The 71355-nt window shown below is 35.3% G+C and overlaps 6 protein-coding genes across 10 annotated transcripts; 5 read left to right on the top strand and 1 right to left on the bottom strand.

Moving 5' to 3' along the window:
* Positions 1-3105: 3105 nt before the first annotated feature.
* LOC133882825 (pathogenesis-related thaumatin-like protein 3.5) lies at positions 3106-6116 on the top strand. The gene is made up of 3 exons (XM_062322078.1): positions 3106-3231; positions 4268-4931; positions 5771-6116. Exons 1-3 carry the CDS (start codon positions 3171-3173, stop codon positions 5907-5909), a joined length of 864 nt encoding a protein of 287 aa, XP_062178062.1. The 5' UTR covers positions 3106-3170; the 3' UTR covers positions 5910-6116.
* A 7241-nt stretch (positions 6117-13357) lies between these two features.
* LOC133854327 (ubiquitin-fold modifier 1) lies at positions 13358-19866 on the top strand. The gene is made up of 4 exons (XM_062290476.1): positions 13358-13527; positions 13625-13722; positions 16385-16417; positions 19590-19866. The coding sequence occupies exons 1-4, from the start codon at positions 13433-13435 to the stop codon at positions 19661-19663; spliced, it is 300 nt and encodes a 99-aa protein (XP_062146460.1). The 5' UTR covers positions 13358-13432; the 3' UTR covers positions 19664-19866.
* Positions 19867-26733: 6867 nt separating this feature from the next.
* On the top strand, positions 26734-32492 carry LOC133854321 (O-fucosyltransferase 10-like). Its single transcript, XM_062290464.1, has 11 exons — positions 26734-27297; positions 27990-28068; positions 28307-28374; positions 28628-28716; positions 29614-29811; positions 30010-30214; positions 30319-30486; positions 30944-31111; positions 31495-31685; positions 31800-32198; positions 32323-32492. Exons 1-10 carry the CDS (start codon positions 26917-26919, stop codon positions 32005-32007), a joined length of 1755 nt encoding a protein of 584 aa, XP_062146448.1. The 5' UTR covers positions 26734-26916; the 3' UTR covers positions 32008-32198; positions 32323-32492.
* Positions 32493-33450: 958 nt separating this feature from the next.
* LOC133854304 (pentatricopeptide repeat-containing protein At4g08210) lies at positions 33451-48404 on the top strand. Its single transcript, XM_062290442.1, has 4 exons — positions 33451-35980; positions 36147-36199; positions 37090-37287; positions 47385-48404. Exon 1 carries the CDS (start codon positions 33646-33648, stop codon positions 35734-35736), a length of 2091 nt encoding a protein of 696 aa, XP_062146426.1. The 5' UTR covers positions 33451-33645; the 3' UTR covers positions 35737-35980; positions 36147-36199; positions 37090-37287; positions 47385-48404.
* Positions 46185-48000, bottom strand: LOC133854313 (uncharacterized). Its single transcript, XM_062290452.1, has 2 exons — positions 47346-48000; positions 46185-46899 (listed from the first exon to the last, which is right to left on the bottom strand). The coding sequence occupies exons 1-2, from the start codon at positions 47998-48000 to the stop codon at positions 46268-46270; spliced, it is 1287 nt and encodes a 428-aa protein (XP_062146436.1). The 3' UTR covers positions 46185-46267.
* Positions 48405-57772: 9368 nt separating the features above from the next.
* Positions 57773-70795, top strand: LOC133854284 (F-box/LRR-repeat protein At3g58980-like). 5 transcript variants are annotated; one of them, XR_009896799.1, is made up of 7 exons: positions 57773-58065; positions 61150-62180; positions 62316-62444; positions 64444-64524; positions 65198-65309; positions 65442-65565; positions 66688-66870. XR_009896799.1 is itself a non-coding variant. In XM_062290429.1 (6 exons), exons 2-6 carry the CDS (start codon positions 61449-61451, stop codon positions 65468-65470), a joined length of 1083 nt encoding a protein of 360 aa, XP_062146413.1. In that variant the 5' UTR covers positions 57773-58065; positions 61445-61448; the 3' UTR covers positions 65471-65653. The 5 variants fall into 5 exon arrangements, 3 of the variants coding, with proteins under 3 accessions (XP_062146413.1, XP_062146387.1, XP_062146404.1); XR_009896800.1 differs by lacking the exon at positions 66688-66870 and adding an exon at positions 66312-66399; XM_062290429.1 differs by lacking the exon at positions 66688-66870 and having other exon boundaries at positions 61445-62180; positions 65442-65653.
* Positions 70796-71355: the final 560 nt, after the last annotated feature.

The raw sequence follows: 71355 nt of genomic DNA, 5'->3' as shown, positions 1-71355 counted from the left end.
CAACCCGGTAGGTGTCAAGGCAATAAGGGATCCTGTCATTTAGCTTCTTATACCTTGCGGGTTTGGGACTTGTTATTTACATTACAGGTGCACAACAAGGGCACAACACCCCTTCATATGAGGGTGGGCTCCACACACTGGGACCCACCCCATATAAGGGAGTGTTGTGCCCCTGTAGTGCAAATAACATTTTCCTGCGGGTTTACTAGTCCATTTGACTCGCACACACGACACATGTCAGACTCCTTGGTTTGATAAAAAAGGCCGGCAAGGACCAAGCTACTTTTTAGGCCTTAAACCTACCTAGCCCAAACCGATGTACCGGCTGATGGATGCACAATAGACGAGCTTGCCAAATTTCATTCATGGGCCTTTTTCAAAAAGCAGTTAAGCACACATTTTGGGCTCGCAGCCAAATATCCAAGATTTCGAGCCACATGCCAAATACCCAAAGTTTGAACTAGGCTGAGTATGAAACTGTTCGAAGTCCCCATACTATCAGTGGCCTAATGGTTTTCTTTTCAACATCTAGTTGCTGATGTTGCAGCCTTGAATATGTCAAAAAAAAAAAAAAAAAAAAAAAAAAATCCATCTTTACAGCTTCGTTAATCTGGTTTTCAGTTAGGAATCTAATTAAAATATTGTTTTTTTTTTTTTTTGATTGCTTCTAGCCTTCTAGGAAGAATTTTTGGCCATGTGGCAAAAGTTGGATTAGGGAACATATATAAATTTTCTTACCCATTTTTTATGGGGTATAAAATATGTCCTACACAAAGTAGACGTTTTATTTTCATTAGCCTTAATTACTTTTTGTTTTCTTAGTTGGAATTGAAGGCAGATTATGCTATTGCCGTCTGAATTAATTCTAATCAAGTTTCCCGCGAAGGAGATTCTTTCCTTATGGTTCAAGAATCCCACCACCACCCAATTGTTATTTTTTTTTTAAGTATAAGAGGCAGGTGAACGGAATGTTCTCATAAAGTTATTATTTTATAAAACCCAAAAAAATGTTTTATTAGGATCCTCTTTTAACTTAGTTATAGATGTTTATAACTCTTTTAACCTTAACTTTTTTTAGGGATTTGATTCATACACAACACCGTCACAACAACCACACAACTCCTCACACGAGGGTGGGCCCCAATGTGTGGGGTCCACCCTCGTGTGAGGAGTTGTTGTGTGGTTGTTGTGTTGGTGTTGTAAATTTAACATTTTCCATTTTTTTAAGGTTAAAAAAGCTTAGTTATAGATGTTTATAAGTCCTTTTACAAGAGTGAGAAGCCGTGTGATGACCGATGAGATGTCCATGTCCGTAAGAGTTATTGGTTGGGCTTGTTTATAGATGTCCATATATGGGAATTACATTGAGGTTGAAACCATTTCTCTTTGATGATCCCGTCCAAGGAGAAGAGAGAAAGAATAAATGGGAGGTGAAAATGGGCTTTTTGCTTTTCGCCTTCATCAGTAGTGAAATATCGGAATGACTTCCGGTTCTTTTATGTTGGAGGTCATTTATGTCCGACTTCTGCCTCTAAAATGTCGGGGTATGAATCAGTTAGAAGCATTGGATCAGATGAAGATGCCCCGTCTTTGTCACATAAGAGGATGCCTCGAATTCCTCTCGTTACAAAGTTATTAAATTATCAATTGGCTCAAAAATTTAAGGTAATAAAAAATAAAAAATATAATAATTTAATTAATAGAACTCATGACTTATATTCTGGTATCATATTAAATTATTAATTGTCTAAAAAAACTAAAGTTGATACGAAATCACATATTGATTTATTTATTTAATATTCTAATATACGTGTTAAAAGAGCCAACGAGACAGAGAGATAGAGAGCAAGACAAATACGCACTAACACAGGGAAGCCAAAATGAAGCAGTGAGACAAGAGAAATGATTTTTGCACATCACTTGTACATCTTTTGTACATCACTTTTTTAAATCAACCATTGGATTCGTAGGACCCACAAGGATTCACATGTGGGTCATATAGATCTAATGATTGATTTAAAAAAGTGATGTGTAAAAGATGTACAAGTGATGTGCATGTAACATATCTCGTGAGACAAAGAGAGATAGAAAGCGAGACCTTATAATTTTATTAAACATATTTTTAAAATAAAAAATAAAGGAGTGTCGTAGTTGGAATTTTGTCAGAAATAGAAACCAGCCTTCACCCCACCTCTGACTTTTATTGGAAACAAAAATGAACCTCTGTCCCTCGTCCCAACTGCCGTCGGAAGCCAACCCGCACAAGTCGAAAACGGTTGAGAAGCGGGTTGACTGTCAGAATCTTTTGCCTCCACAGCCCCAATAATAAATAAACTTTACGGTTAAATACCTTACACACTCTTCTGGTTTAAAAACTTTATTTTTTGCCACCTCAGTTTTAATTTTTTTCATATATGGTACCTGTGCTATGTGAAAAGACGGAGATGGTACTTCCGTCAATTTTTCGTCCAAAACTAACGGATTTTCACGTCAGCGACACATGGCTACACTTTCTAAAAAAATAAAAATAAAATTAAGCCTTTAAAAAAAGAAAAAGAAAATTAAAAAGGCAAAAATAAAAGATTTTAAATTACAGAGAGCAAAGAAGTATTTAACCCTAAACTTTAACCAATGATATCCCCCCAAAGGGTTTTATCCTCTGCAATCAATGTCTCAACCTCTACAAAGTTCTATGCTTTCAAGTTGTCGTTTTAGGTCTGCAGACGGCCGTTTAAAGCCTGTTGATCACTACATCAATGTAGGAAAAGTGGGGTTGTGTAGAAATGGGAAGTTACCTATTTGTTTTTGCCAGCCACAACGTCCAACACAAGGCAAATTGATGCAGGTAGAGAAACAACCCAATACTTAATTGCTCCCACGGGGCAGACACTGTTGACTGTCGGTACACGTACGGTGTTTATGATATTTGGCAACAAAAGTGTTCGAGGTAAAGAATGGGAATCCGAATAAACTTGCATTGATGGATTAGGGAAAGAATCCTCCAGTCTTTTGCCGAAAAGTTTTCCAAGAAATTGACAAGTGCTCGATTCACTATCCCTCCATCCACACGTATTCCTCTTCTCCCCCTACCTTTATATCAACACCCATTTGCACCTCTCTTCCCACACCTTTATTTCTCTGCCCCCACACAGACACAAAGCCAGGGAGACATGGCATTTCCTATTAATGTGCCTCTGCCAGTTCTTTGGATTCTGATTATAATTTCATCAGGTACATATACATATACATATATATATATATATTTCTGTTAGTTGCCTTAACTTTCCTCTTTTATCCATGTAATTTAGGGGTTTAGGGGTGGAAATGCAAATATCACTTTTAGATATCCGTATCCACAACATGTTTTAACTATTCGCGATCCGCATATTAGGTAAGGAGCCTTTTAGGCATTCTTTGGAACTGAGTCTCAATTAAGACATATTTTAAACAATTTTAAAAAATAATTTAGATTGATTTTTAGTGTTTTGGGTTTTTTTTTTAACTTTTTTTTAAGCCTTAATCTTTTGAAAATATATTAATTTCACATTACTTTTGCCTTTTTACCCAAGTGTTACACGAAAAAGCAACACCGCCAATCAAAACAATGTAAACATAACTTATACCTAATCCAAATCGCGTCGTTTTGGTAAATTTATTATATATATATATAAAAGAAATATACTAAATAGATATTATATATAAAGTGTACGTGGATGCTGTCAATAACCGTCTCCGCATACGTTAAAACCTTTATCCGTATCTACATATGTGAGTAGTGGTTTTTACTAGCTGCATCTGCATATGTGGATAACGGATAATTGCAGATAGCGGATGTGGCGGTTAATATCTACCCGCATATACACTCCTACCATGTATTACTTATCTCTACATTATGTCATGATTTGTTTTTATTTTATTTAAATTGGCATTTAGTGCATTTACCTTTCCTTGTTGCTTGAACAGTGAGCATGATCTTGTTGGAGTAGGAATTCTTGGAATTTCCTAGAATTAGGAGAGAGTGAAAGGAGACTTCCAGTTCCAAGGTGGCCAAATAGGCCTCCGAACACTTTGGAACCCAAAGTTACCTCTCTTATTTTATGTTCGAATTTTTGAGTTGAGAATTTAAGAAAATCCAAATCCTATCTTGAATTAAGTTTTCAATCTCATTCCCTATCTGAATTTTGGACAAAGAATTTAAAGGAATCCAAATGGGATCTTGTTCTCTAACATATTCATTGTTTCTCTACACTTACAAATTGATGGACAGGAGCCAAAATATGTGAGTCCGCAAGAGTTTTTACCCTAATAAATAATTGCAAAGAGACAATTTGGCCGGGAGTTACCCCAGGTGAGAATTTTAACGGTGGCGGCTTTACACTAAAACCAGGGCAATCTATAGTTTTTACTGCCCCAGTGGCCTGGTCGGGCCGTATTTGGGGTCGAACCGGCTGCGACTTTGACAAGAATGGCAATGGGTCATGCGAGACCGGGGCATGTGGTACTACCTTCAAGTGCGGAGCCTCAGGAAAGACCCCATCTACACTTGCTGAATTCACCCTTGCTGATCCAGACTTTTACGATGTTAGCCTTGTGGACGGTTTTAACTTGCCAATGGCTGTGAAACCCATCAATGGTAAGGGAAACTGTAGCGTTGCTGGTTGTGACGGGGACTTGCGGCCCACTTGCCCGGCTGAGCTTGCCCTCAAGGCCCACGGGAAGGTTATTGGGTGCCGAAGTGCATGCGATGTGTTCGACACCGACGAGTACTGTTGCCGAGGAGTTCATGGGAACCCCTCTACATGTCAACCAACATTTTATTCCAAGAAGTTCAAGGAGGCATGCCCTACTGCCTATAGTTATGCATATGATGATCCCACCAGCATATTTACCTGCTTTGGGACGGATTATGTCATCACTTTCTGCTCAACCAGGTAATTATGACGTGTTTGGAATTGCGATTTCATAATAAAAAGTGCGATTTTAAACCAAATCGCAAAAAATAAACTGTTTAGGAATTGCATTTTTAAAAAGTTGCGATTTGAAAACGCAAAAAACTAATTTTTCAAATCGCAAGCAAGGGGATTTTTTTTTTGAAAACGTAGAATTTTAAAGGTTAGCTTGGAATTTTAAAGGCTAAATTGCGATTTTGTCAAACGTTTAACTGCGTTTTTAAAAATCATTTTTTCAAATCGCACTTAACGTATATATGGAAAAAAAAACATTTTTAACGGAAAACTTCACTTCTTACCATATATTATGTTTTCATCACTTTTACAATTATACCTTTAAATTTTAAAAATTGTTAATTTAATGTATTTATCTTTCATTTTTTTAAAAATAAAAATAAAAATTCAGTCATCCGTTAAGATTTTTGGTTAAATCCTGTCAAAATTCTTAAAATACCTATGTTTTTTTATTTTTTTTAAAAAAATAATAAAAAAAAAAATTCAAACATAGATATTTTTGTAAATTCCGTTAAATCTTAACCAATGCCAATAATTTTTTCCTTAAAAAAAAAAAAAATTTGATATTTTAAGAATTTTGACACCCTTACGTTGGATTTAACGAAAAATTCTACCGATGGTTGAAATTAAAAAAAAAAATTAAAATATAGATACACTAAATTAATACTTTTTAAAGATTAAATGTAAGATGATAAAACTGATTAAAAATCGACGTGGTAAATAAAGTTTTCCTTTATATTAATTAACCAATTTTCATGCTTTTCTATCGGTTTACTGAACAAAAACCTCTTGTTGTACTTATATAGGAGCCAACCGGTGTGCACGTATCATAACAACAAGCTCGTCTGCAGCGATAATTCAAACGCTGGGTTTAAATCTCCGGTTGGAAGATGGTGGGCTCTGATTCTCGCGGCCATTTTCATGGTTAATTCGTGGACTAATTAGTTAAAAGCAAACCTTTTTTCTTTTCTTTTCTTTTTTTCTTTTTTAATTGTTTTTTTGAGCGTTTGAGCTTTTATGTTCCATATAGCACCCGTAAATATGGGATGTATACATTTATTCGTTTGTTTATTATTTCATCTATTTATTCAAGGGGAATATGGAACTGCATTTACTTATTCTGATGTAAATTAATGCATAATAGATGTATTATACCTTTTTCCTTTCTCTCCTTTTTTTTTTTTGTTTTTTTCTCCTTTTCTTTGGCAGAAGTTTTGCTACAACAACAGTTAAGATGTTAATTAAATAATTAAATTTATTAATTTTTAATAAACTTTAATTGTCGAGGTAATCGGTGATTTTAACATGTTATAATTAGAATAATCCTGAGTTCGAAATCTATATCCGTAATTCATTTCTTATTTTAATCAAACATTTTATATGTTAAACTTCACTTATTAAAGAATAATTTTTTTAGCACACATGTTGGTGAAGTGTTAAAATATGAATTAAACGATTAAATTCATAATTTCATATCAGCTCAAACTTTTAGGATAATAAGTAATTTAATTTTATCGGGAGTTGCTAATTAAAACTTGCGAACAACTTCTTCACCAACTGAGTCAAGCGTAAGTTTAATATCGAACTTAATATTTAATTACCTAATTATAAACAAACCTATGTTGAATTATGTTTTAAAAACATTTTCTTAAAAATTAAAACAAAAAATTACACTAACTCCTTATCATCATAAAGTGGGATTCAAAAATCCTTTTTCACATCCTTTTTGCCCAAATGAGAGATCCATTAATTCTCAGGGAAATTGTAGGCTTAATATGGATTGGTAAAATACTTGGAGAATGTAGGAGGCTTTAATCGCTACACGTGCATCATATGCTAAAGAGTAATGCTATAAATTACATTTTTATTTTATAAGATTGACGTAATAGTTTTAAATAACCATTTAATTCATCATTGTTAAAAAAATAAAAAAATAAAAAAATCGAAGAAGTACTCACGATTGCCACATCAACATTGTAGAATAATTAAGATAAAAAATTTAGTATTGTTATGAATGCATTCATGCATTTGGTGGATGACCATTTAGTTTCATCTATTGGAATTCTACACATTCATGTCATCTTTTAGAATTCCATAACATTCATGTAATACATTGATGTAGCCTTTTAATTCATGTCATATCCTTTCCTATTCCTTAACCTCCCACTATGATTCTATGTCTATAAAAGAGAGTATTGGATACTTTGTAAAACACACAATTATAGAGAAGAATCATACATAGTTCTTGAAGAACTAGTTTCATATTTACAATCTCTTTATCTTGTCTTGTTATTTTCATTAATTTTACAACACGTTATCAGCACGAAGCTCTAGCCAGTTGTTGTGTTCTTTTGATCTTCAACATCAAAAGCTATCCGTGGGATATTCTTCAATCATTGTAAGCCTCTTTAAGATTTAGTAATCTTATTATCTATTTTGTTAATTAACATTCTAACATATGTTTAGAAATTTTTATTGTTTTAAGAATCATATTAAAACATATGAATCTTATGATCCATGTGCGATTAATATGAACTAAAATGTTATCATTTTATAATGCTATGAATATTGATGTTATGAATTTTGGAAATACTATTAAGAATGAAAATCAAACATCCCAGCAGGATCGTGATAAAGCAATGAATGAAAATCAAGCATCCCTGCAGGATCGCGCTAAAGCAATAATTTTTCTTCGCCATCATCTACATGATGAATTAAATAAAAATGAGTACCTTATAATAAAAGATTCATTGACCTTGTGGAATAATTTGAGGGAGATATACAAGTACCAGAAGACAGTTATCCTCCCAAAAAGCTCATTATTGTTGGATGCACCTGAAGTTGCACTCTTTAACATCAGCTCACAGTTAAAACTGTGCACTTATGATGATATATACCATATTTCATGCCTTGAATGTGCTCCTGCAGCAACAATATCGAGAGTGTAATTTTACAAGATAATATCTTGTCTTCTAGTGGCTGAGCAAAACAACGAGCTATTAATGAAAAATCACCAATCTCGTCCAACGAGTTCTACACCATTTCCTGAAGCAAATGGAACCTCATTTTGTGGTAATAAAGGAAACCATTATCGTGGACGTGGACGTGGTAGAATATATATATATTATAGAGGTCAATGGGAACGTACTCATAATTCTTACAAAAGAAATTTTCATTTCCACCAGAAGTGGAACCACACTGAGGCGAAAGAATATAAAAACAAAGGTTTACAGAATAAACCTACAAAGAACTATTAAGATCGATAAATGTTACAGGTGTAATATGAATAGACATTTGTCGCGTACCTGCCGTACGCCTAAACATCTGATCGACCTATATCAAGCATCCATAAAAGAGAAAGAAAAATGAATTTTGTTAATCACAGTAATCTTGTAGTAATATATATATATATATATATATATATATATATATATATATATATATATATATATATATATATATATATGTTTTCATTATGTTGTCAATTTTAATTTAATTTTGTTATTTTATTTTGATTAATGAAATTTAATATTTATTTTATTATGTATGGAGGTATGGGCCATACTGATGGAATGATTAATTCCAAAATGATTGGTGAAGATTTGTGTCTAGCAGATAGTTGTACAACGCACACAATTCTTAGAGATAAGAAATATTTTCAATACTTAATATTAAACAAAGCTAGTGTCAATACAATATCAGGTTCATCAAACCTAATTGAAGGCTCTGGAAGAGCAAATATTATATTGCCAAAAGGAACAAAATTTTGTATTGATGATGCTTTGTATTCTTCTAAATCTAGAAGAAATTTAATCAGTTTTAAAGATATTCGTCTAAATGGTTATCATGTTGAAACCACTAATGAAGGCAGTGACGAATATCTTTATATTACTTCAATAATTTCGGGCCAGAAGATCATATTGGAAAAACTATCTGCTTTCTCTTCCGGGTTGTATTATACAACAATAAGAACAATTGAATCACATGTTGTGATGCACCAGAAGTGCTCTAATCCAAAGATGTTTATGCTTTGGCATGATCGTCTTGGACATCCGGGAACAATTATGATGCGTCGAATAATTGAGAACTCTCATGGACATCCCTTAAAGAACCAGAAGATTCTTTTACAAAGTGATTATCCTTGTGCTGCATGTTCTCAAGGTAAACTTGTAATAAAACCTTCCCCTTCTAAGGTAATTCTTGAATCTCCATCATTTTTACAAAGAATTCAAGGGGATATATGTGGGCCAATTCACCATCCATGTGGGCCATTTATATATTTTATGGTTTTAATAGATGCATCAACTAGATGGTCACATGTTTGTCTACTTTCTACTCGTAATGTTGCATTTGCTAGACTTCTTGCCCAAATAATTAGATTACGGGCACAATTTCCTGATCATCCAATTCAATCTATTCGGATGGATAATGCGGGTGAATTTACATCTCAAGCATTTTATGATTATTGCATGTCAATCGGTATTAATGTTGAGCATCATGTTGCTCATACACACACTCAAAATGGTTTAGCTGAATCGTTTATTAAACGACTTCAGTTAATTGCTCGACCTTTGCTTATGAAATCAAAACTACCTATTTCTGCTTGGGGACATGCAATATTACATGCTGCATCATTAGTTCGGATCAGACCAACATCTTACCAAAAATATTCTCCTTTACAACTTGCATTTGGTCAACCACCAAATATTTTTCATTTTCGCATTTTTGGTTGTGCTGTATATGTTCCAATTGCTCCACCTCAGCGCACTAAAATGGGACCTCAACGTAGACTTGGGATTTATATTGGTTTTGACTCTCCATCTATTATTAGATACCTTGAGCCTTTAACTGGTGATATTTTTAAAGCACGTTTTGAAGACTGTCATTTTAATGAAAATATATTCCCATCATTAGGAAAGTCGTTGCCAGAAGCACGACAAGAAATCACTTGGAATAATTCGACGTTATCACATTTTGATCCTCGTACAAATCAATGTGAACTAGAAGTTCAGAGGATCATTCATTTACAGAATATTGCAAATCAATTGCCGGATGCATTTACTGACAACAAGAAAATAATTAAGTCTCACATTCCAGCTGCTAATACTCCAGCAAAGATAGAAGTCCATGTAGGACAATTAACTAATACAGCAGCAAATGAGTCTAAGGCACGCCTGAAGCGTAGAAGACCTATTGGTGCAAAGGATAAGATTCCCCGGAAGAGAAAAGCACAAGGAAATGAAATCGGCGCTCCTGAAAAGGCCTTACCCACAAAATAGGCAACGGAAATTGATCCATCCAAACTTTCTGTACAAAATTCTCCTGGAAAGAAATCCCCTGAAGAGGAACCTCTTGAAGAGGAATCTCCTGAAGAGTTACCCCCTGAAGAGGAACAGGTACCTGAAAATAATGAGATCTCAATAAATTATATAAGTACAGGAGAATATTTGATAGAAATAAAATTGTTGTCGACAACATATTTTCATTTAAAGTTGCATTTGACATTACCAGAAGTAATGATGATATTGAACCACAATCCGTCGAAGAATGTCGACGTAGAAATGATTGGCCAATGTGGAAGGAAGCAATTCAGGCAGAATTGAACTCACTAGCAAAACGTGAAGTATTTGGACCTGTAGTCCAAACACCAGAAGGTGTGTCGCCTGTTGGATACAAGTGGGTATTTGTACGAAAACGTAATGAGAAAAATGAAATTGTGAGATATAAAGCAAGACTTGTTGCACAAGGTTTCCTGCAGAAACCAGGTATTGATTATGAAGAAACATATTCCCCTGTAGTGGATGCAATTACATTTAGATTTTTGATTAGCTTGGTAGTTACAGAAAGTTTGGATATGCGTTTAATGGATGTGGTTACAGCATATTTATATGGATCACTTGATAATGATATATACATGAAAATCCCTGAAGGATACAAAATGCCTGAAGCATGTAATTCAAAATCCCGAAGTATTTATTCTATCAAGCTACAAAGATCTTTATACGGGTTAAAGCAATCCGGACGCATGTGGTACAATCGTCTTAGTGAATATCTATTGAAAGAAGGATTTGAGAATAATCCAATTTGTCCATGCGTTTTCATTAAGAAATCAGAATCTGGATTTGCTATCATTGCAGTTTATGTAGATGATTTAAATCTTGTCGGGACTCCAGAAGAGCTCACAAAAATTGCCACTTATCTAAAAAATGAGTTTGAGATGAAAGATCTTGGGAAGACAAAATTTTGTCTTGGCTTACAGATTGAACATTTTCAAAATGGAATTCTTGTTCATCAATCAACATACACAGAAAAAGTTCTGAAACACTTTTACATGGAGAAAGCTCATCCTTTGAGCACTCCAATGGTTGTTCGTTCGCTTGATGTGAAAAAAGACCCTTTCCGCCCTCGAGAAGATGACGAAGAAATTCTTGGTCCTGAAGTACCATATCTTAGTGCAATTGGCGCACTCATGTATCTTGCAAATTGCACACGACCTGATATAGCATTTTCAGTTAATTTACTAGCAAGATACAGTTCTGCTCCAACTCGAAGGCATTGGAATGGGGTTAAACATGTTCTACGCTATCTTCGTGGAACAACTGACATGGGATTATTTTATCCAAAAGGTTCAAATTCACAGTTAGTTGGATATGCAGATGCGGGTTTTCTTTCTGATCCACATAAAGGTAGATCTCAAACAGGATATCTATTTACATGTGGAAGTACTGCTATTTCATGGAGATCTGTCAAGCAAACACTTGTTGCTACTTCTTCAAATCACTCAGAAATTATAGCAATTCATGAAGCAAGTCGGGAATGCATATGGCTAAGATCAGTAATTCAACACATTCGAGAAAAGTGTGGTTTATCCACAATCAAAGATAGCCCGACAATATTATATGAAGATAATGCTGCTTGTATCACACAGATCAGAGGAGGATACATTAAAGGTGATAGAACAAAACATATTTCACCAAAATTCTTTTATACACATGAGCTCCAGAAGAGTGGTGATATTGATGTGAAGCAGATACAATCAAGTGACAATTTAGCAGATTTATTTACCAAAACATTACCAACTGCAACATTTAAGAAATTGGTGAATAACATTGGAATGCGCCGACTCAAGGATCTTTCATCATAAACAATTGAAGCTCTTCATCCTGATGAGGGGGAGTAAAATGATTATGCTGATTGTACTCTTTTTCCTTCGCTAAGGTTTTTCCCACTGGGTTTTCCTTTGCAAGGTTTTAATGAGGCAATCCTAAAGCATACGATGACACACAAGAATAGTGTACTCTTTTTCCTTCGCCACAGGTTTTTTCCCACTGGGTTTTCCTTGGCAAGGTTTTAACGAGGCATATTCTTAGTGTATAGTCATCCAAGGGGGAGTGTTATGAATGCATTCATGCATTTGGTGGATGACCATTTAGTTTCATCTATTGGAATTCTACACATTCATGTCATCTTTTAGAATTCCATAACATTCATGTAATACATTGATGTAGCCTTTTAATTCATGTCCTATCCTTTCCTATTCCTTAACCTCCCACTATGATTCTATGTCTATAAAAGGGAGTATTGGATACTTTGTAAAACACACAATTATAGAGAAGAATCATACATAGTTCTTGAAGAACTAGTTTCATATTTACAATCTCTTTATCTTGTCTTGTTATTTTCATTAAATTTAGAACAAGTATATAATATTACTTTACGCTAAAAGAAAGCAACGGTTTTTGGGTTCATTTTGGGCCAACATCGGCCTAGATAGAACCTCCCAATATACAAGTTTCAGTGTACAGTTCTGAGATTGTCTGTGTGAGACTGGGATAGCGTTGGAGTGTCTAAGGCCCATCTAACTAGCAGGGCAGCACCCAAAGTAAAAACCTGGCCCTACGGTTCTGTTCCGGTCCAAAATCTAAATAATTTATTTTCCTTTTTTAGAGCAATTTTTTCTGCTTTGTTTTTCTCGAACCACCCAAAACAAGTCTCTTTTTTTTTTTTCCTTTTTCTTTTTGAGTTTAGTTTATCGGTGTAAAAATAATAATTTTTTTTTCCCTAAATTTAAATGTATTATTAATTAATTTAATTTAATCACTGAAATTATAATTTGTCATCAATACAATCAAGAATCATACCTGTGTATCTTTTAGTTTGTGAACTTTCAATTTATTTTACCAAACAACATCGATCTCGATTTAGTGCAGAAATAGTTAATGAATTTTGTTTAAAATTATAAATAGAAATTTCAAAGATTAAAAGAATAAATTTTTTTAATTTTAAAAAATTAAATGGAATATAAGCTTAAAATCCAGAGGCAATATACAAAACCAATTTAATAAAAATAAATAAATAAATAAAATTTTGTGTTATAAATACGCGAAATAAGCACCGGTCTCGCTGGTGCTCCGTCCGAAGAACGAACAAGCCCGTCGTTATAGTAGATTATTCGGTTAAGTTCAAACATGGCGAGCGGTGGTGGCGCTGCTGCTGGTGGCGGTGGTGGAAAGGTCTCCTTCAAAGTGACGCTCACCTCCGATCCAAAGCTCCCGTTCAAACTGTTCGTAAAACTAAACCCTTCTTCATGTTTCATTCTTCTTCTTGTGCTCTGTGATTCTGATCGCCGGTTCTCTCAATGTTTCTCTCAAATCTCTCAGGTTTAGTGTGCCGGAGGCAGCCCCTTTCACTGCCGTTCTCAAATTCGCCGCCGAAGAGTTCAAAGTGCCTCCCCAGACCAGCGCTATCATCACCAACGGTTATTCCCTTTCCCTCTTTAGGGTTTGCCTTGCATGTTCTTCATAATTTTACTTTTTTCTGGATTTATTTTTTTTGGTGATTACTTATCAAATTGTAATTTACACGGTGAAATTTAGGGCTTTAGATGTCGTTTAGATATGATATATATGTGTGTGTGTGTGTGTGTGTGTGTGTATAGATTCTCAAATTTCGAAAGATTATGAATTATTTATCTCAAGAAAACTACGTGACCGAGGATACTAAGTCATTTTTTTATTATTATTTGTTGAAACTCTTATAATATACTTGGTGAATGTGTCCTACATTGATCAATATGTTACAAACTTGAATCTGCTTCCTGAAAAGAATGTCATCCTCTGGTGTTTCAAGAGGGATATCTCAAAATCTAAACTTGTGTACATTTTGTTAATTTTCTATTTTTCTCTGAAACTCTGATTCTTCTTTTGTTAGATATGAGAGGGCTTTCTTAACATAATAGTCAATTGGATGTGAGTACTTAAAGATATTAGATGCTGGTTAGTGTGATTGTTTCCTGACCCTCGAGACATTAAGTGACACTCAGTGGTGAGGCTAAAAATGCACTGTTTTATTAATAGATTGTAGGCTTTGTAGCTATGTGGTATTTGGTAGGAATTCAATGCAATTATCTATAAATTATAGTACCAAAATCGACTATACTCTAAATTTTGCTTCCAACATCTGTGTTGCCGTTCCAAAGAGTATTTTACTTTCTATGGCGAATTGCAAAGGGGGAACATCTTGGATTTTTTGAGCCACATAGTTGCATCTACGTCCTGGCACACTTTAATGGGTTGAAAAAAACATAGGCTTTGTTTGGTAACATTTTTTCCTTCTCCCTTTTGTTCTCTTTTTAAAACAAAATCATTAACAAACAACTCAAAACACCAAACACTCAAAATTGTTTTCACCTTTATGTCACATCTTAACATTTTTCAAACAAAAAACAAAAAAAAAACCCTCTAAAAAGCACTAACAATTTTTTTTCCTTGTATTTGACAAGTTGCACAAATGCAATAAATTTGTTTGGATATGTTTTGTTACTTTTGGTTTTGGTGGTTCTAAGAATTTGTATAAGGGCAACTGACCTGCGTCTATGATGTGACTGAGGGAAAATGGCTAAATTGCAGCTCGGAGGCAAACTTCGAACTACATGTAAAGGCTAAATTGCAGTTATGCTAATTAGGGTGTATGTCTGCTATGCATGCCTGTGAGATGACTTTTTTGGGTTTTTGTTTCTCCCAGGGAATCACCATAGCCACCTTCAATGAGGGATTTCTATTGTGTAAAGTGCCCATTACCCAATATGCGTGCCTTTAATAGGAAACAAACCTTGTCCACTTACTCATATGATTGTGCTTTTGTCCCGTTTAAGATCCAACGGAAGAGTGTCTGATATTTTTCCGTCTATGTGCCACAAATCCCTTTGACCTCTCTCCTCTTCTGCTCTCCTTTTAATTCCTAGTTTAATTTAAGGAAAAAAGGGTAACCAGGGGCACTGCCCACCCTCCCTTTTTTGACCCTTCTTCTCATTTTGACTTCCAGGACTATCACCTTTGCTTGAATTGCCATTCAACAGTGTTGGCTTCCAATTTTGTTGAACAGAAATGGATTAAAACGTAAAACTAAAAATAGTGTAATGAAGGAACACGACAGAATTATAGATGGCAGCATTTTCAAGTGTTGCTCACTTTAGCCTATTAATACCTTGGTTGAAGTTGAAAACATTCAGTATTACTCTTGCTCATTTACTTTTCAAGTATAGGAAATCCTCTCTTTTTGTAACAACGTTAGGAAATCTCTAGCCACATTTATGTTATTACTTTAAAATGACTACTCAAATTGCAATTGAAGCTTCTTAGAACTGTTTATAAAACCTAGTCTTGTCTGGTAAGGAACCAATATGAAACTTAGTACCTATGAGCTCATTTATAACCCACCACTTTGTATGGGTTAATCATCTTCCCAATGTGGGACTGGAGTGTTACAATTTCTCCCCCCCTTAAATCCTTAACATTCTCGTTAGGATCGCGTTATGTAGTGCTCTAATACCACATGGCTTTACTAGGTTTCTCTGATACCATTTGTAATGACGCAGAGAAAGCGCTAGCCACATTTGCCTATCACTCCAAAAATTGGAGCTCCCTAGAATTGCTTAGAAAGTTTAGTCTTATATAGTAAGGAACTATTATGAGATTTAACATCCATGAGCGACTAGGGTGTTACAATCTTCTCCCCTCTAATACTACATGGCGTTACTAGGTTGCTTTGATACCATTTGTAACGACCCATGAGTAGCACTAACCATATTTGCGCAATGACTCCAAAAGGACTACTCAAGTTGCAATTAGAGCTACCTAAAATCGCTTCTAAAGCTCAATCTCACCTAGTAAGAAACTAATGTGGGATTTAGTACTTATGAGCTTATTATAATCCACCCACTCTATGTGGGCTAATCATCTTCCCAATGTGGGACTAGGGCATTACACTTCTTAATTGGATAAGTCTCAATTAACTAGATATTATCAGATTTAGAGTTATGCTAGTGCTACAGTCTCAGATATACTTGCCTTTTCATCCTAGATCATTATTCTCACTTTGTGTTCTATGCGTGTTTACGTCATCATATTTCATGCGTGCAGATGGTGTTGGAATTAATCCTCAACAAAGTGCAGGTATGCCAATGCTTTCTCTTTGCTCAGTTTTTGTTTTTCCTGGCAATTGCTGTTCTTATATTGTTCATTCTTGCATGTTATAGTTTTAAGCGACAGTATATGTTTTCTCACTTCTGTCTTAGTTGATTGAATTAGAAGCATGCATTGTTAGAATTACAACTACTCCATTGTCATGTTCAGTCCTTTACATTTAGATGTAGAGCACTCCCAAGGCTGGAGAATGTAGGACAGTTGCTGTAGTTTGATGGCCATTGTTGATCTTAATCACATCCTTTAAACATAAATCCTTTTATTGAAGCAAGTTGAGGCATTGGAAATGGCCTTCTATGGAGTGGAATGATGAAAAAAGGATTTAATGAATTAGTCCCCCTTTATTTCAATTAAGGTTATTTGACTGGTTTTATGTTACAGCCATGTTTAGAATTACAATTATAGGATCTTGTTTTAGTTAATTATTATCATATCTTTGATGTGATTTAATGTTTTTGCCCTTGTCAAATTGGTGCCGCATATATAGCTTTCATGTTTCTACTGAGATGCCCATATGTTAACTTAGCAATTCCCCATCCCAATATTCCTAGGAATATACATTATTAACCCTGTGGTTTTCACTTACAGAAAAAAAGACCTCTTTCTGAATGTTGTACCTTTTTGGTCCTTAGCTAGTTCTAATAAGCAATAGGCCCCATTATAATTAAAATGTTTTTTAAAGCTGTCTTATTTCATTCTGCATTACAATCCTGCAGTTATTTTATTTAATTCAGTTGTGTCTATGACTCAATTAATGGTCCCATCTTTTTCACTGACTGCTTTCTTAATGTAACATGAAAAAGCACCCTTTTATGCTTCTGGAATCTAATAGTGTGATCTTTATAGAAGTTATTAGTTGAGATAAACTGGAAAAAAAAAATGAAGAAGAAGAAGAAGAAATAGTACAAAAATTAAAATTCATGTTGCACTGTTCATGTGCCCTTAGGGCTGTTAAATGAGCCAAGCCACTCGTGAGATTTGCTCGGCTCGAAAAAACTCAATTCGATTTCATTTTGATTAATAAATGAGCCATTTGTGCACAAAAAGTTGCTCGAATATTAAACAATACATACTCCTATAAACTCAGCTCGGATAATGCTCATGAGCTCAGCTCGAATCGTTAGTTTGCTTGTATATTAATAAAAATAGATTTTATAAATATAAGTATGTATATCAGTCATCAAGTATGGGACTTTTATTGATATTTCTCTTACTTATCAAAAAAGAAAAAAAAAAGTCATCAAGTATGGGATATTAATCATATTATGTAGGTTACTTTAATATGGGTGCATATATTATACACACACACACACACCCAAATGGGTGGGCAATTCGGGTTGGCGTGTCGGGTTTGGGCCAACCCGCTTGACCCGCCAACCCGATTAGGACAACCTAAACCCGACACGATTATTAACCGGGTTGAAACTTGAACATGACACGACTAACCCGTTGAGTTACCCGACTCGACACGATTAAACAAGCGGGTCATGTTAACTCGACACGAATCGAATTTTTTATAGATTTTTCCAAAGCAGAATTGTGTTTACTTTTATGTTTTCTTGGTAATGAATTTTGTGTATATGATCCTAAGCTTGTTGTGCTGGAAAGTCCTTAAAGTTATACACTTCTAAGGAAATGAATTTAGGGTTGGCGAAGAACAATACGAAATGAATTTAAGGTTCCACTTTTACTATTCTGTTTTTTTTTTTTTTGCTCTTTTTTTTTTTTTTTTTTAATATAAAAAATTTAAATTTTTTATTTTTAATAAGTAAACGGGTTGAACCCGTCAACCTACTAGTTGACGGTGACCTGATTACTAAATGGGTTGGGTTGACCCACCAACCCGTTTATAATCATGTCGTTAAACGGGTCAACCCGTCAACTTGTTTAGCCTAAACCCTAATCCTGTAATTTTGTGTCGTGTTCGTGTTGGGTTCGCAAGTCGTGTTAAAATTGCCATCCCTACACCCAATCTTATATAAATAAGATTGTAGACTTGTAGTATATAAGTATTAACATACTAAAGAGTAAATACTAACTATAGTTAATAGTATTAACAAAATATTAACTAGTTATAAAATATTTAACTATATAACTATAAGCAAATAACTAATGTGTTAGTGTATATTAACTATAGTTGTAACTATGGTATATAATATTATGACACGTGGTTAAGTTGTTAACTAACTTGCTAACCATATAACTATATTGAATACCCACTTCAGGTCTAAGCTATGTGAGAGAATTTTTGTTTATACCCACTTCAGATCTGGTCTCTTTCATGTAGATCTCAGCTCATTTGCAGCAAGATCTACGTAAATCCCTCCATTTTTCCCAGCAAGATTTGGTCTCTTTCGATTTCTCTGGTGTGCAAATTGTGGTACAGAGTAGAGATTCAATAGGGAGAGAGTGTCCATAGACCATAGGCAACACTATGCAATCAGTCCCGAGAGAAAAAAAAAAAATAGAAGTCATGCTTTGCTGGAAGTCCCACACCGAGAAGGGCAAAGAGCAACCCCACACTAGTCTTGCGTAAAATAGGATGTCCATTCATTTGTCTCCCCATCAATAAGGAAAAGCAGATTCCACCTCAGACATTTATAGAAAGGGAAGCTCCTCACTTTGTTTGTCAGCGCTACAATGCATGTTGACTAAAGGTGGCAAGTGAAAAATTTAATTTGTTCTCTTATGCTTTGTCGTCTAAATATTTAGATGGCTGAGCAGTTGGCAGAACAATTATTAATAATTTAATCTAATCAAGTTAGAGCTGCTCGAGCTAGATTGGAGGCTCGACTCGTGAACCTAGTTGAGTTTGAGCCAAACTCGAACATGGCTAGGTTCTTAACAAGCCAAGCTCAAACAGACTTTCAAAATTTGGTTTGAGCTCCAATACAGCCCTATGTGTCAGTGACAAGCAGTTGGAAAATGTTATTGTGATTATTATGATGATGACTTGAGCAGTTGAGCATTATAAATTTGGATTGGTTGTTGACAATATAGATCTTTGTATAGTAAATATATATTTCTTAAGCTTTTTCTTGTTGAGGAAAAAATTTAAGCACCGCATCTGCAATATTCATGTGCCAGCCCCCAGACAGTTGTGGAAATTGGGATAAATAAATAAATGTGTCTTGCTTTGCAGGCAACGTATTCCTCAAACATGGTTCTGAACTACGCCTCATACCTCGTGATAGGGTTGGAGCTTCTGGGATGTGAAAGCTGCATTATCATGGCCTATCCCCTCTGGTCAATTTGGGTTCAGTTGAGTTTTTTTTTTTTTTTTTTTTTTTAATTTATTTCCTTCTTAAGTTAGGAGGAATTTTATACTTTCAGCTCTTGATCTAGTGTAACTGACATAAACTTTATTTATAGAGAAGTAAGGTGTCTACAATAAATGGTCTTAAATAATTTTGGAAGGATTTCAAAGATGTCAAGCATGAACTAACGTCTCGGCATCGTGACCTTAAATAAATACAAAGAATTAGCAGCCTGGGCTTGGCAATTTCATCAAAGGCTAACCGGGTGTTATTTCTAGGCTGCATCGCTTAGTCCTGACCCCGTGCCAGTATAGTTGCTGTTTCAGTGAGTCGCCCGATCTAGTTTCGAGCCATGACCAATACTCTTGTCATTTGTGGTAATCTGGCCAATGGATTAGGCTTGATTTGAATCTTGAACGCTTCTTAAGGTTCACTTGCCCTACCATGCTTTTCTCATCTGGCATAGAGAAAATCGTTGGAAAATGCTTATAATCAATTGACTTTAGCATTGTCTGAACAGGTTTTAGGCAGCTTAAGCATCTGCTCGAACAATTTGGCCCTATCGGAGGCCTAAGGGTCAGACAGACTGCAATTCGAACAGGCAATTACAGCCAATCCCGATCCGTTAGACACTGTTGCTGGAGTCCTTGCAATTCCATCAATGTGGGGATGCCAGCCAAAACATTTGAATCCTGTGTCACTTCGTTCCAAGTCATGTGCCTATGAGATGCTATAGCACATGAATTACCGCAAGCGGTCATCAAAACTATACGACATGACATTGATTTCTAGCCAATTAATAAGTTGGCAGGTGAAATGAGGTGGAGGACCACTAGCATGCCATCGAATCTATCGTCGGTTTATTTAGGAGGTAAGGGAAAGTGACGACAAACGCATTCAGATTTTTTATCTAACAAAAATGGCTATTAATTTTATTGATTCTTGGACTTGAATCTATCTAAGCTGTCCCTATCACATTTACTTTAATTTGTCGCCCCAACCCCAACAACCTTTCTTCTTCGGTTGCTAATGGGTGGTGGGTGGCAGCCCCACCCATCTCCCCAGGACCCCAGCTACTTACTTTGAGCTCCTTGGCATATTCTCGACCCCTCGATTATTGATAAGCATCAGTTATTCAGTTCGTGCAAATCGCCATACTTTTTCTTGAAGTGGGGTTTTGTGGTATCTTCGATCAGCAAGAGAGGACGCGTTGGATTGAGATTCACTGCGCTCGAGTTCCTGGATTACTAGCAATCTGGGCAGGCAAGTGTTCTCATTTGTCTTTGCAGGTGTTCAAGTAGTTTGAGAACTAACTTGTTCAGGTAGGTTTCATAAAGGATTCGCTCATAATTTAGTTTTCCGCATTACTGGCAATATGAGATTATCAACAATTGGGGTGACCAATTGTCCAAAAGATCATGATAAAGGATTTTCAATAACACTAGGCCAAATCCAAAGATCTTTGCAACAGTTTAACATCAAATTCAAACGCAATCCTCCGACAAGATGAGATGAAATTTACACTTGGTCTGCCCCCTGGGGGTGTTTTGGGACAACTTTTGCAAATTGCAAGAGCATGATGAGCACATAGGGCAACAGCCACAGGTTCAAACATAAAGCACGGAATAAAAATACTCAAATCAATACCAACTCAAACTTAAAGAAATAATTTATCAAAACAATGAAATTCATCGATTAGAATACAGGCTTCTTTTTCTTCTTTTTTTTTTGGAAAAACAAAAGCGTAAGGGCCAAGAATATGCTATCCACACTTTTCTTGTTTCTTGGGCAAATGATCAGAAAGGGATGCTCCCACTGCAACAGTATTTGTTGAGAAGAAGAAAAGAATTTTCCATATCAGAATTAAGATGCTGCAGGATTTTCCAGATTTTGCAGCAATCAGAACTTTCTTTCTTTGTTACAAATTACAATTGGTTGCAATGAATTGCTAGACTTTAGGCTCAAGTAACGTTGATTGAGTATGTGTAAAGGCTATATACCACACGTGTGGTGTAATCAGAGCACCGAGTTGCAATTAACTGTCTAAATTGGTGACTATTTAGGCAATTATTGTGAGAAAGCTCGAGTAGGATCCAACTATTTAAATAAATTTAGCCTACCCGAACAATTGAAGCCTACGTGGACTCTCAAAATTATCCTAATCCAAAAAAGTGAAACATTTTTTAATGGGTTGAAACTATAAATTGGTGAAGCTAATTATATAATTAGCATTGTGATGTGTGTGTATATATATATATATTTTGCCAAAAGCAACGTTCTTAAAGCAAATGGGCTGTCTAAAAAAAAAAAAAAAAAAAGCAAATGGGCACTTCGGTAAATGTGAACAGTTAAAATGAATGAGCCGCATGTCTCAGAGAATTTTCGGTTGCCCTTTTTCATTAGTCATTTTCTCCCCACGTGATGCAATGCCACCACCTGCTTTTCTTGTCGCATGTGACCATTTTGCCCTCCATAGTCCGTACTACGAAATGTGGCACCGTGCGGCAGAGTCCTGGCTTGGTGAAAATGGGAGATCAATTTTAAGTGAGCTGTACGTGGGAAAGGGTTTCCTATTCGAGTAGGGAAGTGGGTTTCTTGTTTGGAATGAATAAATCAATAATGAAATACAAATACAAATACAAATAAATAGAAAAATGAGACAAGATATTTTATATTGTTTTCTTATTCAATTGATGATTTGATTGTGTACAAATTAAAAAAAAAAAAAAAAAAAAACTATTTATAGAGCTTACAATTACTATTTAATTTATTAAAATCTAATAAATATAATCAAATCTATTTTCTCAAGGTGCATAATGTGTTAGCTAGCATTTGTCACTAGTGGCCGGCCAGTGGGAGTTGGTATCTATCAGGTAGTGAAGACAAATTACAAGGTTCTACTTCTAGCACTCCACGTACGGACGTACTAGCAATCTTCTAATGTATGAGTAGCTTTGGCAACAAAATCGTAAGAATTTGACAGTCACATATTATTATATATATACTGACAACTTGTTTGTTCTATTCATATATATATATATATATATATATATATATATATATATATATATATGGGCAGATTCTTATTTTGGCTAGTGGTCCTTCCCTGTGATTTGTTTTGTTTTGATTAATTTCGTTGGTTTTTTCTGAAAAATACATAGGATAGGGCAAAAGGGGGTTATGATTTCATAGGTTAAAAAGAATAAAACCTAACCTATTATTTCACCAGAAATGTTATAGCTTCTTTCAGTGTCTTTTTGGGGTCCTTTTATACTGACATTATACCATGTATTTTTTAATAAAAACTGTAATTTTTCTTTATTAAAAACATTGTGCCATATCAACATATAAATACCCTAAAAAGAGCTCAAGCATATCCTTCTCATTATTTCGTAGCTCAACTGATTAGAATTGTTTCATGTCTTTCATGTCCTAATTAATTTAATTAATTAATTAGTTAGGTCTTCATTGACTCAACGTAGTTGAAAACTTTAATGCCATGCAGCTTTCCTCCTTTGCACACTGCATTAAATTCTCACCATACTTCTCACATGATATATTTATTTATGGGTCACCAAAATCGTATCCCCTGTCTCCTACTCATCAAGCTAGCTACGGAGGAAATGCCATTTAATTGATATATATATATATATATATATATATATATATATATATATATATATATATATATATATATATATATATATATGGACGGTCACATAGATTTTCTTCTAATTAGATCGGAGAAAGGGATCCCATCTAATTAAGAGATCAAAGATAAATGCTTCTTTCCATTTTGGCTTTTTTCTCGCATACATTTTCGTTGAGTTTGCATGCTCTATACACTTTCAATTAAAAACAAAAAAGAAAAAGAAAAATAATGTTTTTTTCAAAACCAAACAAATCTAATTTTATCTAATTTTTTTTTTTAATTTTCAAACTATCTAAGTATATTTTTTTTAACTTTATTTTGTCTCAAAATTCGTACAATAAATTATAATTAAATTTAAATTTAAAAAAATGGAACTGTGGTCAAGAAAAAAAAAAAAAAAAAAAACTTTAAAAACGTGAAGGGTGTAAAGGTTACATCGATCTAAATAAAAAATTTAAAATTATACCGCACTAAACGAAGCCTGAGGCGACAAAGTTGCTGACTAGCTGTAAACCGCTATGCCTCTGATCTGAGCCATTCCCTATCTACTATAATTAGTATGGGATCCGGTATTCTTCTTATTAAATTAAGATTTTCTAAATTTTTTAATAGATACTTTGAAACTAAACAGTTTAAATTTAAAAATCTTAATATTTATCATCTGTAGAATACCCATAATATTTTTTTTGTTAATTTTTTCTATTCAATAATGGGAGGTTACAAGATATTTATTTATTTTTATTTTTTTTGGTAATTCTTTATATCCTTTTTAATTTTATCAACATGATAATGTAAAATTTGGGCCATTAGACTGTAGGGATAAATGTAAAACTAATCATTGTGGTTGACCTAAATTACAAATTGCTCAATGTCGTATCAAAGTGAATTCAAAGGTTACTGATATATGCCAAAAAAAATATAATATAGTCTCTAGAGTCAAATTCTTCTAAAATATTTAACGGAATCCGTTAGATTTCATGTCACCTCCAATAAAATAACAATATGTGTTACTCTTAATAAAAAACCACTCTAGCCCATGTAGGGGTGGGCAAATTATCCGCCTACCGCCTACCAACTACTTACCGAATCGCCATCGACCGTCTACGGACTAATTTCAGTTCGGAAGTTGGTATAAAATTTTGTTCCGAAAGCCGGTTTGGTAGCCGAACCGACTTTTTTATTCCAGCTGATTAACTGAACCAACATAAAATGATATGATATTGTTTTTTAGTAAGAATGAATTGTTTGATCTTTTTTTTTTAAAAAAAAAAATTCTTTAAAAAAAAAAATCCAAAACGACGTTGTTTCATTACAAATGTTAACTGATTTAACTGACTTAACCGAAATAAATTCACCGACTGCATTTCAACAAAAATCGATTAACAGACCGAATTAACCGTCTACCGAACCGATATCCACCCCTAAGCCTATGAGGGAGGCTTGTGTGTCACCCTCATGGGGTAAATTATTTTTTTTGGCATACCCCCGAAACCTATGAATTTACTTTAATACGATTGGGAACGATTTATAATTTAGGCTAACTATATAGTCTGACGTAGAATTTATCCCTAAATTGTATTATGGATTGTTAAAAGTTTAACTTTACTGCAAAATTACGTAATTGAAATTTGAGGGGTAATTAATTCAAACCTGTTGACTTTTCTTTCTTTGCTAATTGCTCCATTTATGTATAGAATTATGTGATTATATCAAGCTTCGGTAGCATGATTGTCGGATCGAATATCATCTAGCTATCAGCATGCATGTCTTATTAGCTATACAAATTCAAGACACAATCTAGCGTGAACCTGCATGGGGCCGCGGCTATGACCCCCCAAAGATCTAATTATCTTAAAAAGACAAAATACAAAATACAAATTTTGATTATTATTTTTTAAAAATATTTTTCTAATGGTGCCTTGAAAATTCCACTCCAATTTATTCCAATAAAACAAAACGGCCGTAACTAATTAATATTCCTAATCTTCCCTTGAACTTAAGTATTTTTCTAATCATGGTAGTCATGAATCCCGATGATATTTTCACGTGAGGATGAAGAGATAAAAAAATTCTTTAAAAATAAAAAAAGAATGTCCAATTTTTTTTTTAAATAAATAATATAAGGGAAAAAACTAAAAATTTAGTCTATTGGCCTGTGCTACGAAATTTTTTTTTACTATTGGCCCCTACTTACAAGAGCTTCTGACTCCGTTCCTGCGGTGATGTTACATGGGTGAAAAAAAATTAAGCAATACAATTTGATAGGTAAACTTAATGAGAAATGCTTTATTGTATTATCATATCTTTTTATTTTAAAGATCAACAATTGGGTAGGTAGGATTTAAACGTGAGTCTTGTGTGGCTCATATAGATCAAATTGTTGATTTTCAAAATGAGATGATGATAATATGACCCGAATGTACTACATAGCATATCTCACATTTAATTATTTAGTGGTTAAAGTGGTATTTAACATCCGGGTTATCATAATTTACGATAAATAATAAGATGATGAATATAAGAATTAATGAAGTGACAAATATTGATATAATAAAATTGTCATCATTTAATATACAAATAATAATTAAAATTTAAAAAATTCACTCGATAGAACATCCATCAAATTTTAAAACTTTGTTATCCCAAATGGTTTGATACTTTGATCCACCGTCCATACAGAAATGCTTCGTATTCGATTTTCATCATACTGGTCCTCAAGGGGTAGCTCAATCGGTTGTAAATTACGCCTTATGAAACGAAAATCACTAGTTCAAAATTTTTCTCTCCCCTCTCTTGTGTGGATATATATAAAAATAAAACCACACTGAATTGATGTCCCATCAATTTTGGATAAGTTTCTATTTAAAAAAAAAATTAAGAATTAATAGATAGTGTCATATCAGTCAATTGGAATAAGAGTAAGATAAGAATTGAATATTTAAAATTATTCTATTGCCAATTCAGTTGAAGTAATGTTATTTAGCAGATTATTTTATGTTTGTTATACAATTTTATGGTATGACAATAAAAATTAATTTTTAAATTAATATTTATAAAAGAAATAAAAAAATAAAATTAATAATTACGACCACATTATTTTAATTGCATGACAGTTCTACCGCAATCTACTTCAATAAGATTCCTGGGAGTGTTGAGAATCACCGGATATCCACGTAAATGTCTGTTTATGTGGCCATTTTTAGAAGCTTATCAGTTATTACAAACCCAATACGTTACTTTAGCGCGGGAATGCCAAAAAGCTTTCACTAATTCCCTTTTATATTATTATAACTCAAAAAAGAAAAAGCCACAAATCACGAAACCCACTGTCACTGTCATCGGCTCCGACCCACTCTGACAATCTCTCTCTCTCTCTATTGACTGTGAGTCTGTGACTGTGCGTGTGATTTATAACAGAAGGTACAGATACAGTCATATACTCTAAAGCCACCACTCACTTTTCAGCACAAAGATCTCTGCTCTCTTTCTCTCTCTCTCTCTCTCTCTCTCTCTCTCTGTGTGCAGCGACAGACTATGGTCACGCACTGAGACGGTGAAAGATGGCCATGAAGCCCAAGAGCCACGCTCACGACGGCAATGGCTACCCGAGCGACGCCAGCGGAAACAGCAGCTCGCCGAGCCCGCCTCCGTCGCCACGCCGTCACGCGAGCATCTCCCAGTGCCGGAGGCGAGTGCGGTCTAAGGCGCAGTACGCTCAGTCCCTGAAGGAGAGCTTCGGCGGCGGCATTCTGTTGCGGCGGAACCTGCGGTACTTGCTTGTGCTGCCGCTGCTCTACGTGTGTGGGCTGCTAATGTGCGTGGCTGGGCCCTTCTCGGCTCTCGTCGGCGGACCCGCCCCTCCTGGCTCGGTCTACCGTAGCCACGAGATGTTTCGGAGGCTCTTGCCTGACATTCAGGCTGATAATTCCTCGGCTATTGAGGTTCGCTTTACCCCCGTCGTTTTTTCTTCTTCTTTGAGGGTTTTCCGTTTGACTGCAGAGAAAATGCAGGAAAAGATGCAGAAAGAAAATAAAAAAATCTACTTTACCAAGTTTAAATGCTTATATTTGTTTTTGTTTTTGTTATTTTATTTTCTGTTTTGTTTTCCCTGTTTTTGGAAGATATGCTTGTCGATCTCTAGTCCTGAAGTAAAGCAAATTACTTCCTTCTGATCATGGGATTGTTGGAGTATACACACTTTGAGTGTGATTGGTTGAGTAGTCGCAAGAATAAATGGCTGATATAAAATAACTTGTCCCAAACCTAAAAGTTTGAGTCTTGACATCTTAACAAGTCCTTATCTTATGACTTTTATCAAAGTAAAACAAACACTATTGATGTGTGAATCCTTCATTGGCAGTCTTCTTTTGAAAGTGTAAGATATTACTGGTTTCTAGGAATGGATCATCATATGGGTGGGTTTTGACTTAATTAGGCTAAATGTAAGAAAGATTGGCTGCTCAGAATTTTGGATTTGACTGCCACTTATTGCTATTGACATCCTCTTATTTTGCTTGTTTTATTGGTACTGCATAACAACCTGCCTTTTTATTTATTTTGATTATTACTAGTCTTTCGTTCGGCTAGAATTTGCGTGATCAGCCAAGATGAGAATGTTGTTTTCCTGTTGCAGTTGTCCTCTGTTTGGAAATACAAAAGGAGGCAAAAAGAGCAGAGACCTTGTCCAAATTCAACTGCTGGCCGACGTTTTGGTACTAATGAAGTTAGCATATTTGCTTATTATAAGACAGTTTACTCATATTAATCTTGGGGGAGAATTACTCATATTAATCTTCTTACCTTAAACTAACCGGCATACTAATTGGTCCATAGACCTGATACCGCATTCCACCTTACAGCTTCAAATGCCTTTAGTCCTTCATTCTTTTGCTGTTTAATACGTCACTGAGAAGGAGTTATATTAAATTGACATTTCCCTTTGAATTTCAGAGTCCTCTGGCCCCAGTGGTTACTTGATTGTTGAGGCTAATGGTGGTCTTAACCAACAACGCTCTGCAGTGAGTTTAATTTTATACATTCCTTACCAGCTTTCTTCTTTATTAGTTTATTTTCTGATTTTCTAGTATTTGCCCCCTCCAAAGGCATTGACCAAAGAAAACAAAAGAAACGGAAATTAAAAAAAATAAAATAATAATAATATGCGCCATGAAGGCCTGCTAGTTATTAATAGTGTGACAAGTTGGTACTATTGTATCTTCTCTTTTTTCACATATAAAGTTTGTTCATAATCTTTATTCATTTTTTTGGTAGATCTGCAATGCAGTGGCTGTAGCTGGACTTTTGAATGCGATACTAGTTATCCCTCGATTTCATTTCCATAGCGTCTGGAAGGATCCTAGGTGAGTAACTAAATACTTGTCTTATAACATCTTACTATTGAGGTGCCCGAGCAATCTCTCAATGACATACCTTGTCACAGTATCTTTTTTTCTACTGTAAGATATATTTGGTGTAAAGATTGAACTTTACCTTTATTAAAAGGCTGGATATTAGCGTGTGAAAAACTTTGTTACTCCTTAGATATTGTAGAGCTTTATCTGGGACTCAGATGCCATTGGAGTTCCAGCTTCAATTATTCAATTATTTCTTATTGTAAAAAACTTTGTTCTCTATGTCATCTTCAATTATTTCTTATGTGAAGCTGCTTTGTAGTAGTACAAAATTCCCAGAAAGTGTTTTTCCCTTGTACCTTTCTAGAGAAATGAGCTGGTTTTCGTAATCATGTCTCTATTATATGATTGAAGCTGTAAGGCCACTTGCTTTGGGATCTTCTGTTCTTATACATAATTTAATTACACTCTAGTTTCTTGTTTAACAAATTAATATTGGACCACATGTGTGTTCTACGATCAAGTTTGGAGTGCCAAATCCTTAAGCAATCAGGATGGCCCAGGCTTGGCATACTCTCCCTTTTGACATAGGTGATAGGTGACAAGTCTTGCTTAAGTGTTGGAATATCTGTTAACCATTTATGCCTAGTGCTGTGCTTAGAGCTGAAATTGAAGTTGTACGGTTTGCATATGGCCCCAATCAAATGGCCTAGAACATGTGTCAAAATGCATGCCAGAAATGCACTATGTGAATGTAGAACTTATACAGCATAATGAGGGTGCTGGGTGCCCTCAGCCCTGTTGAGGTCTCATCATTGCCTTACAGTATATATTTTCTCTTTTTTCAAATGTACTGTTGTGTGCATTCACTCACCAAATTTGACAATATAATGATATGTTTTACAGTGAGTTTGGTGACATATACGATGAAGATCATTTCATAGCCACCCTTGAGGGCTATGTGAAAGTGGTTAAAAAGCTGCCTGAGGTACTAATGGAAAGCTATGATTACAACATTACTGACGTTCCAACCTTCCATGTCCAAGCTTGGGCTTCTGTCGGTTATTACTTGGGAGAAGTTTATCCTGTCTTGCAGAAGCAAGGGTACGTGTCAAACCATCGTATCTTTTCATTATGTACTCGATCAAATGGAAACCTTGAAAACTCTTCTATGTGATAGTCATTGGTATCAACAAACTGAACTATAGCAGGCCAGTTTTTTATAAGCCCTTGTGAATGTGACCAAAATCTGATTTCTTGAAACTTCTTGGGTTTTTTGGCTTGATTATCTGTTTGATGCAGGGTTATTCGCATAGCCCCCTTTGCTAATAGATTGGCAATGAATGTCCCACCTCATATTCAATCTCTAAGATGCCTGACTAACTATGAAGCATTGAGGTTCTCTTCTCCTATTTCAATTCTTGCCAAGAAACTGGTAAACAGAATGATCGAGAAGAGCTCAAGAACTGGTGGGAAGTATGTCTCCATCCACCTCCGTTTTGAGGAGGTACTAATGCTTATTTTCCATTATATTCAGAGCAAGTCTTTAATTCTCCTAATGTTAAGTGGTTCAGAAAAATTAAGCCATATGTAATTGTCCTCTACCTGTAGGACATGGTGGCATTTTCTTGCTGCGTGTATGATGGAGGAGAGGCCGAAAAAGTTGAAATGGATTCAATTCGTGAAAAGGGGTGGAGGGGGAAGTTTAAACGAAAGGATCGTCTCATCCAACCTGGTCTCAATCGAATCAATGGAAAATGCCCACTATCTCCCTTGGAGGTACCTCAAACACATTTTGTTTCTTTTTGGACCTTGAAACTTGAAATTTGAGCTTTTCCTTATGATTTGACATTTCAAGTTCAGTTTTTTATTTTTTATTTTAGCATTAAGTGCTATTTAGAACTAGTTCTATTAAGTTTTGTCCATCTTTTCTTCGCTTGCAGCTTCAACCCCACTTGTTTCGGACCTTCATCGATTCCTTGTGGCAAATTCAATAATATTTGGTTAAAGTTAGAACTGCCACAGGGATAGGAGAGTGCCAAACATAATTTGGGTTGGGTTTGCAAGAAAGAACATAATGGAACTTCTGAAAAAAAGATAGAACATGATGGACTAAGTTTGAGGTTAAAAAAAATAATAAAATCAAAAATCAAAAATCAAAGGCTCTTTGCTTTACGTAATCATCCAAGTTGGTCATAATCTTTTTTCTTGGATATTGTTTTTCTTGTCGGTGTAGGTTGGGATGATGCTACGTGGTATGGGTTTCGGTAATGACACTTCAATTTATCTGGCCTCAGGGAAAATATACCAGGCAGAAAGTCATTTAGCTCCTCTGCTTACGATGTTTCCCTATCTTTATACAAAGGAGTCTCTTGCAACCCCAGATGAGCTCGCGCCTTTCAAGGTAACTCTCTTGCAATGTGTGATCAAGTCTTTTGCAATCAGTAGTCCTGGCGACTTGGCAAATCTTCAACACCATTGAATCACAAATTTTGATTATATATGATGGTAGATAAAATTGTAGCAATGCCCAAATATTATTGGAAAAGTTTCTCAAATTTGATGGCCAGTGATATGCATAAATGGTTCACTGGTTGGAGCTAGGTTGAAAAATTTATATACTTTCACTGGATATTTCCTGGCTGATACTTTGATGTATTTTTTGGGTTGGGTTAAAAACATGGCACACTCGATTGTGAGCTAGTGATTCGGCAACATTGGAATCGATCGCTCGACACGCATAAATTTCAACAACCCTGCTCTAAATCCTGTTTTCTTGTTTGGTAGGGATACTCTTCAAGATTGGCAGCTTTGGATTACACAGTATGCCTGTTTAGTGAGGTTTTTGTGACAACTCAGGGTGGAAACTTCCCGCATTTTCTGATGGGTCACCGGAGATTCCTGTATGGTGGACATGCTAAGACCATTATGCCTGATAAACGAAAGCTCGTTGTTCTAATGCAGGACATGGGTCTCAGGTGATCTCCACATATTTAGGAATATCCTAGAGCATTTATAGAATTTATACCTGAATCACAGCTCAGGTTGTATTTGGGTTATATATAAACTGTGTTTTTATAATGGTTCTGCAGCTGGAAAGCTTTCAAGGATGAGATGGAAGAAGTGCTGAATGAAAGTGACCGCAAGGGGGTGATGGTACCCAGAGTGAAAAAATTCAACAGAAAAACTTCCGTTTACACATTCCCTTTACCGGAATGCAGATGTATTCAGAAATCGCATAACGACCAAATCAATCCTAATTCTACATTCTTTAGTTACCACCCGAGATCCATGAGATAACAAACCGACCTTTCTTTTTAGTATATTCTTGGGCTTTGGTTATTTTCTTGTGTAGTTTTCCTATAAGCTCATTGCAGTTCCTTCAGGCGTGGTAAAGGGTTTTCCAATACTTCCATGTTGTTCGTTTGCCTTCTACATGGAGATACTGGGTCTCTCCATGGCATGCTTTATACGTGGAGCTGGGGTTAAAGGTTGACACGATCCTTTTGCAGTTTGATATATATATATATATGTAAATCCTTTCCTATAATTGTTGCGCTAAAAGAGTATAGGAATCAAGTGTTAATTACATAACGTTTGTCCTTGGCATCGCAGGTCTGGCGATGACAGTTTTGATGTAACGAGAGGATCTGTATAACGAGGAGACATCGTCCTCGGCGTGAAGTGTCAATATGTACCAATAACTCACTTATGTTCATCATACAATTTTACTTAATTGGATTTAGTGAAGAAAAATATCCAATGAATACGAGATTTGCTTGTTAGATGATAGAGACTAACTAATAATCATTTCAAGATATTCGTTTGTTTGGATAAAAAGCATTGGAGATGAGTCTTGTGTTCTTTAATCACCATCAATGAGTCTCGAAGCTATAACCTCCAATCAGGAAAAGTAAACCCTTTGCCTTTAGACAACACCTTCGGTGGTAATAATTATTACGGTGCCTTCTTATTGCCCACGCGAGTGCCTAGAGTGGACCTATGTGCTTTGGACAAAAACCAAAAGGTAACTACAAGAATTGTACACTATTTCGGTGGTATCTTTAAGGAGATAATATATATACAAATCATTATGATGATTTTAGTGCTGCGGGTCGAGGAGTTACGGTGAGTATGTGTACCATTTTTCTTTTTTTTATTGGATTTCATTCATGGAAAGAGTCACACTTATTTATTATTCTACGCATTATAAGACATAAATTTCTTATAAATTAGTTTGTGAAAAATTCATACAAATAAACTTCTAAAAGTGACGTGTTTTTTAAGCTATTAAAAATGCATGTACTTCTATGGACACATGTTATTATTAGAAGTTGATTTGTATGAATTTTCTACAAATTAACTTGCATTTTATACCAGTTGTTTTGATGTGTTTTAAGTGACTTCTTTTTCTTATCTTTTTTGTTAGTTAATATGAAAAACAACTTAAAACACTTATCGCTATGTAATGAATGTGATAAATATATTAAATAAATGCAAAGAGTAATATTACTCTTAACAGGAAAGTTCTAAGTGGGATTCATCTATTTCGGCATAAATAGTAATACACATATTTTTAAGTGAAAAATTACTATTGAATAAAATAATAAATGGAAGTAGATGTGTCATTGGTGTAATTTTCACTTCTTAAGAGACGTGAGTACGTGTCATTTCATTCTTTCTTTTTGTTGGAAACTTATGGAGACGTGGTGCTGTGGTGGAATATGCTTGGCACGTGTTACGTCCATAAGCGCCAACTACGCGAAAGCGCGTTTTAAAACGTTCAAAATGCCCACGCAAAGCGGACGCAGCAAGAAATTGCTGACACTCAAAGTGCCCCCAAAAGTTTGAGCGCTCTACATGGTAATCCCACACTTTTTGCACGTCCAAAACATGGCAATCAAGGGCATTTTGTAATTCAACCCTCCATGGTGAATCATGGGATGGGGGATCATGGATTTAAACCGTATTGTAACCGCTTTGCGCCACTGTGGAAGAGTTCAAGCTCCTAATCTTGGGAGAACACTTCACTCTAATTTGATCAAACTTGGGGTTTTGAACAACGTGTTCCTTGCCAACAATTTGATTGCCATGTATGTAGACTTTTGTCATCTGCAAGATGCACACAGGGTGTTCGACGAGATGCCTGATAGAAACGTGGTTACGTGGACCACCATGGCTTCTGCGTATACTAATAGTGGAAGACCTCACGAAAAAGCTCTCATAATATACACCCAGATGTTACGGTTTGGTTCAGAGGAACCAAATGGTTTTATGTACTCTGTGGTCCTTAAAGCGTGTGGTCTGGTGGGTGATCTTGAATTGGGTAGATCAATTCATAAAAGAATTTCTGGAGGTGGATTCCAGTTTGACATTGTTTTGATGAATACCCTTTTGGACATGTATGTCAAATGTGGGAGTTTGAGTGATGCCAGGAAAGTTTTCGATGAGATTTTGCGCAAGAATGCAACTACATGGAACACAATCTTATCGGGGTATTGTAAAGAAGGTTTAATGGAAGAGGCGGTGGACTTGTTTTGTCAAATGCCAGAACCGAATGTTATATCCTGGAACAGCATCATTTCTGGTTTTGCGGATAATGGACGCCTGCAGGCATTAGACTTTGTACATGTGATGCACCGAGAAGGCCTTAAGCTTGATGGATTCACATTCCCTTGTGCTCTTAAATCTTGTGCTTGTCATGGTTTCTTAACTACCGGGAAACAAATCCACTGTTATGTTGTTAAGTCCGGTTATGAGTCTAACTGTTTTACTGTATCAGCTCTGGTTGATATGTACTCAAATTGCAATGCATTAAATGAGGCAATAAAGCTATTTAATCTATACTCTAGGTATATTGCTTCTGTTTGTGATAGCTTGGCACTTTGGAATTCCATGCTTTCTGGCTATGTTGTCAATGAACACTATGGAGTGGCTCTGAATCTGGTTTCCCAAATCCATCGGTCAGGTGCATATTTTGACTCCTACACTTTCAGTGGTGTTTTAAAGGTCTGCATCAACTTACTTGATTTCAGACTTGGGCATCAAGTACATGGTTTGGTTGTCACCAGTGGGTATGGGTTAGATAATGTTGTTGGAAGCATTCTGATTGATCTATACTCAAAACATGGAAATGTTAAGGATGCATTAGGATTGTTTCATAGGCTTCAGAAGAAAGATATCGTTGCTTGGTCTGGTTTGATTACAGAGTGTACTAGAATGGGATTAAGCTCATTAGTATTTTCTCTGTTTAAAGATATGGTTAATATGGATCTTCAAGTAGATTATTTTGTTATTTCAAATGTTTTGAAGGTCTGTTCAAGTTTAGGATCTATTAGAAGTGGCAAACAGGCTCATGCTTTCTGTGTTAAGAGTGGATATGACACAGAGGAGGTTACAGTTACAGCTCTCATTGACATGTATGCAAAATGTGGTGAAATTGAGGATGGGTTAGCTTTGTTTGATTGTATGCCAGAAAAAGATTCTGTATGTTGGACTGGGATCATTGTGGGGTGTGGACATAATGGAAGGGCAATGGAAGCAATGAAATTTTTCTGTCAGATGGTAGAATTGGGTTTAAAGCCAAATGAAATTACCTTTACAGGTGTTCTTTCTGCCTGTAGACATGCTGGTTTGGTTGAAGAGGCGTGGACCATATTTATGTCCATGAAAACTGAACATGGAGTGGAACCTCAATTGGAGCACTATAATTGCATGGTTGATCTTCTTGGCCAAGCTGGATGCTTCAAAGAGGCAGAAAAATTGATTGCTGACATGCCATTTGAGCCAAACAGAACTCTATGGTGCTCGTTGCTTGGGGCCTGTGGAACTCACAAGAATATGGAACTGGTTGATATTATTACTGAACACCTTCTTGCATCCTCACCAGAAGACCCTTCAGTATACGTGACACTTGCAAATGTTTATGCAACATTGGGAATGTGGGATAGTTTAAGCAAGGTGAGGGAAGCTGTCAGGGAAGTGGGCATGAAAGAAGCTGGAAAAAGCTGGATTGAGATCTCAGGTTAAGCAATCCTGCTTCACTGTGTTGCAATGGTGCAATTGGTTCGCCTTATACTTGAACGAAGTGTTTCCACCTTGGTGTGTGATGGAACAGAGTCCATCTGAAGTTAAGACCCTATATGTGTCAAACAACTGAATCACATTAACGAGATACAGAAACATCATGATGTATGTGACTTTCGTAAGGATCTTGAAAAGGAGATAGTGCTTGGCAGCAAGTTTTGCAGAGATATTGCATTCCAGTTGATGGGTATGTTGAGTCACTTTCATTTCATAATTTAAACCCACAGCTCAATAGATGTGCTTTCTATTTCTATCATTAAGTTTGGATCCCAGCCAATCTGTTTCCAGTTCTTACTCTTTGATATTCTTAACTTTTCCAAATCTTAATTATTTGATGTTCCTGTTCTCTGCAGGTGATTGATATGATTGGCTTTGCTACTTGTACCATGGTTGCTTTAAATTATAGGTACCCAGATACTTATCTCTACTCTCAATGCATGGCTGGGTAGTACCTAGTTATGCTATATCCTGTTTCCACAAGTAAATGAAACATCATTTTGGCACATCAAATTCCGAGACCAAAGTTATGCTTCTGCTTGCTGAAGTAATTTTCGTAGCTTTCTCAATACAAATAAAGGTTTAGATGATATTACCTTGAAACATGCTGGAGTACCAGCTTGTTTTAGGCTTTTCTAGGGATTAGCAGCAGTTCAAAGTTATAAGAATGTATTTCCAATTGGCTTACTATTACCATGCTTTTGGTTATCTATTCAATGACATTATGCTTTATTATTGGGGAAAATCACTACTTCTTTTAATGGCATTATACAACAAATTAAGCCCTAGTTATGCATTATAAAGCAGTTTTTCATCCCAGCCCACTAATCAGGTCATTTAGCTTGAAGGAAAAAATGTAACTCCTTGCTTGCAATTGTCTCTCCACGTTAGTATAAAGTGGGTGGAAGACTGCACAAATACGGGCAAAAAGGTTGGAATAAGTTTTCAAATGACTGACTTGGCCAACAGTTTAAAGAAAAAAAGAAAAAGAAAAGAAAAGAAAAAAAGATTACTTGATATGTTAATGTGTTCTATCTTGAAAGTAAACTGTGCCGAAACGTATAGACAGGGTCAGCCAAGTGTCCAACTCAAAAACTTCAACTATAGTCATCTTTTCTAAACACTGTCATTAATGCTATATCATTCTTAAGAACTTGTAGAGTAAGAGTTGATGGATTTGAATACCTCCAACGCAGCACATGAATGAACTGTGATCTGGTTCAGCCCTTGTTGTTTCTCAGAGTTTCTTTTCATCACATCAGAGTTGAATTTCATAACTTCAGAATCTTTTCTGGTCAGGGATCTGTGATGGTGAAGCTTGGAGGGTTGTGAGCAAGAGTAATTAAAGAGAAGATTTGTGGAATTGATGGCCAAGAGAAAAGGTGGTTAAAGAAGAGAATCAGGAGGAAAATGCTTGGTTCTCCTTTGGTGCTTTTACTTGGGGTTGATTCGCACGATCCATTCACATCCAGTATAATTTGAAGCTACTTTATGAAGGTTAGATGTTAATCCTAAGTAGTATGATTGCGTTATTGTTTCTAGACATTTGGCTTCATAATATTCATCTGGTTATCCACTATCATCGGTGCTAGTCTCTTCCTGTTCATTGATTTGCTTATTTATCTTTCCCTCACTTCATCTGATATCATGGTTTTATCATTAGAAAATGGTTGCACAGTGGTTCAGCAGGTTGACCATTCCGATGTTCCTATTGAAAACTTGCCTTAAAATTTTTTGTTTGAATAGATCATAGAGGGAAAGAAGGGAAAGCAACAATGGCTTCAATTTGCTGATGGCAAAAAAACAAGCAATAAGATAGATAAAAACTTCTAGCAAATTATTTGAGTGAAGCTCTCCACTATTGCGAAGTTTGTTTGTATGGCATACATCAAAAGCACCATATATAGAGCCATAATCTGAGCATATCTGAGTTAAGGTTTTGACCCAAGTTTGGTGGATTACTGTTATTGTGCAGTAAATCCGTAACTTTACTAAATCCAAGCTTGATCTTATTTACACACTGTATCTTGTGTCTGGCCTCCGATGTGTCTGTGTATCTGATTTAGGACGTATAGCATCCTGCTGGATATATAGTTAACATAGAAAGATTGGTAGGGTTATCAAGAACTCTAAGATGATAAAGGAATCGAAACCTTAACATGCATTAAGTAATGTTTACAACATAATCATCACAATTAAATCTTCCGGTTATATTTGTAAGATTTTCTTTTTTCAAATATCTCAATCTATCGTTTTCTTTTGTTTTCTTTCCTTTCTTTTCGGAAGAGAGGAAAGAATGCCTAGGCTGCTGCTTGAAGTCCTCCCAATTTTTAGCACCAATAGGCCCTTGAAGTCCTCCCAATTTTTATCCTGTAATACAGTTAATATATTAAGAATAGTTATTCCCCGTGTCCCAAACAAGAAAGGTCCTTGAGGGAAAAGATAAGCTGGTCCTTGCAATTAAGCTCCAGTCCAGCTAATTGAGCCCGACCCAACAACACAATTCAGCAAAAAGGAACAGGTAACATGGTGGGTCCCACCAGGGTCATACTTTTGTCGCCAATCCCTTGCTGTCAAAGTCCTTCACCATATGCCATTACACATTGCAGTGTCAGCTTGCTGTTTTTGATGCATCTCTTTCTCATGCTACGTTGCTTTCTTCTTCAATCATTTCACTGGCCGGCTGTGTCTCCCTCTTCAGTCTTCGTTATAAGAATGAGTTTCTATTTTTCGAGCATCAAATGGTTTATTCTTTCCTTAATTGCACCGTTTTCAACGACTAGAAATCTAAAAAACACTCTGCAAAAGCTGCAAAGAAACCCCTTTTGGCCCATTAATCTGGCACCAAACTTGACTCAAGCTAAGATTGAGCTAATCAAATAATATGTAATTACCAATTTAGCCACTTTTCCAGTTTTCACTATAAGACCATACAGGTCAATCTTACCATAATCTATTTAATTAAGCGGGTTAAACCCATTAATCCTAACTCACTAATTTCATGTTGAGTTCGTGAGTCTTATAAAAAATTGCCAGCTTTAATGTTGCGTGTCGAGTTCGAGTCATATCGATGCATAAGTATAAGACTATATAGGTCAATCATAATCTGACTCATTTAATTAAACAGATTAGACCCCTCAACTCTAACCCACTAATTTCGTGTTTGGTTCTTGTCGAGTTCGTAGGTGGTGCAAAAAATTATCAGTCCTAATTTTCACTACGTAGCCTAACATCGACTAGCTGTGAGGCGTTTATGGGGTGCCTAAATTGTTCGAGATTCCTTACAATTGTTCGAGATTCTTGATGAGGTTTATTTGCCTGCTCGGACAACCTGAATACCTATTCAGATAAGTGAACCCGAACCCTATGTGAGACCTCTCACAATTGCTTGGCTGATTTGCATGAGGCAAGCAATTGCAAAGAATTGTCAATTGTCGGAATCTTGATTCTCACCAGCTTGGTGTCTCAACTCCAACTCCAACTCCCAAGAGTTGGTGCTTATTTCTATTTAAAACAGTTTTGGTGGAAGCTTTTTATTGTTTTTAATTATGTAGTGCTAGTTAAGACCATGTGCCGAGCTGCTGAACTGTTCTATTAAAGATCAAGAAACTCTGAGATCATAAAAGGCAATGAGTACAAAAAACAAGAGCCAAAAATCAGTAAAACTAGGTTGGAAACGTACCACTTAAAACCCACAACTCACGAGTCACGCCGGACCGTTAATTCAGGCTAAAAAACAAGACCAGAGAACAAATTGCTGACGCACACTGTACCAGAGAACCTTGGGACATGTTGTGTGTTTGAGGGAATCGTGGGTAATTGGAGGCCATTATTGCATGGCCACTTATTTTAAAAGTTTAAAAGGTAATAGAAAATAATATATTTAATCGTTTAAATTATATTTTAATACTCTTTTTGATGTGTGGGTGTGTGAATCTCAACCAATTTTTTATTTTTTTTTAACAAGAAATGATCAAAGGGTTGGTTGAGACTGTTATATCAGCATTATGGGATAAAAATATAATTTATAGCATTACCCTTTAAGTTATATTATAATAGTCATATCAAGCTTTAGGATAAGAAAGACTTCTACATTCCCAATCAATAGGGTCGTGTCATTCATTTGATGCATTTCTTTTTATTTTTTATTTTCTCGGTGTTTCTCGTTGGGTTGCCCAGCCCTAGTTTGTTCTTAGTTGTTACAAAAATAATAATGAATTTGACCTTTAGCTGAATGATGCAGTGCAATTGTTTAATTGAGGGAGGTGAATGGTGATTGAGAAAATCGTCTCTTCTTAGACCACCGGTATGGTCTAGATCTGCATGTGTTAGTACTGCAAGACATGATATAAAACTTTTAGAAGTGTTAAAAAAAGAAAGGAAAATGCATGGAGTATTATAGTTTTTATTATAATTCTCTTACAAATTTAGGTGGCAGTATTTTAAGAGTGAAAAAAAAAAAATTAAGTAATAAAATTTGGCATGTAAATTTAATTATTTATTGGATAATTAAGGTGATAATGCCACGTTAATTGTGACGTCGATTAATTTTTTTTTTTTTTTTTTTTTTTTTTTTTAAAAAAAAAAAAAAAAACTTGTAATAAAAGCTATGATAACAGTTTGAGACGCATGAAATGGTTTGGCAACTTTTTTTTCTTTCTTAATTTGGCGAGCACTGATATAGCTGTTTTAGAGTTTTGGTCCTTGCAAATCAATTATGGACAATGACTCCTCTTGACCCGCACGTGAAATGGGATAAGATGGTCCTAGCAAGTAGATGGATCTGTATGTACACCATAATTTAATGCAATTCCCTTAAAAAAATATTAAAAATAATAAAAAAGAAGAACAAGAGAGAGAGAGATCGGAAGAGCGAGCATATTAATGAATGTTTCACCATGAATACTGTAATACCTGTTTAGATAAGGATAGTTCGAGGAACCCTAAAAGCACTCCTAATGGATTATCTATTTGTAACTTTAAGCTAGAATAGATAATAAAAGTGTTAAAAAGAGACTCCATCAACTTATGTATTTCAACTCTATAATAGATTTTCCTTAATTCCATAAATAGTGGAACTCTACATGTAGAGTTATACTATTCACTTATCTATTTTTTTTTTATTCTTTATCTCCACTTTTTTAGCTTTGCTTTTTTCCTTTTTCCCTCCACCACTCCATGTTCTTTTTTTTTTTTTTTTTTTTTTCTTCCTTTATAGTGGAGATTTAAGAGAAAGTGTGCAAAGTAGTGGAGTTATAAAGCGGGACCCACGTGAAAAAAAATACTATAATGAAATAAATAAATTAAAAATAATAAAAAAAATAATATAGAGTTAAGAATAGATAATCGGATGTATAGTGCATTTAAAATTCATTAGCTAAACTAGATAAAATAGATTTTGATTAGCTATTCTAGATTGAAAAATACATAAACCATTGGGAATGCTCTAATACCTCTTAAATCAACTCAAGAGCTAAATAATGATAATCTTTACTTGTTTTATTCATCAACCCAATAGGTTTATATAGAGTTACAAAGAAATGTGATAAACATAAACTACTCTTATAAAGATGTATTCAACCATTGAATATTTGGGGCCCACATGTAGGAAAACAAATTCAATGGTTGATCATTAAAAAAAGGAAAATGTTAGATTTACAACACCAATACAACAATCCCTCACATGAGGGTGGGTCCCACATACTGGGGTCCACCCTCATGTGAGGGATTGTTGTACAGTTGTTGTATTGATGTTGTACAATAATCAAATCCCTTAAAAAAAATAGTTAGAGTTGTGCAAAAGTTGTGTAAGAAATATTACTTTGTATCATATCACTAACACTTCATAGAGATGTATTCTATGACTAGCCTATCACTAACAACTATTAATAAAGATAATAATAATAAATATAATAATAAAGATAAAACACAACTACTTAGGGATACCATACTATCCATTTATTCTCTACTATTATCTACTACTAGAATCTTAAAAAAAATAATACTCTCATTAGATAAATAACATCTCTTTCCATATGACTGTAGACTCGAAACATTGTTCATCAATTATTCAAAATTGGATAGATTTTAAGGCGTGTAACGTTTTGTGTGGGGAGAAGATATTAAATCCTAAAAATATATTCTCGTATATTTCTTTTTCTAAGAATTTGATATTTATGATAAATTAATAAATCGAGTTTAATCACATAACTTATTGTCTTATTCCTACATATTTAACTCACAAAGCATTTTTCGGTTAAATTTGTAAGTTCATAATGACACATTTGAAAAAATAGTTGGAATTTGTATGGAAGTAATTATTTTTTATTTTTTATTTTTTTTGAAGGGAAACTGTAATTTCATAGATAATCAGCTACAATAAGTTCAGAATTGACAATTCCCATAATACAAGACGGAATAGAATCTAACCAAACTTGGTTCTTAACTTATTCCTACATTTTTAACCCACAAAGCATTTTTAGGTTAAATTTGTAAGTTCATAATGACACCTTTGAAAAAATAGTTGGAATTTGTATGGAAGTAATTATTTGTTACATGAAGAGTTATTTGTCAGTTTTGAAATTTCAAAAAGTTATCTGTCACAACTTCAAACTACAATTTAACAATTTTCTCTTATATATGTATAACATTATTGTCAGAATATATGTTTTTCATATTGGGTTAATTATGTTTCCATGTAAAAATATTCTTCATTTATGTTTGATTGTCATCAAATCGATCTTATTACCATACTTGTGATCGATCTCTCACCTATTATAGTTAAACATTTTCAAAAAATAAGAGCAAGATGTAGCCCTTATGGCAATTAGATGTGGTGAACAATGGTGTTAACACCAAATCACCTCAAAATTCTGTCTTTTTTCTCTCTTTGCTTTCGCTGTAATTCTAATATCTTATATAAAATTTTACAATTAATTACAAATGGTGGGATAAAAAATAGATTATCCTTTTTTATATATATATATAAACAAAGAGACATTGTACATGCGGAATATTAATGGTGAAAAAAAAATGGTAGGACAGACTGGACAGTGTTATGTGTATGTGCATTCCCGCTCAAACACTCTTTCTCGTGCTCTCTCTACCCTTCTATCGTTTCACCATCTCTCTCTCTCTCTCTCTCTCTCTCTCTGTGCCAGAGTTATGAATGATGAACATTGCTTTGCTTGGGGTTGGGGTTGGGGTTGGGGGTCCTTCTTTTAAGCATGTGCATGTGGAGTGATGTCTTTTTACTGCTTTCAATGTCTAAAGCTATAGAAAAAGCCCTCTGTAAAAGATACTTTGAAACCTTATAATATGAGAGAGAGAAGTCAGAATTTCCGATGACTCATTTGTTTGGAGCCAAAATTAACTCTACTCATGAGGAACCTGCTGGGTTGGTTACGTGTCTTTGTTTGGCGCCAATATTTACTTTTAATTAGAAATCAAATGCACATACCAAGTAGGCAGGCAAGTACGTACACCAAATTAATGATAAGTAGTTAGTGGTGTTCATAAATATTGGGTTTCCTTTTTTTTTTTTTTTTAAAACAATTCATATTTAATTTCAAATTTTCAAGTTTTTCATGAGATAGAAAAGAATGGTGAAATTAAATCTAGACCATTAAAAAAATTACAGGAGATGTCTTATAGTTTTTTTTACAGCACCCAAGCCAAAATCCCCTCAAGGTGTCTATTCATTGAGCAGCTCCTTCCTTTTCTCTCTCTCAAAAGATTTATGACCTGTGTCTTTTATGGTTCCACTCTCTTCATCTAGCTTTTTTATTGTGTGAAAGCCTTTGTTTTCTCAATGTTTTAATTTTGAAGATAGCCCACGGGTTGCTTGCTTTGTTTTCTTTAGCATGTTTGGTTGTGGGAAAACAATGAAAAAAAAAAAAATTGGAAAGATCAAATTTCAAACCAAGCCGACTTTTGCAGAAATTTTTTGAAAAGTACAGCATTTCTCGGCTCAAAATACCAAATACCTCAATTCAGCTTGGAATTGATTTTCATTTCCATCCCCCTCGTGTCGAAATTCGGAAACACCAAAATTCCGACCTAATGATATGACTACCCAGCCCTATTGCCCTTATGTTGACACCAAAGTTGCTTCCTCTCTCACACGGCCACCATTATTTTCACAACCACCGCAACCATCATTTTCTTCATGTTATCTTTATCATTTTCACCACCATCACAATTGCCATTTTTCTCCTGCTACCTTTATTTTTGTCTTTGTTGTTCACCATGCCACCATTATTATAGCTATCTTTGTCACCTTATATTACTATTATTAACACCATAATATCACACAACCACAATAAGATCAAGTTATCATCATCATCATCATTATGATCATTCATTATCATTTGTCACCACTAGTTTTTTAATTTTTTTTTTTTTTTAATATACTCATCAAACAATCAAAATTTAAAATGAAGAAATTTTTAATCCCATAAATTGAAATTCCTTTCAATTTTTTTTTGTTCTTCCAATTCTTTATCAAACACAACCTTAAAAAATACAACTTACTAATAACTAGTTAAACAAAGAAAACATTTGAGGTACTATAACTTTTATTACGACCTCTTACAAACTCACATGAAAATTTACATAAATGCCACATGACACATCATGGAAAACAAATTAACCAACAAAATTTGTCATATAAATTTAATTGTTAAGTAATTAGTGTTTGTATTTAAACTAAACTGACAAGTCAGTTTTTAAAGAAAAATACTCCCATGAGTATAGTTTCGTTATTTAATGTGTAGAACGGATAAATCTCTCTCTAATCATAAATTTTTCATGACATTAATGTGGATTCCAAATGAGACTGAAAGTGGTAGTCTAGTAGCTACAGCTACCCTACATGTACTTAAATATAAACATTCCACGTGCATACAAATCTTTGTGCACGTGGCACACCTCACCTAAAAATTAATTTTCCCCACCACACACAACAAAAAAAAAAAAAAAAAAAAAAAAAAAAAAAAACCCATCACCTTAATTTTCGGCAATTGGGATAAGATAAGATACAGAGATGCCATCGTAAGAATCGAGAAAAAGTTACCGACGGCGAGACCATTGTGATAATGGGTGAATGTGATTGGGGTAGATGACCTACATCCAGAGGCTTGCCAGGGTCTTGGTGCCCATGCAATACTATTGTTCATTTATTTACATGTTTTCTTGGACAGGTTCGTACTATGCCCATACTGAGTTGCCTAGCTTTTTCACCAAATACCAAGTAAATGCAAATCATTAAGGCAATGAGTACAAAACAAGAGTCAAATGATTGTAGAACTGGGATGAAACTTGCCCGAAAATCAAGAATCCACGCCCATCATAGTTTTTAAATATGTTGTTAAAAACTCTATGAGATGTTATTGTGAGATAGATATTATGGTAACTTTACTATGGAATTCTCTAGATATTACCCTTCATTTTGTTTTAGGCATAGCTATACTAACAAATTACATTGAAATTTGAAGAGGTCTACTCTACAGTGGAGAGTCTTTTTAGAAAAGTAGTTTAACATATCTCAAAATCTTTATTGTTAAGATTTATTAATAATCTATTGCTACAAGAAATTTGGTCATTAGCGCCAAACTTTCAGTAATGACTCAAAAGTTGTCGTTGATAAGTCTTTATTAGCAACGACTTGAGTCGTCGCTAATGAATGCTTATCCACAACGATCCAAAGTTGTCGTTAGTTGTCTCCAATAGTAGAAAGATATTTCCTATTAACGATGATGAAAAAGGTTGCTTCTAATGTAATATAGAGCCAAATGGCAGAAAATCAATATATAATATGCCAAATAAGAATAGGAAGACTGTTTCGAAATTACTGATAATTGTTTTCGTAGTTATCATTGTTGAATACTTACTTATTTGCACGCTACACAAAGGAAGAAGTGAACAAATTTTGGAAATCATATTCCTTGCATCTAACATTGTCGTAAGTTCATAACCTAGACGGATCAACATCCTCTCTTCAAATTATATTTTATAGATTTAGTGGTGTATATATTATTACATTGTGAATATGTTACCACAAAATGATTCATTTTAATTTCAAGTTAGACTGCCACGAAATTTTAAGGCCTGAAATGGCCTGTCAATTGGAACAAATGAACCCCTCATGTCAAGGTACAATTCAACACCAAATGTGCTATTAAAGCTCTTGTATTTTTTTATTTTTTATTTTTGGTTGTATTGATCCCAAATCAACATCCCCAAGTATTATCTACCAAACATTTTCAGGTAACTTAGGATTATATTTAAGTTCTTGAGTAATACCTTTTATCTCTTACCCTAAATTAACTTCACACACTTCCAAACTAGCTCCAACAGAGATTGGAACATCTTTTCCCACCAAAAACCAGCATATATTAAAACAAGACCCGAAAGATTTCCCAGATTTTAATAAAGCAAGAAAATATTATCCCAGGCAACAGTGTTAAATAAAGTTACATTAGAATCCTCTGTAGATGACAACAAAACAAGGCAAAATAGCCTTGGGATTAAACACATACAACTCATCCAAATTAGAATAGAGCCCCGCAGCCCCGGCAACCGAGTCATACTCTTCCATACTCCCCTCCATGTTCTTCTTCACTCTGCCCGCAATCACCCGGCAAACCAGCATTGCCCTCTTGTCGTTGTTTTCCTCTGCCGACACTCCAGCTTTGTCATGTGCCTTCCCGCTCGTCGCAGTTGTCAAAATTCCCTTCTCAGCAACTCCTCCGGCTGATTCTCCGGCAACCTTGAAGCCATTCTTGATTATACTGCATACACTGCATTGTGGGATTGAATTGCAGAGGTTGGAGGACCCGTTTAGGCCTAAAGAGCAGATAAAGTTGGTGCAGTGGAACCTGAGAAGCTCGTTGCCATCTGCTATGCAGCGTGGGTGCTTCTTGGGGAGCTTAGTGGCTTTGGCTTTGATGGAGTCTCTGTATTCCTCGAACTTGGAGATCGTCTTCTGGGTGTTATGGACTTTCAGGATGCGGTCAATTTTACAGATGGGTGTTTGTTTGTTTAGCCAGCTTGACTGGAATATGATTTCCACTATGTTTTTGCTGGTGTCTTCAGGACCCAGTTCAGATACTGTGGATTTTGAGACCCAGAGAAAGAGATTGAGAAATCGGCAGCAATGTGCATTTTTTTGAGTAATGGGGAATGAAACGAGACATGAACAGTAATGGTGCATGCAGAAAAGTAACCAAAATGAAAGCATGGTACATTATGTGAGAGAGAACTTGAAATTAGATGGCTGAGAGCATTCTATTAACTCAGAATTAAAGGGTATCGGATCAGGAAATCAAAATGAAAATTAGGCAAACAAATCAAATACAGATTTAGACAGGAAGACTACATTAACAACAATTGATAATTCCAAGGATCACATTAATCAAATTCGAACTTTATGGATCAAATTAGCAATAAATTTAGACATTAATGGACCAAAATGATTTTTTGCCTAAACATTATTAGTGTTTTCTTTCTAAAGCACTAGGGAAATGCCCAAAAAAATAAAAAGAATAGTGAAATACCTGCATGCCTAACAGCCTGATGGAGCTCCAAATTTTCAGGTTTCATGAAGATCTCACCACAGTCAGGGCAAGAACAGATGCTACTCCTGAGAGAAGGATCTCTGGTGAAACCAAGTACAGGATCTACCACCATTCTACACTCATAGCAGCCAGAGAATCTCCTGAAAGGCATTCCCCTAAAAGACCCACCAATGGATGAATTGGAAGATGCAGAGAATGAAGAAGCAGTGGAAACAACTCCATTGAGTTCATGCAGAGGAGCTTTCATGGATCTGCTAGAAGCATCATTGCTGGCATTGCTGCTTGAACCCATTGAGGACCTTTTCTTGTGGACTTCCGGGGATCCTGTTTCAGGTCTATGCATGACCTTGGTGTTGCTACAGAGTGAACCAGAGCACTTCATTTTCTTGCATTTCTTGCCATTCTCCTCCACGGCTTGCTCATGTTGTTGCTTTTGATGCTCTTTCTGTTGCTGTCGCTTTTGTTGCTGCTGCTGCTGCTTTTGTTGTTGTTGGTGTTGAGTTTGGAGATCTTTGCAGGTCAATAGGCCTCTTAAAACTGACCAAGATGGAGTTTTCTCAGATTTTAGGGGCTGCTGGTTTTGGTCTTGGTGCATTTGCTTGGTAGGTTTTGTTTGGTTTTTGGGTTTAGCCATTGAAAATGAGATCTAACGAATGGTGAGTTTCAGTCTTCCAGAATATCACATCAGATGCTTTAGAGACATGAACTGAAGCAGCTGGGGGAGAGTGGAGCTTCCTTGTGGGGGCTCTTTGACATCTACATGTTCTAATTTATATATTTTTGGCTGTGTTCAAGGCACAGTAAATGATGCGCATCTGACCGTTGAATTGCGAAGAGAGATTCATATTTCATGGATTGGTGGTATTCTATCGTAGCTAGGAGAAGAAAGAGATATGGGTCCCCCACACATTAACATTACTCAATGGACTGTCTTTATTGCCCGGTAACATACGTCCTGACTGTCAGGATAGAGCGCCTAAAATTGTATGCATTCGATGGTTGTGATATATTTTAAAGGAGTCAACTTTTTGGTCTTAATTTTTGGGTCAGCAGGGCTGTCATTTGTGAAACTCATCCCTTTTTTAAGTTTAAGGGGTCACTTTCTTTTTTTCTTTTTCTTTTTCTTTTTTTGTGTCATTGATATTAGAAAATCAATAATTATTTTAATTGATTTGATATAATATAATATATTGAGATATCATTTAGGCTGGTGGGGTGGGTCTAGACTCTAGACTCTTGAGTGCCGAGTACCCGACCTTTCACCTAATGGACCCGATAACCGGAACTGAATCCATCTCCTAAGCCTAATTGGGCCATAATCAGCCCATTCTCTCTCTCTCTCTCTCTCTCTCTCTTACAATTATTAAATATTTTTAAGGTTCGATTAATCTATCTGATGTAAGAGTTGATAGAACATGTAATTTTTACATGTATTTTTAATAGGATTAATAAAACATGTCAATTTAATAGACTTAATTAAAGAACTAATTTAAAGAAAATTGAGTTCTCAAGTTTGCATATTTTAAGGACCACGTTTATCACCAACTTTAATTGTACAATCTCTTTTCACAAACGGCAATCGAGCAAAGTTAATTATTTAACTATGTTAATATGGTAATGTCAATCAATTCCTAGATTAACAATTGTTAAAAATAAAATAAATTAATGATTAATTGACATTAACACGTCAGCTGGAAAAGCAATTTTCTTTTTCTTTTATATATATATATATATATACTTTCTTTTATTTTATACGTTATGGGTGGGGCACATTACTGTCGAACTCCAACAGCAATTAATGGTGGACTCGGGTTTAGGAAATAAACTAGGGCGGTTACCCAAGGTGGCATTTTGAGGTTAGCGCAGGGCACAGATATTAAGGTATACACTAATTGCACTATAATGGTGCCTCTTATGGGTAAAAGCTGCTTCATTGATTCCTTTTGCCTCAAAATCATGCGATGGAATAAAGCTTAATGCACTTTAATAAGCAGAAAAAATGAACCCTTAATTCACCATTTGATGTTGCTTTTCATATTCACACTTAACCCATATACAAAGCTAACAGAAACATGTTTCTTGGTTACCGTTACTCAGTGATATTGTATGTGTAGAACTTGTGATCAGAGTGGCAGATATATGAATTCAAATGCCAATTGAAAATAAAGGAAAAAGTATTAAAGATTAATACACTTTAGAATTTCTTTGTAAAAAATGCTTTTAAAGAGGCATTAGATAAGAATATTTCGGTTACTATGATTGATATAAACAAATGGAAGTATCAGAGACAGTTTGCAATACCTTGACATATTTGAATTTCAAATGAGCTTATGCAACTCATAAGTTGAACTTTTTTACAACGCAACCACAAATCATAATGTTGTATTGCAGTAAAAAATTATATGACAGTTGTATTGCAGTTTACTAGATATAATTATTCAACCAGTAAAGCTCGTACTGCCATAAATACTTCCATAAAAATTGTTTCTGTCCACTGCCTACTAGATCGATGATCTAATTTTAGGAGCTCAATTCCAATTTTTAAAAAGTTTTAGCAATCTAATGGCATTAGAAGGGAACATCAAAAGCTTCAAAGGAAGCCGAATATTTTGTCACATGAAAGGTGGAAGGGTCCTAATTGTGTTGGTCCTATTTAGGCGGAGCTTAGGATGGATGACTTTGATATGGTCATTTTGTTCTAACGGTTTACTAGGGATGTACAAGCGGTTATAACCGGTGGTTATTGGCTAAAACCGCTAAAACCGACGGTTAGCGGGGGCGGTTATTTTTATAACCGCCGGTTAGCGGTTATTGACTGAATAACCGGCGGTTATATAACCGCTTTTTAGTTGGGCTATGTGCCGGTTTTGAACCGGGTTTGGGCCGGGTTTGTACCATTTTTTGGCCGATTTTGGCCACTATTGTGCTGATTTTAATGCAGTTTAATCATATCAATTTCACATGACACATATTCTACACTTCTTGACACATACATCCAAAAACTGATAAAATGGTGAATTTTTTAAACTTCTAGCAGATGGGTCTCTCAAAGTTCCATTTAATCATATCAATTTCACATTCACAGACAAGAACAAATCGTCAAAAGAAACGCATACGGAAATCATCAAAACAATGAAGATGAAAACTTTGTAATATCACAAAATAAGGACAAAACAGGAAAAAAAACACAGACTTTCACTATTCTCATACTGAGGAATGGAAGACGAAAATCTAAAGACCACGGGAAGGAGAAAAAAAATCATTTATTTGGCAAAAAAAAAAATGTCACAAAGAAAATGGGTATGGGTTTGGATCCTACAAGCTTGGTGACAGAAGCGCATAGGGAAGACGACCAAGAGTACATGACATTAAAAAAAATTGAGAAATAGTGGAGATTCGGGAGAAGCTAACAGTGTAGCTACTAGCTAGCAGTGGCGGAGACGAGATGGTCAGAGGTCGGAGAGGTCTCAACGGCGCTGGAAGAGTGGAGGGAGACGAGAGGCAGAGGCTCGAGCACTAGGCGTCGTGGGTGAATGGCGGAAATGTGAGAGAGGTGAGGAGAAATGTTGAAATAATGAACCGTAACCCTAAAATATGCTTATATATGTATAGCAAAACAACGCCCTTTGTTCCAGGTTTTTTATTTTAGTTTATATATATTAAAGAGGTTAGCGGTTATTAACCGTTTTTCTCAAATCCTTTAACCGCTAACCCCTTCCGCCTAGGCGATTAGCGGTTATTTATAACCGCTTTTAAAAGCAGTTATAAGCGGTTATCTGTTAGCGGTTAGCGGTTTTAAAGCTGTTAGAACCACTCCGTTTGTACACCCTTACGGTTTACGACCCAATACATAGAATATCTAGCTTAAATAAAAGATATAATGTAGTGTGATGTTTTGTTAAATTAAATTATCACTTATCTCAAAAACTTATACTATATATTTTATTGCCTCAATAAGTATGGAATAATTAACTTAAATGAGAGATATGATGTATATTTATATGATGTTAAATTAAAAGATAAATGCTAGAAACTATTCTTTTATTTAATTTTGTTGATGTGAAATTGGCAATCAATCCTTGGATCAGCTGTTGTTAAAAAATAAAAAATTCAAGGGCTGATTAGCAGTGTCACTTAAGCAAAGTAGAATAAAAGTGTGGTTTATATAGCATTACTTTAAATTAAATCATAACTTATCTTAAAAACTTAAGCTACACATAAAATATTTAATTGTCTCAATAAACGATGCTTAACACATAAAATATTTAACTACAATATGAGTAAATTGCAAAGATAGAGTTCGAAATCAGGATCTCTAATATAATTATAATACCATGTTAAACACAACGTACTCACTTTTTCGTTTATTGCATGAGCATATTTTGGCATAAAAAAGAGAGTAGGCACAGCAAAGTACTGGAGCTGGGATGAAAGGCAACTGCCATAGGGTAGTCTATCACCTACTTTGCCAAGCTGAGTGCACATATAAGTTAATTAGTGGGCCAAAGGCACGACCGCAGCCCCAGATGATACCATGATACAGAAGATGGAACGCACAACCCTAGCATAGTGGGTGTTATAATATGCATAAGCCATAGAAGAAGAAGAAGAAGAAGAAGAAGAAGAAAAGTGTTTTTAAGTCCAGTTTTACAAAGAACGAATTTTAAAATTTATTTTCCAAGTCAAGTGAATGTTTTTAAGGAAAGAGTTTTAAAATCAAAAATGTTTTACTCAACCAATTTTAAATTAGTTAGAGAATATAGTTTATTGAGTTTTCGTGCATTTGTTTTCATGTCAGAACGAGACGCAGTAGGCCGGAGGCCAAAAGACAAGTTAGATGGGGGAATAGAATAAGTCATAAAATGACAAGATTTTAAGTCAAACTTATTTTAAATAAGTGCTTTAGTGCACAAGAGAGAAATATTATTTTGTGAACTCATTATAGAATTATATTTTAGACCTTTTACGTTTTTGGATTTAATTTCAATAAAAGTTTTTCGTACTTATTAAACTCATGTATTTAATGTTCTAGTTAATGCTATGCGTGTTTTATTTAATATTTATAAGCTTTGTACGTCTAAATTTGTCAGATTAACAAACCTAACCCTCACTACAAAAAATTTGCTTATTAGCGGCCAGCAAATTTGGCTGCTAATAATATTATTTTGGCCGCTATTGATCAACAACAACCAAACCTGGTCTCTAAAAAGTGGCTGCTAATAGTCCAACACAAAAAACTATTGGCGGCCACATTTTTAACTCGCTGCTAATAATTTTTTTTATAGCGGTGAACTTAGCGGCCACTAAAATTAATTTTACCGCCGCAATTTTTTGTTAACCGAGTCCATGAGTCGCTGCTAATACTAGACTATTAGCGGCGACACGCATGTGGCCGCTAATAGTTAAAATAGTCTAGTATTAGCGGCCACATTTGACGCCGCTAATACTATTAAAAAATGAAATATATATATATATTTTAAAAAAATTTCAGATCCACCCATCCTCACTGCATTAATTAAATCTCTACATGCATATTGCAATGCAGAAATTCAGAATGAGAGCAGATATTCTAAAAGAAGTACTTGTCATAAGCAAAATTGTATTGCATAAGTTAATAAGTTCATGGCCCGTTGGTGGGATGTATTCAACTTGCCAAGGTAAAAATTACTTGTTGAGAACACTAGGTCAGTCAGTTAAGCTCTGAACATAGGAGCATTAATTTAATTTCTACTAGCATAATGCTTATCATCCTAAATTGTTTCTCAAGCAGAAGTTCTGATGAAATAATTGTTTAGAAATTAGACAAACAAATGAAAGAAGTATAAAAAGAAAATCTAGTAATGTGTTTTCAAAGTATTTGGCGGCTTGAAACAACGATAACCAAACAACCCTTCCATCAAATAATGGGAACAAAAAAGAGAATGAAATTGACTTGCATCAAGGAAACTCTCAACTGCAGTTTCACTAATAACCACCTGTCCCATGATCCAATAATATTCCCTCTCCAATTTTTGCAGCTGTACAGAATCATAAAAACAATTGGAGAAAATTAGCCTTACATAATAGAGAAATTACCTTCATTATCTCAAATAGATGTAAATTCTCTAGGCAACAACAATCTTTCTGCAGAAGAATCAAGTTTTGCACATTAACCTTCAAGTAGTCAATATCCACCATATCTTTCACTTTTTAAATCCTTCTCATCTAAGCTACAATTTTTGGTGGAAACAATAACACAAATATGTTTCAAAAAATATATCTAAGCTACATTCAGCAACGTGTCCAAAATCTTAACATCCCTTTACATTTAAATAATGTCAGTCTTGCTCTTGCCAGCCTCAATATCAGAAGGTTTAGAGAATTAGAATAGCTTAGAAAATGTAACAACTACAAATGAGCATACCTAGATATATGTCAACTCCAAAAACCTGAGGAGAAAAAACTGTTGACAATTAAGAGATGATAGAAAACAAAGAGGGGAGGTGGTAGATATGCTCTTCAGGGATCAGGGTTTTCACTTTTTCGTTGATAAATAACTCATCAAGGATTATACAAGAAAGTACAAAACTACCTCACTGATTCGGCTTTGTAGTGCTAAGGCCAATACTTTGCGTCCTTGGCTCCACAATGCATGTGCTACTCGATACACTTGCAAAGAATGATATCCCTGCAATAAAGCATGGCTCACAACATCAAGGATGTACTTGGTTCTTTTTTCTTTTTCATATATGGAAATAACAAATCATGCTTAAGCTAATCGTACTAAAATTAGAGTTTGATAATAATTTTGCAAACCCAAAACATTATTATTTCCAAATATAGAGCCCGCTACGGAAAATCAATAAATCAATTTCCTAATCCTGTCCTCTTGTTTCAGTTTTCTCAGCAACCAAACAGAAAGTGAAGATCCTCTCCAATTACACATGCATCCAATAATATCCTACAATCAGCCCCGTAGTTGCACTGTTTTTAATTAATCAATATTTTTCATTGCCAATGTCATTTAGGATTTATACATACCTACTGCATTTTGTCTCCCTTGTACGAAATTTATTGAACATACCAATTATGGTTATGAAAGAGATCTTAAATTTTTTCAAAAGTTTATAAGTCATAAAAGTATTGCAGAAGGAATTATTACTATAATGCAATTAACAATTTCCATTATTTTGTGGAAAACATCCTCAGAGCATAAGGTTCATTCCTAGGGAGGTTACAAATATATTATCTTCTATATAGAAAGGAAGAAATGCAGAATAAAAATTTCAACCTATAATTTCAGCCACTCAAGTTAAAAAATATATATATATACTAATGTGGCAACAAAAGCTTCTAAGCCCATGGAAAGATAAGAGGGGAAATCAATAAGAGAATAAAACCCCTAACTTCTAAAACATTATGACTAGAATAAGATCACTCTTAAGTCAGTTAATTAGCAACCAATGAACTCAAAGGAACTAATAGAAACTGTTTACATGCATTTTAACAATCCTCACAAGCCGACATGAATCTCTTATTCTTTAATTAGCTCACATCAAGATTCCGGTTACTTGAGACTGAGGTGCATAATCCAAACAATTTGAAGCAAGATTAAGCAACCAAACAATTTGAAACTTATTTGAAGAGGATTAAGCCAATATATCAAAAATCCTAGTAAAAAAGGCAAACTCATATAGTATATAAGTATGGAGACAGCACAATATAATAGATAAAAAAAGACAACTGGACATTGCTTTCTTCCATTAATATCTCCTTAGCCTTATCACACAGCAGTACAGCACCCTTACCTACACCAATATAACAAGTTAACAATATTAATTGAAGTTAGATTATTGAAGGAAAGAAATGCATTTGCTCGAAGAAAAATTCAGACCACAATAATAAGGTGGTCTAATTCCCATAAAACAAAAGGAGAATAATTTAGCAAAATTACATATACAAAGTTGCAGACATCACACTGTCGCACTGGAATCGAATGGTAGCTAAAGTTTAAAAAGAAAAAAGTAGAAAAATAAGCAAAAATCTAACTAAAATTGAATAATTGACTGTAATCACTACAAAAAAAAAAAAAAAAAAAAAAAAAAGTAAATTCTGGACGGTTTCAAAAAAACCGTATGTAAATTTACAGATGGTTTAGATGAACCGTCTGCAAATATAAATTTTCAGACGGTTTTAATGAAACCCTCTAAAAATTATTTTGCAGACTGTTTCTATGAAATCGTTTGTAAATTTACTGATGGTTTCATAGAAATCGTCTGCAATTTCGTTTTTAAATACCACTCATCCATATATATTCCATGTCATCGATCCGCACCACAAAATAACACAAACATCTCGACCGTCTCTTACATTTATATCAACAACTCATAACACCCACATGCAATCTGCACAATTTCTCCTTGTATTATTCAGAGACTTGTCCAAGAATTCTCCCAAGAGGCAGGGCGTGCAGGTATCATTCTTCTTCTTCTCTCTTCGGTCGGCGACTGAAAACGGGCGACTGGATCTCGATGGAACGGCGAGAGAGAGTGTCGGATCTGTCAAACTCACGTCGGTGTGCATGGGTTTCTGGCAGATCTGGCAAGGTCGTCAGGGTTTGCGGCCGGATCCGGCAAGGTCGTTGGGGTTTCCGGCCGAATCCAGCTGAAACGGGCTCTAGGTCATTTAGGGTTGGAGCGCAGCTGACGGGTTGGTAATTGGGGTGGGTTTCAGTGATTGTTATGGGTTGGAGCTGATCGGTTTTTTTTTTGTTTTGATTGTTTGAGGTATTATATTTTGTGGTATGTTGATTGGTGAAAGGGAGGTGGTTGGTTGTGGCTGTGGCTGTGGCTTAGTTTCTCTCGGAGTGGAAGAGAACAGAGGAAGACGATGGCAATTTGGTACAGCTGAACGGCTGAATGGTGGTGACCGGAGCTGATTTTCGGTGGATATTTCCGGACTCCAGTAGAGAACGTAGCTTTGAGCCTTTGATCGCTGGACAAATAATAATAATAATCATATTAAAAAAAAATAACAGGTTCTGGATAGTTTGGACCAAACCGTCTGTAATTGCGGACGGTTTGGCCCAAACCGTCCAGAAATTCATTTAGCTACATTATATCCAAGACGGTTTTAAACCATCTAGAAAAAACTGTCTGGAATTGATTCCATACGGTTTTTCTGCATTTCTAGATGGTTTAAAACCGTCTAGAATTTGCTTTGCTTTTTTTTCTTTTTTTTTTGCAATGAATCTAAAATGAGAACTACTGGTTCCTTCCCTCACAATCATCTTGTAGCGCTCAATTATGTTCCCTCCCCAATATCATAAAAATTAACTTCTAGAGATGTTCAAAACATGGCCATGCCCATATAATTTAGGTAGCAGTTCTGAAACTACAAATATAAGCCACTACTTTAGCCAATATCTCTGGCTTTTCTGATGTTATCCAAGCAATTAGGTCTCCTGAAGTTGGGAGATTTAAAGAAATTTACATATACAGTTACCGAAAAGAATGATGGCATTGACATCAGGCAGATCAATAAGGTGGCAGTGGACTACCATCAACTAAATCTGCCATTCTAAAAGTTCTTTTCCAAAAAAGCCATTTATCTTGGCAAATGAGTGCTTTAACTACCTAAGGCACAATAGAGTAGAGTTCTTTTAATTATTTTCTATCTCAGATCAATGGTCTTTAAGCATAATGATAATGCAAAAGAACATGTTGCTGGTCGAAGGTGCAACTCCAAATCTCATACATTAAAAATTCTTAGCTTCTTAAATTGATATATGTATGTAGAGCACGTGAATAGATATGATTCTTACATGCATTTTTTTTTTTTAATAAAAAAATACCAATTTAGAATATTAATAATTGATATTCAAATCTTATATATTTGTTGGTTTTTTTTTTTTACCAATTTTCTACTATTTGTAATTATTTCCGCATTTTTTTAGCTTATGTTGGATATGTTGTTGGAGAGCCTACCCCATATATTCGTTTAAAGGATCATCCGCTTCTTCTTTCTTTCGGATTAGAAGTGAGAAAGATCTTCCATTGTAGCATTTTTTTTTTTAAAGCAAAATACCGGTGTAAGAGCGAAAAAGAGGTTGATTAGGGCCTCCAAGCTTGAATGTGACGTAAAGGCCTTTTAATTTTTTCTTAACGGGCTCCTGGAAGAGTCGAATAAAATAGAATAGAGATGAAGCCCAAGGAACGGCCCAATGCTAGCAAGCGAAGGCACCAGGAGCAGGAGCGCCAATAGGCCGTTCAAAATTGCCGGATCCGGATCCCCTCAGATTTTAAGAAATCTGAGTTCCTCAAATTTCAAAATCTTGGCCATTGGTTGCATCTAAAGGTCTAAAAGAGCTCCAGGTGTCTTTTGTCTTATCGAGGAAAATGTTCATATTCTAAAGCTTTGTAGAAGGGCACAAAAGGTTGGGTTTCTGCCACAACCGTATAGAAGTGATTCTCTTGTCCGAAACACTTTCAAATTTCAAAATCTTCCCCCCCCCTCTCTCTCTCTCTCTCTCTCTCTCTCTCTCTCTCTCTCGCCAGACTCTCTATCACTTTTCGCCGGGAAATCTCTTGCCAGATACCCTCTCACTTTTCGCCGGAAATGCTCTTCATTTTCGCCGGAAATCTCTCTATCGCCGGAAACGCTCCTCTCTTGCCGGAAAGCTCTCCATTTTCGCCGGAAACGCTCCTCTCTCGTTGGTCAGGTGCTCATTCTCTTTCTTTTGTTGAATATTTATATTGATTTCTTTTCCAAAAAATTGCCTACATGTTGAATTTTTTTTTATCAAATATGTGTGTACGCATGTTTCTGTGTTTGCTGGAGGCCATATGCTGATAATACAATGTGCTAATTGGACTGGAGAAATTTGCTGAACCTTAATAACTTATTTGTGGTATTATACATTTGCTGAACTCAGGGTCAAGGCAGTAGATTTCATAGTCATCTGAAATACATTTCTTTAGTTCACAACAAGCTACATGTCTTGTATTTGGAGGATTTAGAGGGAGTTGAATCTGGTTTCTATTCAATGATTTAAACCTATAGTTTGAGCTGAACTAGGTATATTTAAGTGAAGATTTTGACCCCCAAAAGAAAAAGAAGTTTTGTTTTCACTGCCTTTGCTGTGTGCAAATAACTTGATTTTTTCCAGTGGCTTAATCACTGTATTTCGAGTTTACTTTGTATTTTTTTTGCTTTTCAGTTGTATTTTGGGTTTGCTTTTCAGTTGTATTTCGGGCTTGTTTTGTATTTTTTGGGTTTGTATTTCTGTTGGGTTTGGGTACTTTTGGGCAGGTTTGGGTTTTTCATGGGGCTATTTTTGTTTTTTGGGCTGCTGTTGGCTCGGGTTTGGTTGTCTCTCTTGGGTTTTAGGGAGGGTTTGCTGGGGGCTTCTTATGTTTATTTGGGTTGGGTGTTTTTTGAGGGCTTTTATTTATTTGGACTTTGGGTTTCTTGAGAGCTTTATTGTTGTTTGGGGGCTTTTACTGCAGTTTTTTTTTTTTCCTTGTAGCTCGGGTTTTGGGTTTGTGGTTTTTTTTTTTGGTTGGTTGTTTGGGTTGTTGTGTGCGTTTTGGGGGGTTTTCTTGGGTTTAGGAAGTTTTCTTGTTTGGAGGTTTTATTGTATCATGGGGGGTTACTATTGTATCTTGGATTTCATTGTATTATGGGGGGTTTCTATTGTATCTTTTTGATGGGGGGTTACTTTGTATCTTGGGTTTTATTGTATTATAGAGGGCTACTTTGTATCTTGGGTATTTGATGGGGGGTTTCTATTGTGTCTTGGGTGTTTGTTGAGAGCTTCTTTTGTATTTTGGGTTTCATTTGGGTGTTGTGGGTACGTAGTTTCTTGTGGTTTTCTCGGGTTTTTTTTATGTGGGTTAGCTAAGTTGCCCCTATGTACTTAGAAGCGCCTTACGCTTTTTTTATGAAATTTTTTTACCTATCCAAAAAAAAGAAAAAGAAATTTTTTTTTAGAGGCTTTGCGTGGAAGTGAAGGGATTATGTGGGTAATGTACTCTAATGGAATAGCTATCTATATGTTTCATTGTACTCTAATGGAATAGCTGTATGTTTCATTGTAACCTAAGCCAAAATGAGATAAGGAATTTTGCTTGCTCTTTTTTGTAATTGCTTACTCTTGGATTTCTTATATATGTTTGTTTATTAATGGTATATGTGTTTTTAGCACCTCAAGCAATTAAACGAAAAAAAAAATGCTTTATTAGGTAATGGTCGTGTAGGCTAGAATTAAAGAACTTTTATGATTGTGATGTTCCACTAATTAGAAAGAAAGTTTACGTTGAAGAGCTGTAGCTACAAAAATAACAATAATAATTGAAATATATAAACCTTCAAAAAACAATGTTCATGACATTTCTTCATCACAAGTTCCTATGCCTCGCCATGTAGTTGCCATAAGTGCTCGACGAGGTTCAATTAGAGTTGAGAATGAGTTTTCCTATCTCTAATACAATGATGGCGTTGAATGAACTCACCAAATTCAGTTGTAGGCCCGCATGTCACTAGTTCATGTGAGCTTTCATTGAGTTTGTTCATATTCGAAGTCTTCTGCTCCATTGTCAGCTCGCTCATCTTTTGCTCCATTTCCTCATCCATTTGTTCACCAATTACATGAATGGAGCAAATTGCCACTTGATATAGATGGGTTTTACCACCCAATTAAAAAACTGTGACATAGCACAAGTATGCTTTTCAGACTAAACTAGAGAGCAAAAGCTTTAAAGAAAATCGTACTTTAGAAATCTAAATAAAAAAAATATGTATATTTTGAATAGGACGTAGTTGCTTCCCTAATGATATCTGTAACACCCTAGACCCCTAGGGTAATTTTATGATTTTTTTTTTTCTGTTTTAGTTTTTTTTTTTTTTTTTTTTTTTTTTTTTTTTTTTTTTTTTAAATTTGTTGTATGTTAGTTGTTTGCACAAAGTTTCCGGAGCTCGAATAAAGGAAAGAAGATAACTCACTTGGAGTGAAATCTTAGGTGCCTGCTATGTGTAACACTCTGGTACTAGTAGCAGTCGTATGACAATTATTGTTTTTGTAGACACAATGGTCGCATGGGTTAGTTTGAATGTGGTATGCCGGTGGTAATGGTACCGGTCTTTGTGTTAGTTGCCTAGTGATGGAATAGAACAAGGTTAGGAAATATTTTAAGACTTATAAAAGCTGAAAAAGTGAGGGTTGAAATCCCACATCTGTCAATTGAACCTCTTGTTTAACTTATCAAAAAGAAAAAAGGCTTGAAAGGTGCAATACTAGGATTTCGACCACATTTACCGTGTTTTTTATTTTATTGGTTATTGCATGAGTATGATCAATTTCCAATGCTTTATCTAGATGATATATTTTATTGCTTTATCAAAAAAATATTTTATTGCTTTATCTACATGAGCATGATCAATTTCTAATGCTTTATCTAGATTTCATATTTTATAATTACTCTTGAATTTTTGTTGGCAGCATATCTAATTACCTCCTCCTGTTGTTTGTAGAGAAATGCATTAATTTTAACAGTAATAATAGTAATAATGTTGATATCAATGAGCTCTAGATCAAATGTCACGTTTTGGCTAATAAGAACAAGATGGAAGGTTAAGTTGTGAGTTTGAAACTCATTGGATGTTTTTGCAACTAACTATTTTAAAAAAAAAAATGCTAATGAATTGTTGATGATATAATAACAATAGATTACAAAAGAGATAGCTATTTTTGTTTAACATTTTCTTAATCCTTACAAGTAGTTATGTATCCTTTTATTTCTCTCAGTGAAAAAGGCAAATTTTATTATCATGGAAAAGCTGTCTAAACTGGAGGCATGTTCTTTGTTGCAATCTAAAGGAAGTTTTGTAGATAATAGCGACAGAATCAGCAATCTTCCGAATCATATTGCTCATCACATCCTTTCATTTCTTACAATGGAAAACATTGCACGATTGAGCGTAGTGTCAAAGTGGTGGCAAGAATTATGCATATCTATTCCGTCCTTGACCCTTAACGTTGACGGTAGGCGATATAAAGGCAAGGATTTTAAACTAATTTACTTCAAGAATTTTCTTGATAGGTTGATGCTTCGACGCAATGGAATGAAGATGGTGCAGTTTTGCGTTCATTGGACTTTTCCTGATTGGCATTCTGAAGAATATCGTTTTCTCACATGGTTGCATGATGCAGTAAGGTCTAATGTTGAAGTGCTTTATCTTGACCTTTGTATATTTCGTCGAGGGACTTTTCACATGCCACTTTGTGTTTTGCATTGTGAATCGTTGAGGTTTCTAACAGTGAGTTTGTTTGGAGGGGTTCTCCAACTGCCGTCCTCAACTGGGTTCAAGAAGCTTCAATCGTTATCACTAACACATGTTCGAGTTCTTGACGACCTTTTTGTGGAACGGGTCTTGTCTTCTTGCAACTCCCTTGATAAGTTATGCCTTCATGGCGTTAATGGGACGAATAACATTAGCATCCAGTCCTCATCTCTTAAATATCTAGAAATTACGAGTTATATGCATAATGACCTATTCCATGTGAATGTCTCTGGGGAGCTACTTGAGGAGTTGATAATATGCTGGAAATTTTTTCCCTCTGGTGGTAGATCACTGAAAATTGCTACTCCCCATCTCAAATGTTTTACATGGGGTGGATTTGCTCCAGATAACTATTTTCTGGGGAACTTAAAGTGTTTACGTTCTTGTGCATTAAGTCTTGAACAGCTTTCTAGCTCATGGAGGCCCCCGCACATGGAGTATTTCCAATTTCTAGAAGGGATCAAAGATCTAGTGATACAGTTTCCGTGTCTTCAGGTAAACAACCGCATCATCTTCACCCACTATGGGGAACAATTTACTTGTTGAGAACTTATTTTGCAATGAAATCTTTAAGGAAATATGATTTTATCTTCAATGTCATTCTAATAATTGACATTCGTAATGTTGCAGGCATTATATGAGGCAGGCATGCTACCGATTCCTTTGAAGCATGTACATACTTTGCGTATAAACTTTACAGATAGTGACTATGACAATCTAGTGCCAGCGATGGCCTTACTTCTGAAAGGAGCGGCTAAGGTACGAACCTGGACCGGGACAAGGGGATATTTTTGGCTAATTTACAAGGCTTGTTCATATCATGAGGGAACTGTAGAAAAATAGAGAAAGGGAAATATTATTATTCCTTGAGGACTTGATATCTTGATTACATGACTTCCAACTTCATATTGTGCCATAAGGCTACATTGATTAAATCGGAAAAACCTAGAACCTAATATGGAAAGAAATATCGTAATCAAATTAATACATATAAATCTGCCTTATTTACAGTGGACAAATCTTCATAAAATCTTCAACATATTCAGCAAATCTGCAACACTCTAATTAATGAGATAAATCAAGGAGAAAATCTGGGAGAGAAATCAGGAAGATAATCTTTCCTTTTTCAACAGGAACAATACCAAATGTGAAGTTTATTCCAGAGAAAAGGTGCCTCAATTTCTCTCTCTCATGCACACGAGCACATGGATGCATGCACTTAAATATAGTTTCTCTTGGACTTTATTACAGAAGATTAAAAAAAAAAGATTACTAGTACGATAATGTCAAAAGTAGTATTTTAAGACCTAAAATGCTTCTTTTCTACGGTGACAAATCTGCCAATTATGCAATCTTTTCAAAACTCCTTTAGTATCCTCCACTAGTAGTCTATATCTACTCCAGTTTCGTTATGAAAACTATTTGAGCTGCATCACCCTCCATGATGATTCTTTGTAGCTCTAAATCATGACTAAATTCTATTATATGCAATACAGTCAAAGCCTCCGCCGCTACTGGTTCTAAAATAACCAATTTGGTTGTTCTTTTAGCTGCAAGTACATATCCCTAATGATCTTGCAAAATGATACATATGCCAATACATTTATTAACTGTATTCAGTGCCACATCCCAGTTCACCTTTTGAAATCCTTGTGGGAATGCTTCCACAACCTTTGCTCCTCTTAGCCATATATATCTTTCTTTAGACTATTTTCCTTAGCGTTAACTTTACTATATATATTCACCAAGAATTTAGTACCCCCTTGAATAACTTGATTAGGGTGAGTAAACTCTCCCTCTATTTCTTCTAAACCAATTTTTCCTTACTATCACCACCATGGCACCATCAATTCACACTCATCATTATTGCACCTGTTTGACAGCTCCTCCATAACCTGTATAAACTCATTTCCATGACTATGACTTTGCTAAGTGCATAATTTAACATTTAAATTAGGGATAATCTATAATGTGGTGTCACCCTTACAAAATGATAGTAGCTTCATCACTTTGTGTGTGAAATGGTTAATCTCTTTGACGGTTTAAAACTTGTGACATGTTAGACATCCATCTCCTAACCATTTCTTACTTATCTCCATATAATCAAGTTTCAAATTCACCGTTGGATTTGTGGGACCTAATGTGAATCTTACAAATCCAATGGTTGATTTGAAAATAAAATGGGTAGGATGTGTGTAAGGAATGAATTTACATCATTTTCCTTCAATTTTTCAATTGTCATCATATCATATATCATATATCATATATATATATAATAGAAGAATCATTTAGAGGAATGCATAATATTAAGACAAGTGGCATTCTATTAAACTTACAAGTGTACTTATTTTTGTGTTAAAAATGCGGCATTTAACTGAACCCCCATTTATGTGTTAAACATATGGCATCTCATGCAATTGATATATAAGTGTACCTATTTTATGGAATCAAAATAACTGCATCATAACTGTTTGCTAAACAGATATCTGAAACAAGTTTAACTGTTTTCAAAAAAACAAAGTAAAAAGAAGGAAAACTGAAAAAGAGGGACGTGCGTCTTACCAGAGAGAGACAAACGTTTTTTTTTTTTTGGCTAGAACATTCTACTCCCTCTATAGGAACAAGGACATTTTTCTCATGGAGTTAATCTCCAACGCCTCTGACGTAAGATTGTGTTTTGTGAACCACATTTCTTATTTATAATTATTATTACGATTTAATGTTAATTATGCAAAACCGTTATACTTTTCAATTTCAGGCATTGGACAAGATTAAGTTCCTTTCTCTCACAAGAAAAGAGATTTTGGGCAAAGGAAAGAACACCGAGCCTGACATCCAGGTCAGTAATTTGGCCACATTAAATTAATAAAGATAATGAAACATTGAATTATAGCCCGCTTGGTTAGCAGTTTCTAAATCACATTTTGATAAAATTGTGGTTTAGTATTTAAATTGGAGTTTGACCTTTCAAATAGTTGCCATTGTTTTCAAATTTCTGCTATTTTTTAAAAATGAACTTTAACCTGCTAAATTGCGGGGTCAATCGCATTCTTAGGATTCGTTTGGATTTGTGATTTCTAAAAGTACGATTTAAAAATTGAGATTTTAAAATTTGTGATTTAAAAAAAGAATTTCTAAAAAATGCAGTTAAGCGTTTGGCAAAATCGCACTTTGGCATTTAAAACTCCAGATTATTAGCCTTTAAAATTTTAGGTTTTCAAAAAAGCACTCTCTTTACTGCGATTTGAAAAAACAGTTTTTTGCATTTTGAAATCACAATTTTTTAAAAACTCAATTCTCAAATGATTTATTTTCTGCGATTTGATTTAAAATCGCATTTTTTTTTTTTTTTTTTTATGAAATCGTGATTTCCAACGCAACCTTAGTATTGCGCTAAAGAGAGAAGAAAAAGTCTAAATAATTTGATAATAGTCGATACATGTATTGCTGAATATGGAACGGCTTTTTCTTTTTCTTTTTTGGTCTGAAACATGTGAAATGATATAACGCAGATTAAATTAGACAAGGAGAAGAAAATCCTTTCAATTTGTGACAGAGGTATTGGTATGACAAAGGATGATTTAATCAAGAATTTGGGAATCATAGCAAAGTCTGGAACTTCAGGTATCTAAGTCCTGTAAAGTTTTTTTTTTTTTAATTTTTTTTAAATGATTTTATTATTATTATTATTATTATTATTATTAATTAGAGTTGGTTGTTAACTATGTGGATTTGGGTTGATCTTTATTCTTTCAGTGTTCGGGGAGAAAACGCAGACGAGTTGAGATCTCAATCTCATTGGGCAGTTTGGAGTTCCCTCAATTTATTTTGTAGCATTACTTTAACTTATTTTTGCAAATAAATTGCAATACATACGGAGGTATGTTCTCAATAAATATTTCTTGCTTCATCAATATTGTAAATTGTAATTCACAAATTGAATTGGTATATACTTATACTTTTTACCATTGCATTCTTTGATTATTCTCTTAAGTAACAAATAATATTATATGTTTTACGTGAGTTTGATGAAGACATTAAGTAAATGATAATTTGTAAAAAAAAATTAATACATGTGATTTATTTTGCTTCCTTAAGACATAATTCACAATATATATTTATGTATTTTTATTCTATTCCTAATTTTTTTATTTTTTTTTTTAAATTAAATGTAGCATTTTAATAGAATAACTCAAAACTTTTTTTAAAACTACTTTGTACATTATCTATTACTTTTAAAACATAAGCACTTAAAGTAATTTTAATTTGTAAAAACCCGCGCATGACGCGGGTTACATGCTAATTATTATAAGTGCTGAAAGGAGAGAAAGGAGTGGAATGTTATTATTTCTTGATAATCAAACTTCTTAATTTTTATTTGAAAATAAGATGGTAGGAGATGTGTAAGGAAAGAATTTGTATTATTTTCGTTCAAACTTCCATTCTTTTATTTGTCATATTTATAAGTGATGAAAAGAGAGAAAGCAGTCGAATGTTTTTATTTCCTTGATAATCTAACTTTTTATTTATATTTTTTTTTGATATATCACACGTTTTTAGGGTTTATTTTTAAATGGGGGAAAACTTAAATCAGGTTTTGATATATTACACATTTGACTGGGGCAGACACTGGGACGACCAAAGTCTGCCGTATAGACGAACTCTAGTGGATGAGTTGGAAAAATCGTGAAGTCAGTAAAAGTACAGAAGATGAGTTGGAATATGTATGAAAGTGTGAAAAATAGAGTATTTCTATATCATCATTTCCAATTCAACTTTTATACTATTGGGCTAATGTGGCAGTGCCTATCAGTTCTTGATTATTATTTTATTTTATTTTTTATTGTAAAAATTGATCTAATGACTGATGAGCACTGCTAAGTCTGCCATATCAACCAGTAATTTGAGAGTAAGATAAGAGAATAATATATAGCATATGTTACTCGTGAAAATAACGGCTACTTGTCAAATGGAGAAATGACAGAACTTTTACTATGCACAGGGCATCATGGAGACAGGAAAAGGCCCTAAAATAAAGAGGCTTGACAATCAATAGAAAGCACGTTTTCAGGAAGCATAACAATCTTTTTCTGTGCAATATATTTTTTATATTTTTATATTTTTTATTTAATAAGTGGAGATTGTTGTGTATACCTTTGTGAAAAATAAATAATAGAATTAACCACTTTTCATAATTTTTCACTACAATATTTAGTATATATTATTATCCCATTACGCAGATACAGTAGTTATAAATATTTTTGATTTAATTCTTCATTTGTAACTTGTGGGTATCCTAATTTTATAAATAAGTAGGTACCTTAGCATTCGAGATATACACAACCTTGACTGCCTACGGCTAGCAAGTGGAAACCATAAATACTTTTAGAGTTTATAATACATATTTCAAATAACACCGACAGAGTGGTTTGTTTGTGTTCATGGACTTCAAATGGCGGTCAACAATCCCTGATAACTTACGCCTCCTAATCTTATTTCAACACCCATAAATTTCCTCAATCCTAATTACCAACTCAAAAATTAGATATATCAGAAGCACAACAAACTAGAATATATATATATGGATTGACACTTACTTCATGTTTGATTCCAGCTGACTTTATGAGAAAATCAATTAAATAATCCAAATCAAGACAAAAAGGCTAAAAAATTAGGACTCAGGGCCAAAAATAAAAGCATAAATAGCTCAAACAGGCTAAACAATTGTCAGCAATATAAGGTAGTTGATAAGGACCAAAGTCAATGATTCCCTTTCAGAGACTTCGGATTCTCTAACGTAGCCTACAGCCACTCCTTAGACGCAAGCAGATGCTCCATATTTTGGTCTTAACCTAGCTATATGAGGTCGTGCGGCGCCATGCAGAGTATTAGTTGAGCAGGTCATGCGGTTTCCTCATATGTTTCTTTCCATATGTGGACCGAATAGAGACACAACGTGGGCATGATAGAGAGCAGATTTTTACGAGTACTGTAGCCGACTGGAAGAACCTGGACGTATAGAAGAGATGATTCTTTCCGAAAGAGGACCAGCAACCAAACAGGGAAGTTTTTCCCTAGGATTGCATGTGCTGAAGCCCTAGGTGTTACAGTAGTTATATATATCACCTTTCCTCTTGTAAGAGGTGAACGTGCGTGTCAAATATTCAGCCGCCCTTATAGAGTTGTTATTCTCCTTTGTTTCAAACGACTATGGATGATCAACCACCTGGTATTTTTATTTTCTTTTGCCCATCCCATGAAGTTCTTGTTCGTCAATACCTTTTTCAAAAAATTTGCGGTAAACCAATTCAAGCGTCGGCTGCATGTTATTTCCGAAATTTAGATACAGTGACACTCCTCAATTTTGATATAGGCCGGATTTTGCAATCTTATCCAATTATTAGTCATTGTGATCGATTGTATTTTTTTTGCCAAGAAATACCAACATCTGCGTATTGGGCAAAGAAAAAAAAGCCATCACATCTAAAGTATGATGGGAAACATTACGGTAGTGCCACCTTTTATGACCACAAGGATGAAGGAGGTCATTCCACTCCTTGGAAGCTAACGTTACTGGAGGCGAAAGAGAAGATCTTCTCTGTGCAGAAATCAAAGAGGACAAATAGGACAGATGTATGTTCATATTCTGTTAATGTTTGTTTTGATAAATTCTAGAGTCCTTGTGTCCTAAAAGTCACGTGGCTTTTAAAATTACCATCGAATTAAAATTTAATAATGATCATCTCAAATTTAATGATGATTTTAAAAGCCATATGATATTTGGAAGGACACAAGGAGGACTCTAGTATTCCTTATAGCGTTACTCTTATTTTTTTTATTTACTGTTACAAATTGATTCTAATTTTAGTTTTTTCTTTTTCTTTTTCATATCAAATAGTTAAGCTGGCGGATAATAATAATTTATAATACTTCAACAAGAAGGGTGTTAAAATTTAATCTAGCACCTACGGCTCCCGGTCTAGGTAGGGGCAGAGGCAGAGGAGACGTGGGCAGTACAAGAGGAGGCAGGGGCAGGGGCAGAGGAAGACGAGTAGTGAGTAGTGGAGGAGGACAAGAAGACGGGGGTGGAGGATCAGGCGGAGGCAGCGGAAGAGAAGAAGATGACGGAGGCCTTGAGACCATCGTAGTTGGAGGTCCTGAGACCACCACCCAACCAGTTCATGTGGAAGTTACCGCGGGCACCAATGTTCAACTGGTTGATCATGTGGAAGCAGAAGGAGATGCCCTACCTAGTACCATTGCTGAAGCAGTTCATGTGGACAGGGGTGGAGCAGGCGTGGGCAGAAGAGGAAGCAGGGGCAGGGGCAGGGGCAGGGGCAGAGGAAGAGAAGCATCCAGGGGCAGAGAAGGAGAAGAAGATGGGGGTGGAGGATCAGGTGGAGGCAGCGGAGGAGAAGAAGAAGTTGAAGGCCTTGAGACCATCGTAGTTGGAGGTCCTGAGACCACCTCCCAACCAGTTCATGTGGAAGTTACCGCGGGCACCAATGTTCAACTGGTTGATCATGTGGAAGCAGAAGGAGATGCCCTACCTAGTACCATTGCTGAAGCAGTTCATGTGGACAGGGGTGGAGCAGGCGTGGGCAGAAGAGGAAGCAGGGGCAGGGGCAGGGGCAGAGGAAGAGAAGCATCTAGGGGCAGAGAAGGAGAAGAAGATGGGGGTGGAGGATCAGGCGGAGGCAGCGGAGGAGAAGAAGAAGTTGAAGGCCTTGAGACCATCGTAGTTGGAGGTCCTGAGACCACCTCCCAACCAGTTCATGTGGAAGTTACCGCCGGCACCAATGTTCAACCAGTTGATCATGTGGAAACAGAAGGAGATGCCCTACCTAGTACCATTGCCGAAGCAGTTCATGTGGACAAGGGTGGAGGAGGCGTGGGTAGAAGAGGAGGCAGGGGCAAGGGCAGGGGCAGGGGCAGAGGAAGAGGAGCATCCAGGGGCAGAGGAGAAGAAGACGGAGGCCTTAAGACCATCGTAGTTGGAGGTCCTCAGACCACCACCCAACCAGTTCATGTGGAAGTTACCAAGGGCACCAATGTTCAACCAGTTCATATGGAAGCAGAAGCAGATGCCCTACTTAGTACCGTTGCTGAACCAGTTCATCATGTGGACCCTACCGAGGTAAGGGTAGAAAGAGACGCCCAACCGTGGGACTGGCCGGTTGAGACAAACACCCAACCTATAGGACGCATCTCTGGCACTCCCGAGGAAAGTGTGAACAGAACAACTCTTGACCTTGCAGGTCCCAGCTGTGTGCCTGAGACTGTTGCCAAACTTGTTCCGACTGTAATTTCTAACCTCAAAATGCTCATTCACAGCGATGACAATGAAGGACAAGCTCATAATTCTAAGGTTTTTGTAGATGGAATGCTCAACACTTTGGTTAAGGTACATATCTCGATTCAAGTTTTGGTGTTTTATCCTTGCCTTGCCTTACTCGTTTGTCTTGGTTTTATAGTTAATGCTGGATTCGATGACTCTTTACTATATTGAGAATGGGAAAGATGTTAGGGAGGCTCATTCAGAATGGAGCGACTACCTTGAGGATCCAATTTCTATCATCAAGAAACTAATTCCTGCTTCACACTTTGAACGACAAGCTGGTAATCATTTGCCTATGGATTTAGCCAGAAAAATTCGCAATAATTTTGTGAAGGTATGTATAAGGATCCAAGTATCATTATATTTGTGTCTTTGCTTGCCCCTAGCTTTCTAATGCCCTGCTGATTTGTTTTGCAGGCCACGCTGGATTGCTTGGCTCTTTATTTAGATTATGAGAAGTTCGAACTAGAGGTTGAGTCGGAGCTGGAGTCTGCAAAGGAAAAAATTAGAACTCTGGAGCATCTGCTTGCGTCTAAGGAGTAGCTGTAGGCTACGTTAGAGAATCCGAAGTCTCTGAAAGGGAATCATTGACTTTGGTCCTTATCAACTACCTTATATTGCTGACAATTGTTTAGCCTGTTTGAGCTATTTATGCTTTTATTTTTGGCCCTGAGTCCTAATTTTTTAGCCTTTTTGTCTTGATTTGGATTATTTAATTGATTTTCTCAGAAAGTCAGCTAGAATCAAACAGGAAGTAAGTGTCAATCCATATATATATTCTAGTCTGTTGTGCTTCTGATATATCTAATTTTTGAGTTGGTAATTAGGATTGAGGAAATTTATGGGTGTTGAAATAAGATTAGGAGGCGTAAGTTATCGGGGATTGTTGACCGCCATTTGAAGTCCATGAACACAAACAAACCACTCTGTTAGTGTTATTTGGAATATGTATTATAAACCCTAAAAGTATTTATGGTTTCCACTTGCTAGCCGTAGGCAGTCAAGGTTGTGTATATCTCGAATGCTAAGGTACCTACTTATGTATAAAATTAGGATACCCACAAGTTACAAATGAAGAATTAAATAAAAAATATTTATAACTACTGTATCTGCGTAATGGGATAATAATATATACTAAATATTGTAGTGAAAAATTATGAAAAGTGGTTAATTCTATTATTTATTTTTCACAAAGGTATACACAACAATCTCCACTTATTAAATAAAAAATATAAAAATAGAAATAATATATTGCACAGAAAAAGATTGTTATGCTTCCTGAAAACGTGCTTTCTATTGATCGTCAAGCGTCTTTATTTTAGGGCCTTTTCC

This window comes from Alnus glutinosa, chromosome 1 (genome assembly GCF_958979055.1).
Source record: "Alnus glutinosa chromosome 1, dhAlnGlut1.1, whole genome shotgun sequence".
Lineage (NCBI taxonomy): Eukaryota > Viridiplantae > Streptophyta > Magnoliopsida > Fagales > Betulaceae > Alnus > Alnus glutinosa.
This window is presented reverse-complemented; position numbering and strand designations above follow the sequence as displayed.

What these genes read in the sequence shown, in the direction of transcription:
- LOC133854284 (XM_062290403.1), top strand. Translation starts at nt 57,963, where the DNA reads ATGCTCTTCATTTTCGCCGGAAATCTCTCTATCGCCGGAAACGCTCCT. An exon ending in TACAGTTTCCGTGTCTTCAG is followed by an intron (nt 62,181 to 62,315) that starts GTAAACAACCGC and finishes GTAATGTTGCAG; the next exon opens with GCATTATATGAGGCAGGCAT. An exon ending in ACACCGAGCCTGACATCCAG is followed by an intron (nt 64,525 to 65,197) that starts GTCAGTAATTTG and finishes GATATAACGCAG; the next exon opens with ATTAAATTAGACAAGGAGAA.
- LOC133854321 (XM_062290464.1), top strand. Translation starts at nt 26,917, where the DNA reads ATGGCCATGAAGCCCAAGAGCCACGCTCACGACGGCAATGGCTACCCG. An exon ending in TTAACCAACAACGCTCTGCA is followed by an intron (nt 28,375 to 28,627) that starts GTGAGTTTAATT and finishes TTTTTTTGGTAG; the next exon opens with ATCTGCAATGCAGTGGCTGT. An exon ending in GCCCACTATCTCCCTTGGAG is followed by an intron (nt 30,487 to 30,943) that starts GTACCTCAAACA and finishes TTGTCGGTGTAG; the next exon opens with GTTGGGATGATGCTACGTGG.
- LOC133854327 (XM_062290476.1), top strand. Translation starts at nt 13,433, where the DNA reads ATGGCGAGCGGTGGTGGCGCTGCTGCTGGTGGCGGTGGTGGAAAGGTC. An exon ending in CAGCGCTATCATCACCAACG is followed by an intron (nt 13,723 to 16,384) that starts GTTATTCCCTTT and finishes TCATGCGTGCAG; the next exon opens with ATGGTGTTGGAATTAATCCT. An exon ending in TAATCCTCAACAAAGTGCAG is followed by an intron (nt 16,418 to 19,589) that starts GTATGCCAATGC and finishes CTTGCTTTGCAG; the next exon opens with GCAACGTATTCCTCAAACAT.
- LOC133854304 (XM_062290442.1), top strand. Translation starts at nt 33,646, where the DNA reads ATGGGATGGGGGATCATGGATTTAAACCGTATTGTAACCGCTTTGCGC.
- LOC133882825 (XM_062322078.1), top strand. Translation starts at nt 3,171, where the DNA reads ATGGCATTTCCTATTAATGTGCCTCTGCCAGTTCTTTGGATTCTGATT. An exon ending in TCTGATTATAATTTCATCAG is followed by an intron (nt 3,232 to 4,267) that starts GTACATATACAT and finishes ATTGATGGACAG; the next exon opens with GAGCCAAAATATGTGAGTCC. An exon ending in ATCACTTTCTGCTCAACCAG is followed by an intron (nt 4,932 to 5,770) that starts GTAATTATGACG and finishes GTACTTATATAG; the next exon opens with GAGCCAACCGGTGTGCACGT.
- LOC133854313 (XM_062290452.1), bottom strand. Translation starts at nt 48,000, where the DNA reads ATGGCTAAACCCAAAAACCAAACAAAACCTACCAAGCAAATGCACCAA. An exon ending in TCAGGCTGTTAGGCATGCAG is followed by an intron (nt 46,900 to 47,345) that starts GTATTTCACTAT and finishes CAAAATCCACAG; the next exon opens with TATCTGAACTGGGTCCTGAA.